The sequence below is a fragment of the Stegodyphus dumicola genome, chromosome 11, assembly GCF_044657685.1.
Source record: "Stegodyphus dumicola isolate Sdum_Otavi_A_Nest chromosome 11, ASM4465768v1".
Taxonomy (NCBI): Eukaryota; Metazoa; Arthropoda; class Arachnida; order Araneae; family Eresidae; genus Stegodyphus; species Stegodyphus dumicola.
This window is the reverse complement of record NC_140778.1, coordinates 62,632,102-62,704,190: the sequence shown is the minus strand read 5'-3', so window position 1 is coordinate 62,704,190 and position 72,089 is coordinate 62,632,102. Positions and strand designations below refer to the sequence as shown.

The 72,089-nt window shown below is 32.7% G+C and overlaps 1 protein-coding gene and 1 long non-coding RNA gene across 2 annotated transcripts; both read right to left on the bottom strand.

The window, feature by feature from the left end:
- Window positions 1-35,765: 35,765 nt before the first annotated feature.
- Window positions 35,766-69,448, bottom strand: LOC146994051 (uncharacterized). The gene is made up of 3 exons (XR_015043975.1): window positions 69,322-69,448; window positions 52,303-52,547; window positions 35,766-36,942 (listed from the first exon to the last, which is right to left on the bottom strand). It is a non-coding gene; the product is annotated as an uncharacterized LOC146994051 (long non-coding RNA).
- LOC146994052 (uncharacterized) lies at window positions 61,012-69,199 on the bottom strand. The gene has a single exon (XM_085826754.1). The coding sequence runs from the start codon at window positions 68,888-68,890 to the stop codon at window positions 66,923-66,925; it is 1,968 nt and encodes a 655-aa protein (XP_085682880.1). The 5' UTR covers window positions 68,891-69,199; the 3' UTR covers window positions 61,012-66,922.
- Window positions 69,449-72,089: the final 2,641 nt, after the last annotated feature.

The window sequence follows — 72,089 nt, the reverse complement described above, 5'->3', positions numbered from 1 at the left end:
AACCACTTTTTAGTGCATTTTGAGTATTTTTTTTTACTGTATTTTGAGCATAAGCGTAATTCTTGTCTAAACATCATTACTTTGATAAAACGGTAAAAACTCTAAACAAAAAATTTATGAATTTACTTTTGCCTACAAATAAAGTAAAATTAAGTAAGAATCATAGTACATGATGCTATGAAACAAATAAGGTAAAATTAAACAAGATTTAGTAATTTTTTTTAAAAATAATTATGAACATTTTCAAGCAGTAGTAGCAAATATTTATCATTTCAAATGTTTATAGAAACCAAGGATTGTTTTATTTATTTTTTCTGTTTTCAAAATTATTATGGTATTAAAAGATGATCATTTATGACAATATTAATAACTCATAAAATTCGGAGCATAAACTTTTCTGAGTGTAATGAAAAATTTAAAAAAAAACTCGCAGTAAATAAAAAAATCTTATGCGGAACTAGAAATAAATTTAAAAAAATAATTACTATAAAATACAAGATATTATATGTCCAATCTTAAATTTTTATTAATGCGCCTAAAGTAACCTTGTAATTTTATATACCTGTAAATACTTTAAGCAGAATGACTATACATCCATAAATACATATGTATGAAAGTAAACAATTTAGGATATTTGTTGCATTGAAAAATTTGCTTACTTCACTTTTTATTTCAAATATTTGTGAAAACAAGATTATATCTATTTATCAATTAATGTAAATACACACACCTATATATATATATATTTAGAGAGAGAGAGGAAGAGAAACAGATAATATGGTTTATTGATGCTTAAATAAAATTAATTTAGCAAATCTGCTTCGAATATTTTCTCTCTGTTTAGATTCATTGTAACATGCAACTGCATGATGGATTCTGATTTTTAAATATTGAAATATCACTGCTTTAATTAATTTAATCAGGTTGTTTTTATCTGGCTCATCATCATAAATATGGTCTTGAAGAGAAGGAAATGTATGTGTTACTACGCTTTTTAAGACATTTGGAGTCATGAAATTTATAATATTTTTTTTATTCAATTTAAACTCCTTTTCAGTCCGCCTAAAAATTATTTCTGCATTTATGCAGATCATTCGGACGTCACTGGAAGGAGAAGTCAAACCTTTACATCCAGATTTATAATATTTGAAACCCAGCAAACCATCATATGGTTCTGTTGAAACTAAAGCTGAGAAACAGATATTACATTTTATTTTATAGGCTAAGCTTTTAACAACAAAACCAGCTATATCAGATGTATACTTTTTGTTCTTAAATATTCTTATTTTTGATTAGTTATAATGCTAGGAATTAAAATCTACGTATAATTTAAAAAAGCAGCAAAAAATTATAAATTTTAAAGAAAAACTTTCAAAAATTGATTTTTAGGCATTTTAGTATTTAGCTATAGTTCAGTATTAGTTATAGTTTTAGTAATTGTAAGAGAAAATTACTTGGTTGAATTTTTCTGATTTAAAATATTATTTTCTAAAAGAAAAAGTTACAAATTCGCTTACATCATAGGAAAAGCTAAAAATATATACAAGCCTGAAAGCATGCAACAGCTTTATTATTATTTAGAATGTTAATTATGCTTGAAAAACATGCTAAGTATTTAAAAAGCAATCTCAGTGTCAAAAATAAAAATATTTAAAAATTCTTATTTGTGAAATGAGGCACTACCACCAGCTTTTTCGTGACAATTGTACGCGTTGCAATAGCTAACCATTGCTAATTTCTGGAAGTCGTCCCTACTCCTCCAGATGTGATCAAGGTGACAGCCGTTAACGCGCCAGACAAGGGAGAAAACGCAATTGGGTTAGTCTATTTCTTATAAGGTCCATGATCGAAACCTGTTTCTATGCACATGAATTTCATTAAGAAATCTGAAGAACGAATTTTCCGATTATAGAACAGATGGACGTAGATGATAGAAATCGATCTTTACATAGAGCTTGTATCATTGTTACATTGTGGTTGAACTGACTACTTATATTATATACAGGTAGATAACATAAATTTAAGCATACCAAATTTATGAGTAAAAATATTACTTTAGAATGAATATTACACAAATATTTTCCAGAAAAACAATTTAAGGTGGAAATATTGTGCGATATGCATTCTAAAACAATATTTTCCTCCTTAAATTGTCTTTCTGAAAACCGTAACTGGTTTTATATGTAATATTTTATAAAAGGATTTAAAGAAAATTTAATCAGTTATTCTTTAAAATTTCAACTTTCCTTGAAAAGAAAATGTATTTAATGTGTTTCTTCTCAAGGTATGCTATTTAGATTATTTCTTGACTTCTGTAGAATATTTACAAACAAATAAAGCTGATACATTTGAGATCATTTGATATTCAAACCATATATTTATTTATTTTGAAACATCTTAAAAAATCTGATGCGGACACCTCATGACTTCCTTGTACGACAAATAAATGAAACGCAATTTTTGCTAAACTTCATTTAAACCTATTTCGTTTGAAAAGGAGATATGATCTTCCATTTCAAAATGCCCCTTTGGCACTGCCGAAAGCAATAAAAAAGGGAGGTGCACAATTAGATGTTATACAGATGCCCCATACAGAAACTTTCAACATTCTACGGTTAACCGTTTTTGAGTTATGCGATATACATGCATACATACGTACAGACATACGTCGCGCTAAAACTAGTCATAAGTCCTAAATATAAAATTTCATCATTTTATGTTAAGTTATGCGACATACGTACGTGTAAACGTCATGATGGAACTATTCAAAATGGAAATTTCCTTTGAAATATGAAAATCGAAATGTTTCGCGATTACAATACTTATACAAATTTATTTCAATACAAATTTATTTCTCACAGGTCAAAACGGTGTCCTAAATAACTAACTACTAATAAATTTATGATGCAATCTAAAGAATTATTTAAATCTAACACTTTAAACTGGAATAAAGTTATAATATTTGAAAATTAAATATAAACATAATACTAAAATAAGTTGCGAATAATTTGTATTCGAAAAATTGGAACACGAGAGAAAAAAAATCTCACAAATTACCTTTGTATATTAAAAAGTATTTCCTCAGAAAATAAGGATAAAAAAATGCAAGATTAATTTTTCACCATTATCGAAGCAATTCCTTAAAGAAAATGAAAATTTAAAGCATTTTACGTAGTTTCTCTTACTGATGTATATTGACTAACTTTCTGTATTCGGCACATATCTTGATTTAAGGTACGAGTAATATATAGCATATGTGTTAGTGTGCAAATTATAAAGTAGCCAAATAGGAGATAAAATACTATTTTAGCAACCAGTCTCGTGACGAAGATACCATAGGGAGAAAAACTAATTTCACTCGGTAAATTCAACGGAGGGGAGAATTAGCTTAATTATATCCACATGGTAAGGGGGGCCCGCTTTTGAAGCAGTTTGAGTAAAAATGCTTGCCGCTTTTGCGACAGTCCCGGTAAGAAAACACGATTATTTTTACGTCGTTTCCTGAAAAAACCCGTAACCCTCGGGGGGTTAATAAATGATAAAAACATTTTTACGCTAAATTAGAAACGTACATTGTTTTTACGTATTATAACCAAAACTAACATAAAGAAAGACTCACTTGGACTTTTTAAATAGTTTTAATTAACAAAACACAATTAAGATAAAACATAACAATTAAGGGCTTTATAATTACACATTTAAGTTACAAAGTAAATCTTGGGGAACAGCATTTCGGGGCAACAGCATGCTTAGTTCATGACTCCCGTACATCGACTGAAGGCTAGAGTCTTTTTGTTTGGCTGCTGTTTATTCCGGCGACCGATAGATAGCGCTCTTTGAGCCGTGGGGTTACAGATTCCCCCTCTGGCTCATGAAGCTCTTACTTTTGATATGGCTCGTACGAAGCAGACTCCCCGTAGCGAAGCAGTTCCACCTGATAAAGATATGGATCCTGTTTCGGACAGCTCGAATACGGCGGCCACTGATATGGACCAGGATACTGATCACGTCCTCACGGAGCATGAAATCGCTACTCTACGAAAGGAAATTACTAACTTAGAAATTAATATTTCTACCATCAGCGGACTCATCCGGGATTTATCGGCCAGTAGACCAGTTACAGACAAAGACTATCATTCGGACATCCTGAAAAAAGAGATAGAAAGGAAGAAGATTCTGCTGGATAAGCTGAGGGGTAAGTTGAATTTTGCTCTTTCTCATGCAAGCATTACACAGCCAATAGCACAACAGAAACGCAAACCACATGATAACTCAGATAGCGAAGACGATTCAGATGGATTTCAGAAACCGACTAAACCTGCAAAGGTTCCTAAAAATATTCCACCCAGCACCATTCCCACCCATAACAGCTTTACAGCACTCTCGCAACCTAACACTCATTCAACACAACCTGCACAACAAATTAATAGTTCACAATCACCAGATACAAGACTTCCAAACTACAGCACACCTACACCGATTATGGTTAAGCCGACAGATGGCACCACACACAACCAATACATCAAAAAACTCACTACACTTACTCAAGCTACATTCTATGGCAAAATAAGTGGTGAATACCTAAAATTACTACCTTCAACAACAGATCACCACAGACAACTCACCACAGACCTACAAAAACATAACATCGAACATTATGTTATTACACCTAAGCACAAACGCCCAGTCAAAGTAGTTATCCGAGGCCTACCCATCACCACAGACACACATGAAATTTCCACTGAACTCACAAACCTCGGATACACAGTACAAAAAGTAGTTCAGCTCACCAGATTCAAGACCAAACAACCCATGCCACTATTTCAGATCCAACTTATGCAAACACCCAACATTGATAAAATATACAGTGAAACACACCTAGGTATGTTCATCATTACAGTCGAAAAATACATCAACAAAAACATTACACCACAATGCCATAATTGCCAACGTTTCAACCACTCTTCAGACAATTGCTTCTTTCTACCTAGGTGTGTTAAATGCGCACAACAACATAAAACCACAGACTGCCCTACACAAGGAAAAATGGACAATCCTACCTGCGCAAACTGCCACAAAAACCATCCAGCTTCCTATCGTGGTTGCGAGAAATTCCCCAAAAACAGAAACATAAATAATTCACCAAAGCACACCTTTACTCAAAACAACAGCACTTCAAATATACCTACATCCACGCAAGGCAGAACATACGCACAGGTTACATCCAACAACACACAAGACACTAGAAACCAGAATACCAACACTACATCTAACACGAATATTTTCATTGACATTTTTTCTACACTAAAAGAACTTAATAATATTTTCGGCAGCAATAACATCTTTAAATTCTTTTCCATTCTCAAAAATAATTTAGACCAATTAAAATCAGTAGATACACCCATGGAGACATGGAGAAACTCTTAATTCTATTTAACATATGTGAGGAATCTAACATCTTTAACTAAATAATAGAAAAAAAAATTTATAAACTATATCTTAGATTTCGGGACATAATACACTGCTTGCATGAGACCCCTCAGCTCTATTACCAAAAATACCAACTTTTTCTACCATTGGCCAATATCAACCACATGACCTGAAGATTTTCAAGCCTTCTCTCCGCCCATCGACGCCGCCTTCTACCCTACACCTCAGCGCATCGACTTTCGTCCTGGGAATTAGCCTCCGGATACTTCTCCTCAAGTGCATGTGTCACCAACTCATCTTTCAACTGGACTCTATGTCATATACATTGCTTATGGACATTTTTCTGCCCATCATCACTCTGCCGGAACGCACGTATGGACTTAACGATCGAAAAGTGACTCAGCTTCGACAGGGATAGGACTCTTCAGTCCAGGCGCCCTTTGAAAGGAACCTGCCGGTTCATGGATGATACGACGTCTCGGCGAAGAGCCAGAAATATGTTGGTTTGGTCTGCAAATAGGATGTAACGTCACCCATGCTCTGTCACGTGGTTCGTAAGAAGCCTTTTGAGAGTAATATATTTTTGTGCTGTTTATACTCTTCATTAAATCTGGATGATTCATCAGCAATATAGAATCTGGGTGATTCCTTCAAGCTTCATTGAATCAGCATGATTCCCTTCAAACTTCATTGAATCAGGATGATTCCCTTCGAGTTTCAATGAATCAAGGTGATTCATGGTACAGCATAGAATCAGGATGATACTCTTCAAACTCCACTAAATCAGGATGATTCATTCAAAACTTCACAGACTCGAGATGATTTTTTTCATACTTCACTGAATTAGGATGATTCATTCAGACACTTCTGAATCAGGATATTCTCTTCATACTTCATTAAATCGGGATGACTCTCTTCATACTTCATTGAATCGGGATGATTCATTCAAACATTTCTGAATCGGTATGATTCACTTCGCACTTCATTCAATCGAAATGATTCATCACAGAATCAGGATGAGTCTCTTCATACTTCATTGAATCGGGATGACTCACACGGAACTCCATAGAATCAGGATAATTCTCTTCATACTTCATTGAATCGGGATGATTCTCTTCATACTTCATTCGATCGGGATGATTTCCTTTAAACCTCATTGAATCAGGATGATTCTTTTCAAACTTCATTGAATCGGGATGATTCATCTCACAACACAGAAACAGGATGATTCTCTTCATACTTTCATTGAATCGGGATGGTTCACTCAAAACCCCATAGAATCAGAATGATTCTCTTCATATTTCATTGAATTGGATTGATTCACTCAAAACTCCATAGAATCAGGATGATTGTATATCATACTTCATGGACTCGGGATGATTCACTCAAAACTCCATAGAATCAGGATGATTCTCTTCATACTTCATTGAATCGGGATGATTCACTTCATACTTCATTCGATCGGGATGATTCAGTTCAAACTTCATTGAATCGGGATGATTCATCGCACAGCATAAAATCAGGATGATTCTCTTCATAGTTCATGGAATCGAGATGATTGACTAAAACTGCACAGATTCAGGATGACTCTTCAAACTTCATTGTATCGGGATGATTCATTCAACAACACAAAATCAGGATGATTCTCTTCAAACCTTCACTGAATCGGGATGATTCATTCAACAACATAGAATCAACATGATTTACTTTAAATCTTCACTACATGGAGTTGGATCTCCCCCTGGTTCCAAGGAGTTCTCTTGAATTTTTTCAATAAGCGATTTAGTTCAGTACGCCGTTTTGTATGTTACCTTCGTCCAGCTTGGAGAGCTTTTTTTTATTTTTTTTTTTTTTGGTTAGTCCCAAAATGCATGTTATCGTACTTTTAATGTCCGTTGAAAAGTTCAATATTTTTTTAAGAAAAATTATATGTTCGGAAATTTTATGAGTTTCTTAATTACCCCTAACAATTACATAAAATTTGAAAAACAACATCGAAAACAAAATCATTAATCTGAGATTCCTTCGAAAACGAAACTAACATTTTACACGGATTGGCACACTTGCCAAATGGACAATAAAATACACAAATTTAGTAAACATAAATTTCCCAAAAATAGAACTAAACTTTGATAAATCTTCTATTAGTTATGCCTGTGATGTCTACAAAATCCTAAATGCTTTTAGAAATTAATTTTAGACTATAGTTCTCTTTGAAAACCACAATTAGATGTATAAGTTGTTCTCAAATATTACGAAATAATAATTTAAAATTTTTATAAGCTCACAATTCGAATATGTAGCAAATATTAGAATGCCTTTTCAGAATAATGGTAAATAAATCATTAATTTAAAAGAAGTATTCTTATTGCATAAAAAAATATTAGTGCACAGATTAAATAATATACTAGATAAAACCCTTTCCACTTTTAAATCACTTCTATTCTCAAAGAGGATAAGAAAATATCGGTTAATATTATTCATAAAATAAAATAAAACAAAACATATAAGTCATTCATTGATAGCAATATAGTCATAAAATTACTAAAAGAATTATGTGCACCGGAAACATTTATCAATCAGAATAAAAATAATATTTTGTTACGCAAACACTTTTCGTTCAGAAGCGAAACGAAATTTTACTTTTGTTGACTTCTAATGAAATTAATCTTCAGTTAGAACACAGAATTAAAACACAGGAAATTCAAATAAAAATCAGTTATTTAAACAATGTAAGACAATATAAATTCTTAAAGTGCAGCATAGCTTAAAGAAAACACCTAGAGCTTATATATATTTTATATATGATTCTGTTTCATTTTCAAAGACACATTTTATTCCATATTATTAAATATTAACGACGTTATAGTTAGAATTCTATATTGTTTCAAGTAAAACTGTTATCTCTTTTTAAGTTAAATGCTTATTAAGTGAAAATCTCTTTCTTATTAAGTTAAATGCTATCTGTTATCTTCGGGTGAAGATGAAACCATGCAATGTGCAAAATAACCTTCGGGTGAAAATAAAACCGCTACTTTATGCAATTTCCAAAATAATCTTAGGGTGAGGACTTCGCTGGTGGGAGTAATACCTAAAACCTGGAAAAGAAAAATGAGTCGATGCCCTGGAGTTGTAAATTAAACATGGTTTTTTTCTCAATTGGAAAAATCATTCGAGCAGCACGTTGGGTAGCCAACTATAACCAAAACTAACATAAACAAAAATTCACTTGGCCTTTTTAAATAGTTTTAATTTTCAAAACACAATTAAGATAAAACATTACAAGTAAGGGCGTTATAATTAAACATTTAAGTTACAAAGTAAATCTCGGGGAGCAGCATTTCGGGGAAACAGCATGCTTAGTTCATGACTCCCGTACATCGACTGAAGACTAGAATCATTTTTGGTGGGCTGGTGTTTATTCCTGCGGCCGCTAGGTGGCGCTCGTTGAGCCGTGGGGTTACAGTATCACTTTCTCCCACATATGAATTTATTTGGTTAGGCAAGTTATCGTTCATTTGCGGACAATATTAGCACTTTTCGACCAAAACTGGGGCTAAACGAAATGCTGCTTGTTTAATCATCAGCAGTTCCAAAGTATACAATTAGTCAAATTTTGGGCTCTTAGTTAGTGATAATATTTATTATATCAACTAAAATTCTAATTACATGAGCTTAGTTTAAATTAGGCTACAAAATTAAAATCTTTAGATTTTTCACTTTTTTAAATTATATCTATTCCATTTAATCTGAAGTGTCTTGTTGCGAGTAATTTAAGAGAAACACAAGTACTTTCACCAAGACTTTAAAAGACGGTAAAAATAACAGTTTTAATAATATTGTTATATAAAATTTTATATTATTATTAATAATATTTTAATGTATTGTTATTAATGTTACTATAACTATAATAATTATTATTAATATTAATATAAGAATAATTAGAATAAATAAATAATAAATAATAATAATAATAATAATAAAATACATATTAAAAATTAATTTAAAAACATCATAATTATTTTTCAATAAAAATATAAATAATAATAATTAAAATAAATAATCTTTTGTCCGCGTTAAGAAACGCTTAATATAAACGATTGTACTAGTTAGGACAGAGGTCCTCAAAAGAGGAGATTTCACGGTTTCAGGGGTGGGGTGGGGTCGTCCTCCTAATTAGCCGTTCAGTATTTAATTTTATTTTATGAATATAAAATATTACTTTTATTCAAGGTTAGGTATTGACCAACATTTTCTCCAATTTTTATTGTTTAGTTTTATGAAACAGGTCTCAAAATAATCTAAATTTAAATACAGTAAGACCCCGCTTAACGCTGTTTCGTTTAGCGCTGTTTCGGTTTAGCGCTCTTTTATTTCAACCCGGGGATTCCACGAAATCGCTCGCAGTATACGGGGATTCCTCGAAATATTATGCAGCGATAGGTTTCAAATACATATCCGAAAGAGTGTACTTGTATTTCTTGTTTGGTGCGGTATTGTACAGACATATTTTGAAGGGGTAAATGTGGAAGATGTCGAAGAAATAATTCAAGAAGCAGCGGCTAGTCTTTCTAATGATGAGCTCAAGGAATTAACTGAACAAGAAGAAAACAAAAATGTTGACAGCAGTGATTCAGAAGAAGAGCAAAAAGAACTTTCGATGGCGTTTGTAAAAAGGAGTTTGTCTACCATAACTGAAATAATGGATCAAATCATTGAAAATGATCCGAATTTTGACAGGAGCTCAAAAGTAAGGCGTGGTGTTAGAGATGCTCTATCCGTTTATGAAGAACTTTTAAAAGAACAAACGCAAAAGAAAAAGGCAAACAACATTAGATGCTTTTGTCACAAAAAGGCAGAACACTGAAAACTCGGAAGGCTAACTAAATATGACTGACTTAGAATTTTATTTGTTTTTTTTTTAAGAATATTCGTTTTGTTACTTATATTTTGCTTTTATTTTTGCAAGAAATAATAATGTGGTATTAATTTGGGCTTTAAGAAATAAATGTTTGGTTTTATTTTTATTAAAAAAACATACTTTTTAAATTTAATACCTAACCAATTTCCTAGCCATCTTCCCCTAACCCCAAAATTTACATGTAAAGATAGCCTCGTTTAGCGCTGTTTCGCATTACGCTCTACTTTGATGGAACGTATCCCCCGCGCTAAGCGGGGTCTTACTGTACGTACAAACGTATTTTTCAAGATTCTTAAAAACGTAGGAGCATCTCCTATTAAAAGTGAAACAAGTGTATGAGGAAAGTAAGGTTGAGAACTAGTGCTATATGAAAAACATGATGCACTAAGACGTTACTTGTGCAGTAACGAAATTTCGTACGCGAATGGCTTTCAATCGAACATGCAAAAATGGAATTTTAGAAGAAAATTATTAAATAGTGCATTTCATCTCAGCATTCAGATCGTATATAAAAGAGGAGAAACCCCAACTCCAGGGTACTTCTATTTGCTTATTGGTAAAGACTTAATTACTCAAGTCAACTACCATTCCAATTTGAATCCTCATTTCGACCTGATCAAAATCATGCTGACGGGTTCGCATATAGAATAAGCAAGCATTTAGGGTAACCCACACCAGTGTGCTCGCTTCGACGTAGTTGCCGCTATTTGTTTTTTCCGCCAAAGTAACACAGAGGACTTAAACTTAAGTTCGCTCGTGTTTTTCATCCTTTTTACCCGCGCCGTTAAATAACAGCAAAAGCTGACTAAATTAGTATCACACGTGATATTCTGAAAGAACTTCTTGTATAGGCTTTCCAGTGTGGCATTAAAATCACACACCGATTAGTTTTTGTTTAAAGAAATTGTAATTCAGATCAGTAAAATCATCACTGCGTCAAATTCTGCGTCCTCGATTCAAATTCTGCGTCACAATCAAATTCTGCGTCCTCGATTCAAATTTTGCGTCGCAATCAAATTCTGCGTCCTCGATTCAAATTCTGCGTCACAATCAAATTCTGCGTCCTCGATTCAAATTCTGCGTCACAATCAAATTCTGCGTCCTCGATTCAAATTCTGCGTCACAATCAAATTCTGCGTCCTCGATTCAAATTCTGCGTCACAATCAAATTCTGCGTCCTCGATTCAAATTCTGCGTCACAATCAAATTCTGCGTCCTCGATTCAAATTCTGCGTCACAATCAAATTCTGCGTCCTCGATTCTTTCAAATTACATTTAGGTGGAATCTTTAAATGAATTTCATTCAATTTTTGCCTCAATGTTTAGCAGTGGGAAAAAGAAAATATGTGTTTAATGTTATTCGGTTTATCAAGAAGAACTAGACGCACTAACAGAAGCTTTGAATTGAATTAATAAGAAATTAACAGTTCGATGTGTTATAAATATTTGCACTGATGCCCTACTGTACTTCAGGCACTCGCCCAACCAGATCATAAAAATCGTCTGATTAATGAAATAAAAGACTTATTTAAAAAGGCTCAAAGAAAAAATATTGATAAATTTACACTGGGTGAGAGTATACAGTGGAATTGTCGGAAATGAAAAGGCGGACACCCTTGCTAAAATGGTGATGGGACCGATAATTTTGTTATCTAAGATTCCAGGAAAAAGATCATTACTGAAATGGAAAACTGGATTTATACAGAATGGAGTTTTTGCTGGGAGTCATCTAGTAAGAAAAAAAGAGTTAATGAAAAATATAAAGTTAAACAAGAAAACGAATATTAAAAATAATAATGTTGATATAATTCAGGTACTGACTAATCACGGACGTTTCCCGGCTTATTTTACTCTTAATATGTGATAAGTTTGAGGACGTCAAGCACTTTGTCTGCGAATGTGCGCTTACCCGGAGTGCAAGAGAGAAATATAGAAAGAATTTGAAGGAAGATTTTAAAAAGAACTGCTCAAATTTGAAAGATTTTGCAGAGACAATAATGGAGATTATAAATACGATTAAAGATAGAATTGGAATTCGGCACGGAGACTCAGATTTTGGACTTTATATGTTTTTCTTATATTTTTTTTTCTGGGCAGTCCCATGTTTTTATTATACGTCGGGCTTTTGCCGGTTAGGAGGATTGGGGCTGTGTCCTCATAATGGTAATGATAATGTGTTTAATGTATACTATAGAATTTCCTGTTGCACATAAAGGAAAGAGCTACATTGAAAAACCCCTTTAAAGAAAAAGAATGCATATTTATAAAAGAATTTTCCCACCTATATATTCATACTTCACCTGTATGGAACACCATAAATAGTAGAAAACAAAATTAATTAAACTTTCTACAAATTCAAATTTTCTGCCTTAAGAGTGCTTCTTAATTATTAAAGTGCACAGTGCTCGCTATTTTAAACGTAATAAAATGCTCCATAAGTAACTCAACACCAAATACTTAAAAATGAAATTTCTTCAACAGAATAACTATTTCTGCAATACAGCTGCAAAAAAGTATTATGTAAAGTACACCTGTTAAATTTTCTACAAGACAAACAGAAAGACAACTACAGCCTGTACCATACGATACGTATTTATTAATTATTAGATAAACTACTGATAGAGTGCCTTCTATTTGTTTCATTATTTTTAGTTATGGGTATCGTTGCAGTCAGCTGAGTTGTTAGAGCGTTGGAAAACAAAAGTAAAAATCGAGAATTCCGATCAATGATGTTTCTATCTCTGCAATTTTAGTCTCAACACCTGCATTTCTTATTGATTTAAACGAGATTTCGTTGTTTAATCATTAATCATTTTATTTCGTTATTTAATCATTAATCATTTTATTTATATTTCATCTATTACTATTATACCTTATAGTTTTCGATTCCACTAATTCCACTAAAATGTGTTCATTTCTCTTCACTTCCTTCATAAATTACATCTTTAGTTTTTCCTTCGTAATATATTTAATTCTGTAAATAAACTATCAAACGTTTGATACTAATCTTAAAAGCGAAAATGAGAAATGTACACCAATAGTAAAATTATCTACATATTAATATGGCTTTTCTCCTTAAAGGCTGAATGCAATGATTGTTAAAACGTGTTTAAAGATCTTATTGAAAAATTCTTTCAGCCAGTTAGTTTATAAAAAGTAAATAAATAAGAATTTGAAAATATAAAATTTCGATATTTCTAAACAAAAACCATTTTTATTGTTTTAAATTTCTTCCCAAATTCGCAAAGAAGAGTATTTTTTCCTTTTTATTAGGGACAAAATGCAGTACATAATAAAAATATGGTAAGAACTTTAGAAAGAAAAACGTTGACCAGTCAGATACTAGTTTCCGAGAGAGATATTGAAATTCTAGTATTAGCTACGGCTACAAAAGTTTAAAAATTATTTTCTAATAAGGCGTTCACTTTTTCTCAATATATGAATCAATTCTCAAAATGAAATGATATCTCTAAATGCAGATGCTTTACAGAAGTTTATTAAAATAATTTTACACAACTAAGCGAGATACATAGTACCTACTATTCCATTGTCTTTACAGTCTAGCTTTAGGTTGCTTTGTTTCAGATTATAAGCGCACTCTTGCGTCAGTTTTAATGCCGATAAATTTACAGGTCGCTATTTTGATAAAAATGGTAATTACGTCGAATGGATCAGAAATAAAGCTGCCGAAAATTTTGAAAAGAAGGTCAACTGTCTAATAAAACAGTATGATAACTATACTGATATGTACGGGAGGAAGGTAAGCTAGATTCATAGCTGTTTTTCTTCTTATGCACATGTGTGTATGTGGGTTTGCTTGTTTATATATAAATATGCACAGAGTATGACGCTTATTAAACTCATTATTTAGTAAAATCAGCAGCTATTACATTTAAATTTCAAAACCCTAAGCAAATATATACTAATCATTAATAGGAAAACTGCCGTTTAGTAAACTCATCTTCGCCGCTTTTAAAATCAGACCAGCAAAGGGATAATTTTTCAGTGTCTTAATATCCCTCTGGTACCCATCAAAGCTGTTTTATAGTTCATCCATTTAACTTATTTAGGATTTTAGCTTATTTGCCATTCAGGTATAAAGCGTTTGATAAAAACGAGTTTAGCTGAAATATCTATGAGTGCAGTTCTACCACCGCTGTTAGACACTGTTTCCAAAGCTCTTTCATCTAAATGCGGAGGAGAGGAACAAAATTTACTTAAGTTAGGAAGAGCAATTCTCTAAAGATATAGTAAATTAATGAGAGATTGGAAATGCAGCCTTCGTATATTATCATTTAAGTTTACCACATTGAACATTCTCCCGTTGGAATACCATATTATGTTCATAGAGATCTCATGAAATACTGCTGGCGTTATCTTTCGTTATGAATCTTTGAACAGAAAACGAACGATTCCTGAAGGTTGAACTTAAAACAAGAAATGATGGATAATTCTCGTAACCATGAAGTGGACGATCGATTGGACAGATAAAGTTTAGTCTCTCTGTTGCTCTTTCGGTTATACTGTACGAGTTTTTAAGATTGAAATTTATTGGAGTAAAATTCTTTTTTAATTTGTTGTTTGAACAAATTGAAACAAGTAGAAAATCTTTAAGAGGAAAGATTTAAAGCTTAAGTGAGGACAGGTTGTAGCAATATTAAGATGTCCATAAGAAGGTCAACAAAAGATAACACTCATTTAAACTAATAATTAAATAAAAATTGCTAATGAACTAAAAATTGTACAGATATCTCAAGGAAGTGCAAAAGAATTGAAACCTCTCTTCTTGGATAATCTCAAACTGTGATAATAAAAATGAGCCCTATTTTTAGACTCGCTTGAACCTCGTTTGATACCATAAAAATTGTGGAATTCGCTAAAATGCTACAATAAAATTTTGTAATTACTTGTGGATAGCTCAGCAGAAGGAAAATGAGAAATAACATTGCTTGTAATGAGAAGCAAGAGGAAGATCATCATGCGGTTAATAACTGGATAAAATAGGTTTTTGTAATTCATATTACTAAGTAAATTGAACGCTGATATGATGAACCGAGGAAAATTTCCAAAAACGCGAAGAATTCAAAAATATATGCTGCTCTTAAAAATTTTGTGATTTTGCGGTTGCATTTTATGTGACTTTGAGTGAGAATAATGTGGTATTTAATAATAATGTTAAAAAGGCAGAAAAGGGGTATGAGTAGGTGATCTTGTAAAGAAAGCTGAACATTGCTAAGATGAACTGGGAAAAGACTGGAAACAGTATTAGGCAGCACTTAACATCCCATTGATATTCTAAAAATAAGCTGTTTTTAAGGGGTGTTGGAACCCCAAAATCTTTCAAAAAATTGTGATTTCGGATTTTTGCATTTTCAAATTCTCTACACTTTTAGCTTTCTAAAAATACCATTTTTTAATCTCTATGAAAATTAGAACTGTAAAAAAATCTAGTTTTAATATGTCGTCGACTGCTTTGATCAATGAGGATTTTTACATAAAATCGCGTTTTTCTCCAAACGTGATTTTTTTATACTCGATGTACCTTTTCTCAGGAACTACTGCTTACAGGTATCTAATATTTTTATGGCTTATTTATTAGGTTTCCTAATATTTACTGAAATGAGCTTTTTGTGATAAACTTAGAATAAAAAATTTTAAAAAGTTTTTTGTGTTAGAAAAGTGTTAAATTTTACTATGTCTAACAAAATATTCTGTAAATTACTCTAAAATTCAAAATGTTTCAAAAGCTCATTTCAGTATAATCCGATAGGTACACTTTAATTACACAAAAAATTTCAAGCGTGTATCTACAGCAGATTTTGAGAAAAGGTACATCGAAAATGGCCAATTTAACATTGTCGGCATAGGGGTTTCTGATACCCCTTAAAGATTTTGTGATATTACTGTTGAATTTTAAGCGGCTTAGTGTGTAGAGTTTGTTTAATAATAAAATTTAAAAAAAAACTGTGTTAGCAAAAATTAAATCCCAATGCAGATTGGTAAACTGCGAGCTAAGATTCTGGTAAACAGGAAACTAATTGGTAAAGAGGAAAAGAATAAAAACCTTAACAAACTGTCTGGTGCGACGTTAACTTCTGGATTCTTTCAGATTGTTCAATTATTGTAGGGAAGGAGGTGTTAGCTATTAATGTGTTCAATCAAATCCTGCATTCCTGTGAACTCATTAGTTTCCCTGACAGGAAAAGCAAAATAAAAATGACTAGCTGTTCATTGATCTATCGTTCAGTGAAATAATGACTGACTTTATCGCACTTCTTAATTTCTTAATAAGTACATTAATCTGTTGAATAATATGTAAATTTCTTTCCAAACAACTTCGGAAAGATGTATTTGCAAAATAAGTCAACATGCAGATTTCTATGCACTTTTAAATGCCTTGCGCTGATATACCTAAACAAGACCGCAGAGATAATGCTGCAAATGTAATGTTGCAATATTAAAATCAGTATAATAAATAAAATATGTCAAAGCAATTCATTCATTGCAGTTTTGGACTTCATACATAATTCTTTGTAGCCTTGCGTACGCTTATTTTAAAAAGTTACCCGATAAGTCACGTCACATAGGTGAAATCTGTAGTAATTCAGCATAACTTTTAGAAAGTGTTAACATTTTCTTTACAGAAGAAGTGTATGAAATCACATGGTGCAAAACAGCATAACTTACGTTACAAAGAAAGCACAATTAAAAGATATTTCGACCGTATAGTGCATTATCAGCCACATGCGTACTCTGCATATCAGTGAGCCAACAACTCTCTGTTTTCTTTGATCAAAAATTAAAGTTGGCCTCATTGGCCTACAATGACAGATACTAAAGAAGCATTCTACCAGTGTGTCCAGGAATACTGTGCGGTTGGAACTTCGAAGATAAATAAGTAATAATATTTTACATTTCAGGTAGAATACCATGTAAAACACTACTTGAACTACGACTGACTATACAAACATTTGTTGCCGCGAATTACCCTATATAGATCGTCTGCATCGAGTGAGCATTAGAATTAATCAGTGCAATAAAGAAAGCAGCATAGGACGTCTGTTTCACCTGCGAAGAAATAGGAGGGAAAATAGCATAATTTGAAGTGTTAAATTTAATTTAACCACATCAGTATTCTTATCACAAAAACTCAGGTGAACCTTTAAAGGTTCGAGTTTAACTTCTCTGCAACATTTGTGCCATCATTCGTTCTGCCAAAAATAACTCTCATAGCATTTTCAACATTCGTTCCAAGAACTATCATTTTGAGGAGTAAAGTTTGATGTTAGAGAATTAGGTTGCTTTTATATAGTCGAATTGCTATACGAAAACGTTTAGGAAACTGAGGTCTTTAAAGAAAAGCAGAGTTAATCACTTTCGCACCAGCCTTCATGTCTTTAATTCCATGTCATGTAAATTTAGGTGAAACGTTTTAATAATTACTGTATTAATATAACTTCTCCATGTATGAAAATGTTCTATAAGCTTTGAAGAAATTTCGACATCACAATGATGGAGTTAAATAAAATGCCTTTTCAAAGGGGTTTATTCCATAAAGAAATGATTAACCTTAATTGTGCAGCTATAGACTAGTTAATTGAGTTAACGTAAGCATTGCGTACCTTATTTTGAAATAGAAACACTTTCCTTTATTTAAGATAATTAAAATATTAAAATTTATATTTTTATTTCCAATTTTACCTTACTTGACTCATAATCAAAAAAAAAAAAAAAACTAAATTGCTAAATAATTATTCCAAAAGATAAAATTGCATAGTATATATTAACTTTCGCTTTCCCTTGTCTTCTGTAAATTTCATATTAATTAATTAAATTTTTCAAACCAAAATCAAAGTATAATTTTAAAAAGGATTATTTGGTTTCACTTGATGAACTGAGAAATAAACTTAAAAGATCCGAACACAAATTTTGCACTCTCGTAAACAAATAAATAATTGAGAAATAGCATAAAATCCCAGAAAAGGTTTTATTTTCCCTCTGGTTTCTTTATTTAAAAGGGCTTATTCTATGGTAGGGAAGGAGAAACAAGCTTTAACCCAGCACTCGATTGTCATCCCTCTGTTTCCAAATGAAACAAAAAAAAGCTATATTAATTCAAACTAACTTTGGATTCTTTGCAGATCGATGGGAAGGCACAGCAAGGAGAAAGTATAGCTGATAATAGTAGTTTAAATGCAGCTTACAGGGTAAGAAAAGCTGAAAGGTTTAAAGACTTAAGTTATATATATCATACTTATGTTATGCTATCATACTTGCAAACTTAAGTTATATATATCATACGGTTTCTTCTTTTGAGTAGTTTTCCCTTAGTCTTTCAGCCACTAGGTTCTGAAATTGTTTTATGTATTGGCGTAACTTTCGACTTCCTTCAGAAAGCAAGCTTCCCTAAATTTTAAAATAGGTTCATCCACATTTTGTTTACTTTTTCGCATTAATTCATTTACCCGAGAACTTTGGGTTCGTGGGTTTCGGTTGATGAAGCAATAATGATGAAGAGTTTCAGAAAAACAGTGACATGTAATGCTCTTTGTGGCTCTGAATATCACAGCACGTGAGAAGACACACTAAAAGGTGGCGATGCTAGTGATGAAAATGGGATGATCTGAAAACTGTAACAAAGACGACACAGACCCAGCAGTTCTGAATGATTTGAGGGCTTAGTATTAGCAGAGGATAAGGGAGAGCATGATTCAAGACTCAGGGAAGTAGAAATTTAGACTTCCCAAGTATTATTACCTGCATATTAATAATTACTGGATTAATCTCATTGCATACTGTAATGCTAATATTACTATGCATTGTTAGTGTAATGCAGGTTTCTTTTGAACAAATAACAATGTTAACTACCGATCATTTATCCTTGAAAACGTTTTGCTATGTTCTTTCTCTAACTGTGTCCTTCGAAAATTAAATTATCCATACAATTTCCCCTCTCGATTTTGGTAAGATAAAATTATTAGAAAAAGCAGAAAAATACGTGAAAGCTATCTTGGAAAATTTGAACCATTACTAAACATTACGCACTGCAGAAAAAATTATGTTTTTGTTTGCAGAAATTGAATGCGGATTCCTATGCATCTTTCACGTTAATTTCAAACTGATTTATAGAAATATTTCATTTCATGGTATTCGATTAATCTTGTGAGAGAAAATAATAAGAAACGATGAACAGGAAAATGCATTTCATATTAAAAACGTGCGTATGACCAAAAATATATCTGATTTCAGTTTTGTAGTTAGCACAGCTTTAGCAAAATCACTGTTGACTAGGTTAACGTCTAGTCGATTAAGATCTAAAGCGCATCATTTGAAACGACCTTCATTACTTGCCTGATGTTTACAAAAGGGACCATTTAAACTAGTATAGACCCACCAGCGGCCTAGAGGGAAAGTCGCTGAAAACTGGTAGTTCAGTTCAGAGTTCTAATCCCGGAGAAATGGCTGACGGCATGGGCGTTTTCATGGTTTTCCCGATGTGTAACGGATATACGAGACCGTTTCCCTTACAGAGACCTCCAAAAAGACATCTTTCCTCTATTTGGTTTAATTATGACAAAGCCCTCGAGAGCTTTGTCATAATTAAACCAAATAAAAAAAAACAGTTAAACTGTATTATTATTATAATAAACTAAAGAAAATATACCAGGAAGAGAATGCGCATTTTTGTTTTTAAATCACTCATGCTGTTTATTGTAATACTATGCAGAGTTTTTAAAGCTTTGGAAGACGTGTAGCAAGATTAACTATAGTGCGTGTATTTGCCAGCAAGAGGTGGTGATTAATATCACATGATAAGAAAAGTTATGGCGCTAGATAATTGAATTACTTTGTGAGGTTTATCTATTTATTTTTAACTAATTAATAGTTAATTTTTAGTACTTTCCTATCACTCTCTTTTCACTCACCCTGTGCATTCCAGAATGCAAATGATATAGCGAGAGTTTATTCGCATTGAGAAAGAAAAAGAAAAAAAAGTTATGCTATTTTAGCAAGAGTTTCAGAAGTTAGTGTTAGAGCGTGTCTGCCTGGTTCAGGCCAAGTTGCGCCGTTTTTTTATTAGCGATTTAATTCTGTGGCTTTGAGTCACTGTGGAGTCATTGGGTTATTTTGGAGCAGGAGACATGAAAAATGAGCAATGTTTTCGCCATGACTCGAATCCTAGACCTCTCGAATACCCGCCGAGTGTGCTACCGTTACAGCATGAAAGCATGCAGAAAGGAGGGAAAAAATACCTTGTAACTTTTAATAAAATTTATGTATATGAGACTTTATATGTATAACACATATAACTGAAGAGACGTAACAAAAGATTGCACATATTATTTTATTGTTTGATTAGTGTAAACGAGTACTTGCAGAAATTATTTTTCAGCATATATATTATCCCATATTTAAGAGATATTAATTAGAGTAGATATTTCAGAATAGGAATCCTGCGTTTTCAGTAAGATACTATCAATAATTTGCCAAATTTTCAGTTAGCAGATATGCATCTAACATATGGAGTGACTGTTTCCAAAGGGAAAGCAAGCTTTACGAATGTGCGATGAGCGGTAGCTAATAGGCGATTTCCAAATCACCAGAATTTTGTGCGGCTGCATCAAAGATTGTCCGATACGTTACCTTTTCGGATACTTAAAAGGGATTGGGAACGAGGATACGAACACCTGAGTTAGGAGAGATGGTACTCCGTTATGCAGAATGAAATTAATGTGTTAGCAGATGAGAGATCGCTGCAAACCCCATGTTTCCGAAATCATCCTTTGGAGAACCACTTGCCTTCATACCGGGAGCTGCAAATAGAGCAACTGCTATCTGCTTATTACTTATCGCGAGTCGCATCTGCGACAGTCCTCGTTGTCAAGGATTCATTTCTTTGTAACAATAAAATGCATAGCTATGGGCACTGAACAACACTAAGTGTACCCGAGCGCGTGCAGTACAGTACCAGGTGTTCATCAGGTTTCGAGGGGAGCATTGTTAGCGACCACCCAACAGACCCATATCTCATGCTTGTTTGTGTGAATGTACGGCCTTATACAATTTTCTTTAAAGGAAGTCTTGTCCGGTCTGTTATATGAGCAAAACATCCAACAGCAGGAGATCAAAGAGATGTGGCCCTAGGAGGAGGATGCTTCAGCCCATTTTACTTTTTCCGTTAGGAAACACTTGAATTCAACGTTTGGTCAAACGTGGATTGATTATGGGGGTACTCCTCCTTGATCTGTATGTTCACTGGAACTCTTTCACCTAGTTTTTTTCTCCGAGATTTACCTGAAAAGCCCTGGTTTACGAAACACTCGTAGCCAGTGAGGGTTTTCTTTTCGTGTGCATTAGCGTAGCTAGAGAGATCCTCCTTGAAATTCTCTATACATTCTAAAACATCCATCCAATTATTTTATGGATTTACGAATCGTTCTTTGAGTAACTTATCCCTCTAAAAAAATTATACATGTTTATACAAATCATGCGGTATATATATATATATACATGTATGTTTATATTTATATAATTCATAATAATTTATAATAAGAAAACTTTCCATATACCATCTCCAAGGAATACAAATTCAATTTAAAAACATGAAAAAAAAATAGTCAGAATGTATGTAAGTATTTTAAATATTAATTTCAATCTAATAGTAATTTATTAATTTAAATAGTAATTTATATGTATATATATGTATGTATTCATAAATGCACGATATGCACCCATTACACAAATTTACACTATACAAGGTCATAGTTGAATATTGTGATGATCAACAGCTCTTAAACCCAAATTTATTTTTCAATTTTGCTTTTGAGAACATGTTTTATGAACACGTACTTTTGAGAACGTATTTTAACTCTGAATCGTTCTGTATTTTTGCAGGCTTATCAGTCGTGGGTAAAAGACCATAAAAGCGAAGGGAAATTACCGGGACTGCAGAATTATACACAAGATCAGTTGTTCTTTATAAGCACAGCAAGAGTAAGTGCAGTGTTTACCACATAACACATTTAAAACATTTATAACATAGTATTAAGCGATTACATGCTTATTTAGCTGTAAATATCATTCTGAGAATGTTTGGGTGAAAGTATACTGAAATATATATAATCATTTCTAGAGACTTCTCGATTGCCCTACAGAAGCAATTTTTCTTTCTTAAAATACGTATCATAAGAAATCCCCGTCGAAGATATTTATCTAAAGATATTTATCTAAATTTATGTGCCCTTTGTATATGTTATAAACTGTAGTTTTATAAATATTCTCAAGGCAACAATGTTGGTAGGGGAATTAATCAATGTTGTTATAATTACCACTGATATAGGAAATGCAACAAAAGATATGGACCGATGTTTATATCATTTGGCTTTGTGGCCGTTTGCAAGACACATTTAACACTTTGAATAATTCGCGTTTTAAATATTGCTTTAGATTTTAAGTTCTATGATAATTATTCAGCATACGTTTCTTGATTTAATGAGTTAAGCATCATAGAGACGGTGCTCAAAATAACAATGAGCAGTTTAAAATGAATATTTTTCTTTATATAAATTTTTAATAAATAAAAAATGGAAGCAGAAATTCTTTTATAATTTAATTTCAAATACAAAGAAATGAATTAGTAGTATGAATAGTTTAAAAATAATAATTCATGTAATGGAACGATATACAGCTCATAGTAAAACTCTGTTTACGTTTCTAACTTTTAATTTAAAAATACCCACCTTTAATTTCTTTTACCTTTGAGAACCAATTGATTTTAAAGTAACTGAAAATACATTCACATCCACTGCCATAAAATGTACAGTTACTATTAGTCACCGTAATTGCATTATATTTTCCAGTTAATGTGTGAGAAATACACAGATGTAGCAAAGAATGAAGGTACACATGCGCCAAGTGACGTTAGGTAAGTGAAAATATTAAGTTCCTTTCTAAATAGTATAAATTGGCCTAATAATGATATATACAAACATACGCAAGGTGAAGCTCTTAAACAGTGAAATAGGTCTCGAGTTCAGAAAAACTGCAGTTGTACAAGATATTTATGAACAGTAGAATGACTATGATGTTCGAATGAAATCAGTAGTAGTACCCCTAGAGGAGAAAGTTATGAAATTTACTCACAAGTTCTCAGAGATAGAGAAAAAATGTCAATAGCATTTTCAAGAATCAAAACTTTTATCTCGTTGTCATAAGAGGTACGTCCTACATAAATTAGAATAATGATTAGCGGATCTATAATAACGATTAGAATAATATCAGAAGACCTGAAATGAAGAAACATCAGTATCCAGTTTGGTGAATAAGTCTCTAATGACATCTCAAGGCATAAAATCTTCAATGAGTTTGCCTCAATGATGGATGAATAATAGTACGCAAAAAGAAAGTCATACCTAATATGAAAGCATAAATTGGCAATCAGAGAAGATTTGTTAGATATTGCATGGACTGCATTTTCGTCGGACAAGATGGCGACATAGCACTCTGAATTAAGTTTACTTAATATCTCTTATCTCCCAGTGACTACTCTAATCAAAATCTTTACAGAAACAAGGAGTATTACATGTGTAATTTACCTTAACCGCAGTACGAGAGATATCATTGTGTTGTGTACTTTACATCTGAGTGTGTGTGGAAACGTTTAAATTAATTGCGAAATCACTCTTACAGTTCGGCACTAACACAAGACTGGTTGCCAAGACATTATCAGAGGTTGTTACAAATCATGCGTGTTCGTGATTTTTATACTGAGTATATAACTTGATTTCTTGTCTAATACTGTTTGACAGGATGACGTAAAATTCCATCACAAAGGGGTAATACACAGACATAACCGTCCCTTTTTGGCATCTAACAGTGTCATATCACAATAAACGGTGAAGCTCTAAGCTCTATACTTTTACTGTAGCCTTGAAAACTAGTTATATCTCTTTTCAGCGATAAAATGGGTAACTTTAGAAATTCGACTTAAAAGCTGTACAATCTGTCTTGAATGACATACGACAGTTATTTTACTCTAAATGGACACAACTTCCACAGAACTAGCTATCAAGGTTCAAAAATTATTTTGGTGCTAAATGACAATTTTTCAATACGCAGAAAATTCGAAATGATAGCTTCAGATTTAAGTAATATGCACATTTAAATTTTGAATCATCGTATTACTTATTATTGAGATATTATTTAGAGTATTTCAGATCGGATTCGAGAAGTACTGATAGCAAAATATTGCTAACTAGTTGATATTTTGTTAGCAGACATAATTTCTTAACCGTTTCATTTTTCTTGAATTCGATCCAAAAAATAATCACATTTTATGGCATTTTTTTAATTTTATTTTTGTAAGTAGGAAAATGTTATTAAAATAAATTTTTGTAAAAATTTTAAGCATTTATAAAAACACTTTATTGCAAATAAAATAATAGTAGTTTTCTTGGACCAGCTCACCAGTGGTCGAGCGGTAAAGTCGCTGTACACTATAGTTCGGTCCGAGGTTCGAATCATGCAAACGAGCAGGCTGCATGGGCGTTTTAGTGTTTTTCCTCATGCGTAACGTGTATATGAGACAGTTTCTCTTGGAAAGTCATCCAGGAAGGCCTTCCTCCCCTTAGGCAAATAGTTCTCGAGTGCTTTGCCGTAATCGAATAAACCAAAACCAAACCAAACCAACCCTGGAATTAGCCTTTTCTTCCTACAGAAGCAGCCCACCAGCGGCCGAGCGGTCAAATCGCTGAACACTGGTAGTTCGGTCAGAGGTTCGAAACCCGCGAACGGGCTGGCTGCATGGGTGTTTTTGTAGTTTTCCCCATGTGTAACGTGTATACGAGCCAGTTACCCTTAGAAAGTCCTCTACGAAGGCATCCCTCCCCTTAGGCAGATAGCCCTCGAGGCTTTGCCGTAATCAAATAACCTAACCTAAACTTCCTACAGAAGCCGCCTAACAGAGAAGTTATATTTACAGTTGTATATATTGAAAATAACATTTGTTTACAATTATGTTCGATTATATTTCGATTGTTTCGATTCATTTACATTTACTTACCTTTCTTTTTTTCAAAGATCTGATTTAGTGTGATATATCTTAAAACAAGGCGAGAGGTAATGTTCAACATGACAGCTCAGAGAAATTTACCGAGTTTCTTTTCTAATTCTTTTGCTGTTGACATTTTTCTTTCAATGAACACACATATCTCCGTCTTGCGGATATTAGGTTTTTCATGTCAGTAAAATCACATTAAAACTTTCTTTCTACTGGTCTTAATCGAGCTGTTAAGCACCCAAGAAGACATGTCTTTAACCTGCCACTTTTGCTTCCCTTTCAATCAGTCAAATGATAACTTCCAATCGAAACTGTTAATTCGTATCTTTACCGTCATTTTTTTATATTAGTAGCGAAGTCTTCTAGACAATTTTTACTACTTCCAGACTCATTTACAGACGTTTCATGTTCTGATTCTGAATCATTGTCTGAATGCCAAGAGTTTAGCTTCATAGATTCTGAATCGGCCATTATTTTATGATAAAAAACAGTTTTTCACTTACTTTTACATGAATAAAGTTAACAAATCAACCATAAAATGTATTCCAAAAGCTAAGAACTGAAAAATAAAAATTCGCTGAATCACGTAAACGACGTGGAACAAGCGCGCTCATTTGATCCGTTCGAATGAGAACAAAATGGCGTTTACAAACTACAATTTAGACGACCTCTATGGGATTAATTTGATATTAAAATTGAAGCAATACAGGCAAAACAGTAAGAGAAACAAATAATCATATTATCCTTATAGCATTTCTTCTTACTGTAGCCGGAAGAAAGTATTTCGCTGGATGGGTTAGCAGTCGGTGTAAAAGTCCTTAATAACTGGAGGATACATTTTCTTCAAAGGGACGTCAGTAGTCGAGAACTTAAATGTTGGCTAATTAAGCAACCTGAAATATAATTTCAACTTTCTAATGATATTATATTCAAGAATCATTGATATTAGTTCTAAAATATAAATGTACGTTACTATTTATGAGAAATATCTTATACTATAGATATTTATTTTTCTTTGGAGAATTTAATAAAAAACGTCAACACGCAGTTGTGCCAAATCGTAAAATCACGAATCAGAAGTTTAATCATAAATTAAAAACTCGTGCATTAAATGTGTGTGAATAATGAAAAATAATAAGTCACAATATTTCAGGCGCGTTCGCGGTTTATAGTCGTAGAGTTCTAACTTTGTCGTAGAGTTCTAACTAATCACCTAGAGCGTCATTAACATCCTATTACCCAGACAGTCATAAAATGTTTCAAATAACATTTTCATGTCACTTGATTTCAAAAGGAAAACATTAATTGTATTTGCAAGCAATCTCCGCTACTTGCGGATGGTAAAATAGCAAAAATTTCATATTTTAAGTGAGTACGGTAAACTGAGCTTAAGGAAATTTGGCCTAACTGCGGTAGTTAAAACTTGGGGCGTTTTGACATCGGCTAGCAAAATGGTTCATGCCGTAATGTAACAGGCCGAGTTGAGCGGTATAAAATAATGCTGCAAGTCACGTTGCGAGAAGCTTTACATCTAAAACACTAAAAATCCTCCCTTGAAATTCTCTTCAATCTTATTTGCATCCCTGTGATGGTTATTGGAAATGAGAAATAATAGTAAACTTTAAAATCATAAAAATCGGTTAATTGATATAAATACATTACATAGTTGCTATCATCGACATCCTTGAATATATTTTGGCAGCCGTTCTTTAAGATCCTTTATCCCAAATATCTATAATAACATCTTTATCCCAAATATCTATAATAACATCTTTATCCCAAATATCTATAATAACAGACATCTCCACGAATAAAACCCTTTTGTTGAGCAAATATTGATAATGCTCCAAGCGAAAGTCACACTCATCATACATGAATTTAAAATATGTTTTCTCTTTTACAGAACGATAGGAATGATATCTAATATGCCAGAGTTTTCAAAAGCATTTCAGTGCTCAGAAGATTCTAAAATGAACCGAAAAAATAAGTGTCGAGTTTGGTAGGAGAGCCAAACAAAGAATCGAAATTTTAGAAACGTTTTGTAGGGGTATTGTTATTATTGTTGTAACTGATAGTGTTTACTGTTATCACTTTTGAATGTATGCATAAAACATTGTACTTAAGATTTAGAAGTAGTTACATAATTGTAAACTCTTCTTTCAATAAAATATTTAAATTTATTTGCAAATTATTTAAATTTTTTAGATAAATCAAATCATGAGAAAAGGATTTAGTTTCAATTAACTGAATGAGTTTGCTTAAAGAACTTATATGTAATATTCAAAACTAATACTTCAGAATCCTAGCCAGTAAATCTACGAATAAATTTAGTATTTTAAAGGAGAATCGAATCGATCAGATGGCAATGTAGGATCAAAAAATGGCATCGTCACGTGCAAGACGGAAGGGAATCGACCCCAGGCTTAGCTAACATCTTATCATGCAGCAACGATATAGGTAGCCGTAAGCTTAAACTAGCTAACCTATACGTTAATTTCATAAACGAACGCTAAAATCCCTAGGAGTTTCTAAAATGTGAAAAAATAAGTAATGGGTCTGGCAACTTCTATAATCTTCCTGTTTCTTACAAAAAAATCAGTCAAATTCAGAGATGAAATGAGCCATTTTTATGGAATGTATTAATAGTTTATTCTTTATTTTAGAAGTTAATTATCTCAGTCAAAACCTTTACCAAAGAGAGCACTTCGCATTCTCAATAATGTTTCATTCCTTCCTGATAAGGATAATTTACAAGGTGAAGACATAAAAGCCACGATACTCCATTCTAGCATGACTTCGGTATGCCAATCAATAAAGCAGGGCATTTGGGAAGCATTGATAAAGAGACACAGAAGTGAATTTCTTTGACATTTTGTCTTAGCCATGGAGTAAAGGTGTGACATAATTGCAAAAATAGGAAAATAGACATCTTGAAAGTAGAAAATGGATATCTGAATCTTGGAATGATAATGAGTAAGTAAACCTGCTTTATTCCTGGAGAAGGTTGTAGGACCATTCAGGAAAAGAGATCTTATAAAGGACAGAAGAGATAAAAAAAACTAGGAACTACAGGCTTTCAGAAGATAGTGAAACAGTTCTATTACTATATGAGGGAAAGGTTAAAAAGCACAACAACGTATAAAATGAAAATGGAACAATTAGAAAAGTGACCCATAGTGAAACATTAACAGCAGCTGAAAGAAAACTCTGTTTCGCAAAGATGCAAGCTGTATCTGCTGTGGACATTTTGTTTCGCCCTTGCCTTAGCGTCCAGAAATCTTTTTTCTGGAGCAACTACTATCTATGTCCTCAGTTTTCTACCTAAACCTATTAATTACAGAGCTTTCACATTTACGAAGATTAATAAGATTCTAATGAGCAAAAGGTAATACAGAAAAGTAATACTCTGAAGACAACACCTGCTGTAGGAGGTGAGAACATTTTACTTTCCTAAAACACGCTTTAGTTTAGCCTTGATGTTAACATTACCAGCCACAGAACAAGAAATTTTGGCCAATTGCAACAAATTAAATCCTAAAAACAGCAGCAATACTACTACAACCCCCCTCCTACTCCCGCAAAACTAATTCTAAAAAAACTGAAAACAAAAAACGATCTCGACCAACAGACTCTGAAAGGCTCATAGTACACGAATTAATTCTGATGTGGAGGTAAATGGTTTTAAACCATAAGCACACCGTAATTTAAAATCATTGGCATTGGATAAAGTACTACCCTTTCGACCTCCTAGTTTGTCCTCCGCACCCACCTTGGGTATTCAACTCACTGCATTGTTCGTTGTAGCACCTTATGTGACGACAGCCGCAGCTAAGCGAGCAAATTTGAAAACTTCTCACGGATTAACATTTGAAATGGAAGTGGTTGCATACTATATTAATTTAATGATTCATTGTAATTAGAATTTACAATGAAATTTTATGCATTTAGTTTAACAGCAAATGTAAAATATTTGTGAGTTGCTGTCATTACATTCAGGAAATCATAAGTTGACCAAGTTTTTAAGTTGTTTAAATATATTTTACTTTTTATTGGTCACTCGCTATCGTTAGGCAGTGACGGCTCGCCTAATAAATTAAGTAAGTCACTGATTCACTTAAATGTTCCATGTATATGAGTTATATATGCGCTTGTTATATATGCACATATAAATGTGATACCCAATGAGCAAATTTGAAATAACGCAATCAAATGCGTAAAATTCTCTGTTACAGGTGAAATTTAAAAAATTCTTTCAAGAGTCCAACCTGAGAAAGAGAATTTTCAATGAAATCTCTGCAATTATGTGATTTGCTTTTTTGGAGATCACGAGTTGTCACTGAAAATATATTATTTGTGTATCTCAAAATATTTCATGTTCTTGCTGTGTGGCCCAGGTTAGCTAAAAGGTTGGATTCTTTTCCATTTAATCATCAGAAAGTAAAAAGCTTCTATGCCATAGCTGTTGAATGACTGAGTATCAGAATTGTTTGCTTCTTTGATTATTTGCTCGAATAAATACGCAGCTTCGTGTACTATTGTAACTCGTGGAAAATTAAATATTAGGTCGTTTTTGCTTATGGTGGGGATTCACCTGCAGCCACAATTGTACCCATCGGTACAGTTTGTTCCCTGTCGAATCACGGAAAGAGATGGGGCGGATCTTCGCTAAGTTAAAAAATATGCTTTCAAATCCATATTACGAATAGTATTACACATGTTAGACTTACAATACGTTTTAACATTTGAAATTTAGCAGAAGACCTGCACTGTTATTTAAAACTTTAAATGAAAAGGCCTTCTGTCCGGTTTTTATTTCACTTGAAGAATGTGCATTTACGCATATGCTTGAGAATGCACCTCTACACAAAGCTTTTAGAAGTGTAGAATCATTACCACACACGCTCTAAATCAAATTTCTAAAATACCTGAAATATGTTGTAAAGAACAGCAAACTGAACGCATCCATTCACGCACAAAACAAACAAGAAAGTAGAAGAACTTCAATTATGACCAAAGCCACCGCTCTGCATAAAACAGCCATTGCAGTTTGATTTAAAGAACTCATCCATGGTAACGTGCATTATTTGTCGGCTTGTAATTTTAAAATATAGGTAGCACACGATTATACGAAAAAATTCGTAGCCAACAACCTGACTATCAATTGTTTTCTTAATATGTATAATCTCAAACTAAATATATTTAAAAAAATCTAAGGCTTTATGCTTTATCGAATTGAAACTTGTTTTCATGTCAGATACATGTAATGAAGGAATTTGAAATTTTTTGAATCTTGAAGAACTAAATTTCCGAAGTATTTGAGAGTATAAGCTGCATTCATTTGTTTAAAATTTCGTAAATTTCGTAATTTCTTCTTGAAAAATTATCAAAGATAAATGCTAATATTGATCGATACCAAAGAACACTTTATCATCACGTTTTCCTTTCAGAAGAATAAACAAGATTTTTGCATCGCTTAGGACTCTACCTTTGAATGTCTGGGAGGTAATTCTCAGGTAATAGAAATCCAAAACAAAAACAGCGGTATTCACAGTATCACCAATGAACGAGACTGTCTGAATGCTTTTATATTAAACTGTATGATTCTAAAATAATTTACGTGACTCAACTACGGAAACGGTAGATACGCAAAACTGAATCTGCTGCAAAAATATTTGTGTACATTTCATTAGAAAATTTTGTCTCATAAATAGAGATTTCACTCATCATTTTACAAGCTGTAATAAAAGTGTAAAAAACAAATGTCAAAGATTAAGAACCGTTGGAGTGTGTTCGTGAATATTGCTTCAATTTTCATGGAATTATCGAAATCATTATTCCTTTTACGTACCCTTTTACGTTTTGTTTCTTGGCAGCTAAAGTGATAATTGAAAAATAGCCTGCACCTAGTTTTATACTTTTATTACATTGTTTGCCGTTGACAGCTGAGGAAAGAATGCTGATTATAAGTTCTGGATGCCAAGTTCGTACTGTTGCATATACATCCCTTGAAATAATACAAGAAAATATTTCATAGCAGCCTACAAGTAAACAAGCCAGCCTTAGTAATAATTGGGAAATATGCTTTAAAATTTGCCCTTGCACAAATTACGCACTTCAGACACATTCAATGTTTTTTAGAGCTCTCTGTCGCTTAGCTAATACTTCTAAATAGAGCTTATTCTATTTTGAAACATTTACACATTTTTAGAACTGAAAATTTCCTTTGCTACAACATGCTGCAATTTAGTTTCCAACGCTCTATTTTTGTGTAACAATTTTTCTATTACAAAAAAGGTTTATTTTTAGGCCAAATTTATTTTCTTGTTTCTTATTACCTTTTTCATTTCATACACATGTAAATATGCAATTTTATTAAAATATTAATATATCAGTTAGGTTTTAATAAAAAATTTACACTTGAAAACTCTTTGTAGTGAATTTTTAAATTGCGACGTTTCGATAAATTTTTGTTGTAGAATTAGAAAATCACGTTTAGAATTTATATTCACGACTTGCTGAATAAAAGGAGTCAACAAATCATTGCAAATTATTACATTGGTCAATTAAAAGAGTTTAGAAAAGTCAGCACCTGTACTTGTACGATCTGACCTTAGCTGTGCAGTCTTCCGATATATTTAGCAGAGTGTTCTATGTATGATTACTAAGTTTACTATAAAGTAAAGTATGATTCAAACCATGAATCTTATAGACCGAAATCAGTCCAAACCTCTTACGGATAATTTCAAATGTTGGTCAAGGTTATAATGAAAATATATCAAACTCCCATTATAATTATAAGGTGACTCCAGGGATAATCTATAAATTTATTTTACCTACTCACCTCAAAAGACCTTTGAGATACTTCTGTTGAGCCCATTTCTGGTATGAAGATAGCGGAGCCGGTTGCCAACGCCTTGGTTTCGTGATCGAATCGTCAAGAAGGCATGGATCCTCGTTACCTGTATAGTTTCTATGCGCCATAGAGGCACTTCTATCCTTTACTTTGGCTTCGTTAATTTATGACTATAAAGAAGGATCATTTCGTAGATGACTTTTTAAGGCAAACTGCCTCGTATAAACGTTACACATGAAGAAACATCCATGAAGCAAGCCCGTTCGCATGGAATCGAATACAGCTGGAAACTATCAGTGTTCAGGAATTTTAACTCTCGGCCGCTGATGAGAGCGAATTTCTATAAAGGAGAAAACTTCTAGAGCGGTCGCGGACACTTAGCCGACAACCACTGAGCCGACGGGACACTTAACCGACACCAGTTAGCCGACAAGACATTTAGCCGACAGGGACACTTAGCCGACACGGACATTTAACCGACAGGACATTTAGCCGACACGGACACTTAACAGATTAGCTGACAAGTTCACTTAGCCCACAGGACAGTTAGCCGACAGGACATTTAGCTGACACGGATAGTTAGTCGACAGCATGTTTAGCAGACAGAACATTTGGACGACACAGAGAGTAGGCGTCAGGACAAGTTGCCTTCGGAACACTTAACTGTCAACGCATTTAGTCAAGAAGACACTAAGCCGGCAAAGAAGTTTAGCTAACACATACCCAATAATTATTCAAACTTACTATCAATTACAAAATTTCTCGACTTTTCCATATGTTCAATATTTAAGTTATTTTTTTACTATCAGTAAAATTCCTTTTTCGATTCTTAAAGATCTCATATGTTCCTTTAGTTATTGTGTTAATTTAGCATTTTTTATATTTATTGTGCCGTTTGGTGTATATTGGCCAAATTGAAAAAGCGCTGAAATTTCTCGTCAGAGAATACGAATTAAATTTCGAAAGGAAAAAAGAATTTTTTTAGATAAGTTACGGAGGAAAAAATAGTTATTTTACCTAAGTCACTTAATTACATTTTAATATGATCTTCAAAAATTATACGTAAAGCTTCTACATTTAATCAACTGGGTTCTTTTGAACACTTTCACATCATTAATAATTTTTCTTGTTTTCTTAATGATATTAATTTTCCAATCTCGCTCCTCAAAATACTTTAAAATTTCTAATAACTTTACGTTTCATTACTATTTTACTCATAACATCGTGTTACATTCTTTCCCTTACAAAATGGTTTGTTTCCTCCAACTAATGAAATTTCCTTTCCCTGTCATGAAAAATCTGGATAATGCAATAAAAATTATTATTATTATTTTTTGAATTATACTTTTTTTATAGAAACATATATTGATGAGAGTTAGTTTAGCAAACATGCTTTATTTTGTTATTAAAAACATTTAAAGAAAAGAGAATTTTTAACACAAGCAAAAGGTCTAAATTATTTGTAACCTCTGATAATTTGTAGTTCATGCCACCATTCTTAAGATAGAAATTCTGTAACCTTTTACTGACCACGCCTCTCGCTTAAATTACTTACTTAGGCTAATGTTTACAGCACTAAATTGGTGCACAATGTTTAATTTAGAAGTAAAATATTCTTTAAGGTTTTCGTTTTTTTCATAACTGAATCTGCAGTAGGAGAGGGCCACAAAACAAGTCTGCGGCCACCTAATAGAAGTAGATTTGGTTTTGTGTAATTAGGGGAAAGCCAAAGTGCTATCTGGCAAAAGGCAGGGATGCCATCGTGGAAGAATTTCTAATGAAAACTGCCTCGTATACATGTTACACATAGGTAAAAACACGAAAACACCTACGCAGCCTGTCTGTTCGCGAGATTGGAAATTCGGACCGAACTGCCAGGGTTCATGACTTTAAAGCTCGGCCTCTGCTGAGCCTAAAAAAATAGGGTGACCGTTTTGCTTAATATATAACGAGACTCTTCCAATGAAAATTACATTTTTAGGCTAGAACTTTATAAATGCATTCAGAAAAACGGGCACCAAAAATTTTCCTATTGCCATGTAGCTAAACCGAAAAAGAGAAAAAGAAGCATAGAAAGAGGAAAAAGAATAGAATTAATGAAAAGTGAAATGCAAATTTATACAATTTTAACAGATATTGCGAAAAGTTATATTTTATGAGAACAACATTAATATTAAAATATACACATCGCGACTTTCAAAACATAGTACATAATATTATGTATTTATATGACTGATCTAGTTAAATCCAGTATCCATAGATGGAACCACATTACGGTGACTTTTGACGATGTGACACTTTGCTCCGCCTACTTGGTTTGTGGCCCCCTGCTTCTGCAGCTTCAGTTATGAATAAAACAAAACCTTAAAGAATATTTTACCTCTAAAGTAAACCTTATGCACCAAATTAGTGCTGTAAACATTAACCTAAGTAAGTATTTTAAGCGAGAGGCGTGGTCAATAAAATGTTACAGAATTTCTATCTCAAGTATGGTGGCATGAACAGCAAATTATAGAGGTCACAAAAAATTTACACCCTTGCTTGTCTTAAAAATTCTCTTTTTTTAATAACAAAATAAAATATATTTGCTAAACTAACTCTTACCACCATATGTTTCTATAAAAAAGTCAAACAGAATGTAACATGATGTGATGAGTAAAATAGTAATGAAACGTAAAGGTATTACAAATTTGAAAGCATTTGGAAGAGCGAGATTGGAAAATTAATGTCATTAAGTGAACAAGAAAAACTATTAATGATGTGAAAGTGTTCAAAAGAACCCAGTTGATTAAATGAAGAAGCTTTACGGATAATTTTTAACATCATATTAAAATGTAATTAAGTGACCGCCATACTTAGCTAAAACAATTTCTTTTTTCCTTTCGAAATTTAATTCACATTCCCTGACGATTCCTGATCCAGCGCTTTTTCAATTTGGCCAATATAGTACACCAAACAGTACATATCAAACAATGTTAAATTAACACAATAATTAAAAGAACATATGAGATCTTTAAGAATCGAAAAATGAATTTTACTGATAGTAAAAAATTAACTTTAATATTGAACTTATGGAGAAATCGAGAAATTTTGTAATTGATAGTAAGTTTGAATAATTATTGGTTACGTGTCAGCTAAACGTCACTGTTGGCTTAGTGTACTGTTGACTAAATGTCTTGACAGTTAAGTGTCCCACAGCTAAATGTCCTGACGGTAACTCTTTGTGTCGGCTAAATGTCTTGTCGGGTAACTGTCCGTGTCGGCTAAATGTTCTGTCGGCTAAGTGTCCTTGTCGGCTAAGTGTCCGTGTCAACTAAATGTCCTGTCGGATAACTGGAGACGGTTAAGTGTCCCTTCGGCTAACTGGTTATCGGCTAAGTGTCACGGACCCCTTCTAGAGAGGATAGTATTAGAAGAAGGGCTAAGTGACCTTCGGATTCCTTCTCTGAGATATTCTTCAGCAAACCTGGATCTGAATTACCGTTTTATATCGAGCGTGATTCTCTCCTTCCGGAGCTCTTTCGGTAATGTTTTCGGTGATTAGACCGCTAAAGAACCGATGGGTTTGGTCATATTGCCCGAATGCTTAAGTAGCAAAGTGCCTGTATGCTGAGGTAAGCACTCTTAAAAATTTTGCAGAACATGAAAAAAATAAAAAAATATTTTTTTTTCATAGCGAACAATATTTGTGTGATATGGAATTTACTGCGAACATATATACTTTATCACCAAACTATTGTTCCGGTTACAGTGAACTATAAGATGATTACTAAAATAGGAACCTTTTTGCAGCAGGAATTTAAGCAGTTATTTTAGTCAGTGTTTCATCTATTTCTTTTCGGTTCATTTTGGCTGCAAAACGTTTCTAAAAGAGAGGTTAAAAAAACGAAATTAGATGGAACTGCTATGGGTATAAACAATTTTCTAAGAATCTGAGTTTAAACTGAGATAATCGAGTGCGAAACTAAACATAATTTTTATTAGGTGAATTATCAATTTCGTTTTGAAGAAGGAAGGAGCATTTTTTTTTTTTTTTTTTTTTTTTTTTTTTTTTTTTTCAATCACGGGCTTTAGCTGCCGTTCTAGCTCTTTCTCTAAGACCATCCTTAAAATATGTCGACCTAGATGACGATGTAACAGATAAGACAGCAAGTTTACCGACGATGAATCTAGAAAGCATACTCTGAAGCCATTTTATCGAGAAATTGCTTCCTCGGCGTATTTCGCAAATTTCATGAATATTTAAGAGATTTCACGAATAAAATTGTTTTCGACGCTACGAAATAAATTCACAATTTCCGATATATTTCTCATTATTTTTTAATTTCCATCATATATTCTTGGCTTAGATTTTATATTTAAAAATTATATTAATAAAATTCATGAAGATAATTTATATAAAAATTTTTCTAATGCAAAGTAAATTTGATCAACCTTTCCTTTAATTTTAAAACACAGAAATTAAGCTCAATTATCAAGTGAAACCCATAATCGTATACCTATTTAGGCATTTGTAGATGCGTATATTGAACGAAACATTAGTTTCTCTCTCATTCTTTTCTCTTCAAGGCGTAAACCTGTCGCGATGACACCTCCTTCCTCCCTCCACTCACTTCTGTAAACTCTGTAGTCTTCCTTATCAGAAATACACTCATTTATCTATCAGCAAACCGGAAATAGCTAAAAAAGTCATAAAAATATTGAAAAAGCTATAATTTTTTTAATACGGTCAAAATGACCGATAGCTAATAATGACAAATGAATTCTAGGTATAAACAATAATAATGTGGAAAAGAATAATTTAAAATGAACAAAAAATAATATAATATTCGTACGTTTCTAGAAAAAGTAAAAAAGTATCAAAGTTATAAATAAGGAATTAAAAAGGTTATACCCAATTAAAATGGAGATACGGTCAAAATGACCATTTCCGTAATTCTAGTGCTAAATTAATCTCTACAAGTCTGACATAATTTTTCTGACACCACTAATAAGAAAATTGATTTTCACTGTGAAAAAATTGATCTGAATTTTGTTACACGCATTTTTCTCTTAAATTAATTTTCTTAATGAACATATCTGTAATTAGTGTGTGCACTAAACTAGTGCCGAAAGCTCTCTGAAACTTCAGTCACCATTACACAAGCTGCAATGGAAGTAAAACATAATTATGAAATTAAAATACCCTATCAACGATTGCAATGCCAAATCATATAAATAATCAAATCTTTGAATAAGATTTATAACAAGAGGTGTAGATTTTCAGAGGCGTTACTCGTGTTCGTATTTAACAATAATTCAAACAAATGTAAATCTGAACTCGAAACCATTAACATCTTTGAAATTCTTCAAATCTTTGCCATAAAATGTGTTTGCTAAATACTAGTGTTTTGTAACTATGTAAACACGTTCTGTTTGATAAAAGCTAAATTACGTTTATTTATTTGTTTATGAAATTATGTTGAATTTATTTGTTATGAAAATATATTTTGATTTATTTAGCATAATTATCAAAATTCTTACTTCTTTAATGTCTTCAGAATTTCCATAAAAGCTTGCGCAATATTTGCATCTTGATTTTCATGAAGGAAGGAAAAATAGTCCATATGATCTCAGCATAATAAGTATTTTACTGCTTTGAATTTTTGTGCTTAGCAGTACAAAAATTGCATTTAATGGATATGTGTGTGCATATTTTAAAATGTCAACATAAATATGTTTAAAAGCACAGAAAAATGTTAGAAAATGCACGAGAGATAAGCATATAAAATTGTAATTTATGGTAGTAAAGACAAACGAACTAAAAACGAAATTTCTGGTTTAAAATTGTAAGAAAACTCATATTATTTGTTATCAGCTGGAATATCAGAAGCTTCTTTTTAATATTATGTAACATTTTGAAGGAAAAGTATGCAACTGATCTTCGGAATGCGTACTAGTTGATTTAGATACTGAGCGTTGGTTTGCAACATACTAAAAGTTTTGAAGACGCTGAAAACTGGTAGTTTGATACGAGGTTTGAAGCCCTCGAACGGGCTGACTGCATGGGCATTTTCGTGGTTTTCCCCATGTGTAACGTGTATACGAGCCAGTTTCCCTTAGAAAGTCCTCCCTCCCTTTAGGCAGATAGCCCTCGTGTGCTTTGCCATAAGTAAAATAATCCAATAATCCAATCCTTATATTTTATGTTTAAATATATTTAAAAGTTATATCAATTAAATTTAAGAGGTAATATGTTTAAAAGTCTTTCTCTTCTAAAGTCTGAAGCTTAACTGTCATCAAACATTTCCTTAACTATGAATCACAGAAATTAAACTCAACTTACCTTAACTCTGATCAACCTTTAACTTTGTATCACAAAAACTGTGCTGAATTATTAAATGAACTCCATAAGCATTCTTTTAAAATCAAATATGTAACTCTTGGTATATAGAAAAATTTTTTTCCAAGCTTACCTTGACTAATTTAAGTCCTTGTATTTTTAAATAACAGAAACATTCGTTTTTACATGCTTGGACATTTATTAAAGTTCATACTGGGCGACACATTATTTTCTCGAAGAAACGGAGTCCAACTAGAGCAATTATTCCGATGCCTGCGAGTGAAGTCTGCTAGAAGCGAGATCTTTTCATTTGCAGACGAATAAAAGCTAAGCATTCTTTTAAAATTAAATATGTAACTCTTGGCATACAGACAAAAATTTTTCCAAGCTTATCTGGACTAATTTAAGTCCTTGGTTTTTTAAATAAGAGAAACATTCTTTTTTTTTCCAGCTGCGACCTTGGGTTCGAAAATTGAAACGAATTCTAAGTTTTTGACGAGCATAAAAGAACTTCATTCAGGAAGTTTGCGGCAACTATACTAAGTTTCACTATCTCTTACATTTTGATGTGTGCAATCTTTCTTCGCTTATGCCGCAATTTCTAGTCAGATCAGAAAGTTACTCAAATTTAAGCTCAGAGTGATAGAGCTGAAAGGTAGGAACATAGCTCGGCTAGCGGAATGTTCCCCACTATCTCAATAAAAGATAGTTCTTGTTAAATCCATTTCGGGTTCAAAATTAGAAAATGGGCTGTGCTACTGAAAAGCTATGCAAGAGCTAATAGTAGTATAAATCTATAATATTTTAAACTTTAATTAAGCTTTGCTTTTATAAAAATTTGAAATTTAACTGCGAGAGGAAACAACCTCATTCTTGTGATACTACTTTTATTACTGGTTAATTTTACTGGTTAATTATTATTTAATTATTAATTTTCGGTTATAAATCACGAGAATGATTCGATCATTATTTATTTGGATTTTCACCAAACTGACTTTGTGATTACAGTAAAATAGTTGTTAACTTTAATGATTTAATAAAGGTTAAGATAATTTTGAATTTAACACTTTAATTTGCATTATTACCGACTTGGTATTTAAAAAGCTAATGTTAGTTGAATTATAAATTAAATTGTTTTATTCCCCTTTCAGTGCAGCGCGTGACGAATATTAAAAAAAAGCTTAGCCGGAAAATTGAAAATACAAGAGCGCGTGCATGTAACATTTAATAAATATCTCTTTTTGATTTCGAGAAAGTACTAGAAAATTCTCGCGCGCGATTTTAAAATCTTATAAAAGGAGAAAACTTCTCAGTCAGTGATTTTAGTTAGCTTGTTGTTGTTTTAAGAGTTTGTTTAGAAAACTGCTCTTGTTGATTGTAGCGAATTCGCGGATTAGCTTTCTTTAGCTGTTTTGAATTAAGTTCTTTTGAATGTTTGAGTAGTTAAAAGATAACTACTGTGAGATATTGTAATATTGCACGAATATTTTAGGAAATTTAAGCATATTTGTTGTGATAATAATAAATTTTTGTTCATTTTTCATCGGACTTGTGCATTCATTTCGTAACGAACTCGTACGAACGCAACAGTATGTTCACAGATTCACAGGTTCAAGCGACTGCAGTTAGCAAATTAGGCTCCCGTACGGTTTGCGCTATCTGAGGTTAACAAGAAGAAGAGCCGATTATGTAACATCTTAGACCGAAACTTTGTTAACGATTACCATTTCATAGGACGAAAAAACACGAAACTGGAAAGAAGCCGTTGTAAAAATTTTACACGTCCAGCGATAACATTTTCCATTCAGTTAATTAGCATTATTATGATATTAATTTTTTGCAAGGATTTCGAGATATTTAAAGATTCAAATGGGTTTGAGTCCACTTTCACATAAGTGTGATTACCATTAAAAACGAACGTGAGTAACGGCTTTGGGAATTTACAAGCCGTGATACAAACCATATTCAAAGATTCGAAGCTATGGATTTGATTATTTATATGACTTGTCATAATAATCATTATTAGAACATTTTATTTTTGTTATTATATTTTACATTTACATATTTACATTTAGCTCATATAATGATGATTGAAGTTTCAGTATTTTTCCAGCATTAAATGGATGCGCATAGGAACGACGAGTTTGTTTAAAAAATTAAAATTAAAGAAAATAAACCTTGTAAGAAAATGCAGATCAGTTTTTTTTACGGTGTGAATCCATTTTCCATACCTATGTGAGTCACGTATATTATGTCAGACTTGTAAAGATTAATATTAAAATAATAAAACTGAGACTGGGTCGTGCAGAAATCACAATTACTTCGTCTTTCCTTCCAAAATATTGTATGATATTCTCGTTCATCATTGATCAATATCCGCATTTATCTCTGACGACTTTTTAAGAAAAATTGTGATAGTCCTTTACTAACTTTTAAGCAAATGAATGAAGATTGTACATGTTGGGCTGTCAAATTCTTTGGAAATTGTCTTCTTAAACTTTAAAAACATATCAGATTTCTTAATGAAATGCTTCTGGCATGGAAACAGGCTTCCATTCCATTATGCATCGATATTTAAAATTGTATTCGCAGTTTGCGATTATAATTATTATGATAAAAATTATAAAGACTTTGCTCACTAGTGTTTTCTTACACTTTTGCGCTTATTGTATTCCAAACTTGCAAACTGCTACCATGCATATTTGAGTTACTTTTTCTTTTTTTTTTTTTTTTAAATGAAACTGCTTTGCCTCTTTCAGACAGAGCGGTGGTAATTCAGTAGTACAAGCTTAATGCTTTGTAGTTGGGTGACAGTTATTGCTTTCATTTATGGTTTTATGAATTTTTGGAGTTATTTAGTCGTGTTAAATAATTTATAAATGTTATCTAATGTTAATTTCTCCTTGAAAACGTGCTACGTTTCACAGAGTTGCTTCTTTGCTTATTATAAAGCTTGATAAAATTAAAACCAAAGTAAAGGCAACTTTAGAGCATATAAACTTCCTAATTCTACTGATGGAAGTTTGTTTTAAAAGAGTTTTTAATTTATTGCATTAATATTAAAATGGTATCAGAAATCTACAGAATTTTCCCTCTTTCCTTCCTGGTAAATGAAAGCTGGACCCCCAAAAAATGTTGTTATCCCTAATATTTGATGGATTATCAGTTTGTCGACTTTTCAGAATAATTAAATCCTTTGACTAACAAATTATTAATTATTTCATTAAGTTACTAATCTTCTTTTTACTGTTATATGCACGATAACTCTTTAAAATTGCTATTTTAGATATCCTTATTTGGCATAAATTTCGAATTGTACAAGAAAATTTTTAAAAAACTTAGAATTTTTTAATTCAAGGTCTCCAATTTTATTTATTAACGAAAAATAATCTAGTCTGTGCACTGATACAAAACTGTACCTGGCTACTGCAGTTTTCGTGACCGAAACAGAAATAGATTTGTGTGCCAATGGATTTGTGGTGTAAATAAAATATTTGACGTTTTATAACTTTCTTTGATTTTTAGCTTGAAACATGTTGCGTACCTAAATGATGATGCATGAAGGCAAAATACAATGTATTTAAAACGTATATGACTAATCAGTTTAGGTAAGGGAGTACTAATGAGTTTCTGTTTGGCATTGTTATGAAACAATGAAGGAATGTACTTCCTATGAAGAAAGATATTTAGTCAAGTATTGCCAAAAGGTGTTCTTATTTTCCAGATAATATATTTTAGAGTAATTTATTCAGCCAGTTTGAAGTGCAGACAAATCTGAAGTTTAATGCGTGGCAAAAATGAATGATATTTTGATTTTAATTCAATACCCGCTTTTAATCTATTTTGAACGATAATTACATGTCGCTCATTTCTTCACAAAACAAAAGCATTTGCTCCTCTTTTTGTCATAAAAAAGAAACTGAAAGAAGTTAACTCCAAATAAGAAATTTATGATGTAAAACTTTTAGCATGCATTCTTAATAACTCATAGGACATTTCCCGAGTAATACGAATGTAGAATGTACACACATCCCAATACAGATTATTTAAGCAATTTAGTATAGCATAAAATAGTGACATAAATAATTGGTTCTTGTTTACATTAAAAATTTATTACTCCTGTTGCCGAATGATAAAACGAAATAAAATTTTGAATTAAATTAAGTGAACTGAAAAAATAATGTTCATGTTTACGGTCTTTCTGTTTTCAATGTAAATGTTAACGATTAAAACATTTTCCGAAACATTCTGTCGCCAGAAATATTTCTAGCAAATTTCTCAAATGAAGAATATAAACATTGCAAATGTTGGGCACTGAAAAATTCGAATAAATAGACTAATCATTCTAAAATAATATATACAATAAGTTTTTAATGCCTAATGTTTTGCACCCTACTTCGTTTTTAAAGTGTCAACAGTGAAATTAACATCATATTTTTTCAAACTTACCGTATAAGTATGTATTATTAGCTCAAAGGAGTGTTAACCTAAAAGGGCTATTGGTCTCGAAACGGCATTTTGGTTTGAAACACCATTGCGTTGTATCACTTCACAAATTGTTGTCAATCGGCCTGTATCATAGTTAAAGAAGTTATACAATGAAGAATCTGATTAGGTATGCTCCTTAAACTGTTAAAAATCAAATGAATTGATTTTTTAGAAACATTTAGTTGATTAGTGGCAAACGCTGAAAGCTGCAGAATTTTGTTTCATTTTATATAATACTGAGGTTTATAGACTAATGTGGTCTTTCATATTAATTTGCACAAGAAAGCATATTTATTGTACAGATCACTCTGAATTTATTAAGAGTCTTGGAAATATAAAAAATGCTCCTTTTTGAAATACGCACGGATAAAGACGGTGTCAAAATACTAATTGCGTCAGTTTTAGATATGCAAATAGAGATTTATAAAACAGGTAAGAAAATTACCGAATAGTTTTGTTATTAAACAAATAGTTAATTCAATATAGATATTTTTACTTATGACGCGATCACCCATTTGGCACTACACGGAAAGAGTGAGGATGTCCCGTGGAGGTCTGTTTAACTGAAATTGGCTCGTGTCCACGTTACACATGGGGAAAGACGCTGGCCCGTTCGCCGGAACTCCATCACCAGTGTGTGTGTGTGTGTGATTATGGCAAAGCCTCGAGGGCTATCTGCCTAAGGGGAGGGATGCCTTCGTGGAGGACTTTCTAAGGGAAACTGGCTCGTATACACGTTACACATGGGGAAAACCACGAAAACGCCCATGCAGCCAGCCCGTTCGCGGGATTCGAACCTCGGACCGAACTACCAGTGTTCAGCGACTTTACCGCTCGGCCGCTGGTGGGCCTCGATCACCAGACCGAACTACCAGTGCCCAGTATCGATAAAACCAAAGAAGCGGAAGAGAAATATCCTGATCCCTCTCCTATGGTATGCTTTATCACTGCCATCGTGATTCGAGGTTGGCCTTTCGCATGGAAGGACGGGCTCTATGACCCTCTGAAACGGACTGTAATGAAATGCCTTATACACGCTAGACAAACATAACACTAAAAAGAAAATCTGAAAGGTTTCAGATTTTAAATTACGTCCAAACAGGCGTTTTTTAACATTTTGCGTGTTACCTTTATTAAATATCATGGTCTTAAACCATAAAATTTAGCTCAATAGCAATATCGCAAAATAATTTTAAATTGAGCATATCTTTAGAATTTACGATACACAGTCTCGCGCGCTGGAGATGAAATTGCTTTTTCGGTACAACATGTCTCGCTTTGAAATCCTTGAGTTTGTTAATAAAAAATTCGTTAAATTTTATGAAGTATGAAATCAACAATAAAACAAATTTCAAATTTGAGCTTCCAGATGCCCATATTAGCAGTAGGATTACGTCATTCAAAATTGGATGGCTCCAGGTACTGTTGTTTTATCACAATGCCAGAAGCATGCATACATTTAAGAAAATTTTTCATTATTTAATTTCTTCAAATATAATACCAGGGCGATAATATTCGGTGGCAACAGTTTGAAAAGTTAAAAGGACTTTTACAGTAATTCGACGCAGATCGCAAAACGAAAACAATAGTCCCTCAGTAATAGTACTTTTTACTAAAAATGGGGAATATATATATATATATATATCACCTTTTGATTTTATATAAGAAAATAAAAGTGAATTTTAAGATTTTCGGAAAAGAAAAGAAAACTTTTCTATTGGGCCATCTTATTTAGAGTTGATATAGGTATTGGGAACAAATTTACAAATAGAATACTCAGATTCGCTTTCGGACATTTATCTCAAGGAAAATTCCTGACGTTGTTGGAATGTTATAAATCATGCATACCGAAAGATAAATATGCTTCACTGCATAGTCATGAATATTCATTGTCATTAATATTTGGCAGTAAGTATATCTGTGAGCAAATATTTTCAATACAGAAGAAACGTAAGAGTAAAATTAGAACCAAATCATGGGACATAGATCTTGAGAACTTCCTGAGAACTGCAACCACTTCAATCGAAACAGACATCGGTACATTAGTTCCTCAATTTAAAGGCAAATATTGTATTAATTTGATGATCCGTTGTGATTACAATTAGAATTTACAATCATGTTTTATGTATGAAATTTAAAAGCAAATGTGAAAATAATTCTAATTTGCTGTCATTACATTCAATCAATCATAATTAATAAAGTTCTTAAATTGTTTAACTATATTAAGTTTTGGGGGGGGAGTCATCAGCTATCGTTTGGCAATGACGGCTCGCCAAATAAATCAAGTAAAGTATTGATTCACTCCCATATACACTCATGTCCATAAATTAAGGATAATTTGGAGTCACGCGGAAATCGAACTCTAAAATAATTATATCATCTGTAAAACCACTACACGCATCTTCAAGAATCATATGCAAATTTCAGGAAGTAATCAGATGACACCGATGATACGTCACACTGACGAGAGTGTAAGAGAGTGATATATAAGGAATACAGGCAAAGAAGTGAAATCGTTCACAGGCGCTTTATAAGCATTTCGGTGCAATAATCGAATATTTATGACACAATGGACGCATTTGGATGATTTTTTACGTAATAGAATTATCGGCCGTCTGGAATGTGGGCGTATCCAACTAGAAATATCAGACGAACTTGGAATTGCCCAGGGTGACATCTCCAGGCTTTGGCAACGATTCAAAGATGATGGTAATGTGAGTAGACGTTACTGCACAGGTCGCCCCAGAGTTACAACGCCGAATGAGGACCGGTATTCGGAAGTTCCTGCCAAAAGAAACAGGCGGAGCACAGCCTAAGACCTGTCTCGTTAGCTCTCTTCAGCCACTGGTACGACAATTTCAAGCCAGACCGTGTACAGACGCTTAGGGCAGATTGGTCTATATGCTCGTAGACCTGTCAGATGCGTTCCACTTACTTCAACTCACTGTAGCCTGCGGTTAGCCTGGAGTAGAGAGCATGCATTGTGGACACCGCAACAGTGGGCTTGTGTGATGTTTTCCGACGAGTCCCGGTTTAGCTTGCAGTCTGATTCTCGCCGGACTTTCATATGGAGAGCTCCAGGGACCAAGAAAACAGCATTGAACGACACCGTTACGGTGGTGCAGGAGTGCTCGTTTCGGGTGCAATTATTCTGGGTTCCAGAACTGAGCTGCATGTTCAAATTGGAACCATGACAAGCCAAATCTATCGGGACGTCATTCTGAAACAACATGTTCGTTTGTTTCGGGGCGGCATGGGCGCACAATTTGTGTTTATGGATGACAACGCCCGTCCTCACCGTGCAAACATCGTAAGCGAATGCCTTCAGTCGCAGGATATCAACCGTATGGACTGGCCAGCATCTCACCGGACTTGTATCCAGTAGAGCACGTGTGGAACATGCTTGGCCGACGATTTGCAGCCCATCAACCTCCTCCTACATGTCTACCGGAACTTCGGAGAGCATTGCTTTTTGAGTGGTGTAATATCCCCCAAGATCAGATCGATAATTTGATACTCAGCATGCCTAGGCATCGTACGGACTGTATTGCATCCTCTGGGAGACATACAATGTATTAACAATCATACCAACCATGTAATATTGGTTTTTTGTAAATAGGTTTTTTTTTTTTTTTAAATTTGCTCCAGGGAGAAAAAATCGCTAATTTTTTTAATAATATCAAACATATAGCAACTTTTTTTGCTCTTTACCTTTTCTTTAATAAATAAGCTTTACAAATAAGTCAAATTTGTTTTGCTTCTAACTTTTCCTTTGCCTGATTTTGCATTATCCTTAATTTATGGACATGAGTGTATATGAGTTCCATATATATGAGTTATATGTGCACTTCTTTTATATGTGGTACACACTGAATAAATTTTAAATAACGCAGTTAAACCCGTAAAATTCTCTGTTACGGGTGAAGTAAAAAAACATTCTTTCAAGAGACAAACCTGAGAAATCGGTGATTTTTCAATGAAATCTATGCAATTATGTAAATCGTTTATTTGGAGATCACAAGTTGCCATTGATAATAGATGATTTGTCTGTTTCAAAATATCTCGTATCTATCCCAGGGTAACTAAAAGTTTGGACTCCTTTTCGTTAATGCGTCAAAAACTAAATATCTTTTACGCTATCGCTGTTGAATGCCTGAGTATCAGAAGGTTTTGTTTCTTTGATTATTTGCTAGAATAAATTTGCAGCTTCGTGTACTATTGTAACTCGTGCAACATTGAATGTTAGGTCTTTTTTACTTACAGTGGGGGGCCCCACCAGCAGCCGATGGGTACAATTGTGAAATAGGTAGTTTGATCATTGTCGAATCACAAAAAGAGATGGTGCGGATCTTCGTGAAGTTAAAAAACGTAAAACGTTTGCTATCAAATCCATATTAGTACCGAACACGTTAGACTTACAACATGTTTTAACGTTTGAAAATTTAGCAGAAAGCCTTTACGGTTATTTAAAAATTTAAATAACAAACCCTTCCTGAAGGAATTTGAATTTTTTTTTAACTTGAAGAACTAAATTTCCGAAGTATTTGAGAGTCCAACCCGTATAAACTACATTCATTTGTTTAAAAGTAAGTAAACGGTAATCACAGACCTTCTTAAACATTTATGAAAGATAAATGCTAATATTTATCTATACCAATGAACGCAATATCCTCACGTTTTCCATTCAGAGGAATAAACATTTGATAGTTGTCACAAATTATCTAAATGTAAAACTCGTTTATGCTCGTCCAAAATTCAGAATTTGTTTATCATCCTTTTTGAACAGAAGGTTGCAGCAGAAAAAATATGTCTTTAGTTGAGAATGTCTCAACTTTAATATTTTTATATTAATCTCTATATGTCTGACATAATTGACGTCAACTAGGTACGGAAAATTGAATCTACGGCGAAAATATTGATCTGCATTTTGTTACAAGATTTTTTTTCTCTTAAATATTGAGATTTCAATCATAATTATAAAGGTTGTAATAAAAGTGCAAAAAAAAATGTCAAAGTTTAGGACCGTTGGAGGGTGTTAATGAATATTCCTTTAATTTTCATGGAATTATCAAACCCATTAATCCTGTTTCGTACCCATTTAAATTTTCTTTCTTGGCAGCTAAAGTGAAATCTGCAAAAAAGCCTGCACCCAGTTTTATTTTCTTATTACATTGTTTGCCATTGACAGAAGCGAAACGAATGCTGAGAATAACTTCTGTATGCCAAGTTCTTGTTGCTGCATGTACAGCCCTTAAAATCTGCCAGGAAAATATTTAATAGCAGCGTATAAGTAAACAAGCCAGCCATTGTAATAATGGGGAAATGTGCTTTACAAGTTGACCTTGCATAAATTACGCACTTCACACGCATTAAATGGTTTTTAGAGAGCTCTCAGTCGCTTAGCTAATATTTCTAAATGGAGTTTATTTTATTTTGAAACATTTACATATTTTTAGAACTCAAGACATTTTGCGACAACATGTTGCAATTCAGTTTCCAACGCTCTACTTTTGTCTAACAATTATTAACAATGAAAGAATTTTTAGGCCAAATTTATATTCTTGCTTCTTATTACATTTTTCATTTCATATACATTATGCAATTACAATACAAGTATGCAATTATATTTAAACATTAATATATCAGTCAGCTTTTAATAAAAATTTTTACTTGAAAACCCTTTGTAGTGAATTTTCAAATTGCGACGTTTGGATAGTGTTGTAGTATTAGAAAATCACGTTTAGAATATTCACGACTTGCGGAATAAAAGAAATCGACAAATCTTTGCAAATTATTACCCTGGTCAATAAACTGAGTTTAGAAAATTCAGCAGCTGTACTTGTACAATCTGACCTTAGCTAGGCAGTCTTCCGATATATTTGGAAGAATGTTCTAAGTGTGATTACTAAGTTTACTATCAAGTAAAGGTTGAATCAAACAATGAATCCTATAGCCCGAAATCAGTCCAAAACTCATACGGATAATTTCAAATGTTAGTCAGAATTATAATCAAAATATATCTTTCTCCCATTATGATTATAATGCAATTTCAGGTAAAATCTATAAATTTATTTTACTGACATCAAAAGACCTTTAAATATTTCTGTTGAGCCCATTTCTGGTATGAAGATAGGGAAGCCGGTTGCCAACGCCTTGGGTTCGTGATTGAATCCAGAAGAAGGCATGGATTCTCGTTGCGTGTATACTTTCGATGCGCCATAGAGGCACTTAACTGTCAATATTTAGTTTAGTTTCGTGAAGTTGTTTATCTCAAAGCACTGAGATCATATGACTATGGGGAAGAATGCCTTTGTAAATTTATTTTTAGGGAAACTGCCTCGTATAAACGTTACACATGGAGCAATCGTCCATGCAGCCAGCCCGTTCGCCTGAAATCGGATATAGCTGGGAACTAACCGTGTTCAGCAGTTTTACTTCTCGGCCACTTGTGAGTGAGAGCTACTGTCGAGGAGAAGAGCTTTATAGAGTGTAGAACTAGAAGAACGATTACTTCGATTACCTGCGAGTGTTAGAGTTCTCTTGTCGAAAAGTAAAAATTAAGCATTCTATCTGTAAATTACAGGCGTAAAACTGTTACGATGACATCACCACTGGTGTTCGTCGTGAGAAAACCATTGAAGTTTCTTGAAATATGTGCATTTAGGCAGTCTGGGTGACGGGGGTGTAAAATCAGTCTTTACAGGACAGTAACTTATGTTCATTCGGAGGATATTTCAGTCGCAGCAAGAACCATATGTTACTATATTGTCTATTCCTTGATAGTGGGGTCTCAACATGCTTAGGTATGAGGCTTTCTTTGGGGGAGTGGCTCCATACGGTCCTCTGCTGGCTGACTGACTGAGCAGAGGGAACACCCCAACGATTTTAACCGCTGCGACCGTTGTCATGCTCGGTTGCAAAGATGACATCCTACTTTTTATTGACCGAGCGTTTCTTTCGTCTCACATTATGTATAAAGCACGGATTGGACAGCTACGCTACGCCCGCTTGGATGGTGTTCTGGAGAGTAGACGATATTTCCTGAAAGGAAATTACCAGGGCAGGATCACGTCTCCAGTATTCTGTCACGCAGAAACAAATTTCTTCGAAGCATACAGTCATTAAATTAAGTCCTTGGGCTTTTAAAATAACGAAAAGGATTAACGTACGAGGGGTGATCCAAAAAAAAGTTTACAAGGCAAATGAAAAAGTATTTATTAACAATAGAAACAAGATACAAATGGGAATCAAGAGACACATCTGGCTTTCACTTTTCCACATAGTCGCCAAACCTGTTTAGGCATTTGTCAGAACGTTCGACCAACTTGTTTATCCCGTCTTCATAGTAATCAGGGCCCTGCTCATTGAGCCATTTCTCGGCAGTTGTTTTCACTGCATCGTCTGAGGTGAACCTTGTTCCGGATAAGTATCGCTTCAACGCCGGAAAAATGAAATAGTCACTTCGAGGCAAATCGGGGCTGTATGGGGGGTGATTCCAGACCCCCCACTTGAACCTTTGCAGCAATTCCTGAGTCTGGCGAGCTGTATGGAGTCTGGCATTGTCATGCCGAAGAATGACGCCTTTGCTCAGTAATCCAGGCCGTTTGCGTCGGATGGCTTACGCAATTTCGTTAATGTGGCACAATAACGATCGGCCTTAATGGTATGGCCCCGCTCCTGTATTTTTTATTCAAACACAGTTCCATTGTCAATTAAATTATTAATCTTACTGTGAGGTTACCATAATCCCAGGTTTATTCTGAATATTCTTTGAAAGAGAAATTTATAGACTAAATTTGCCTAGTTTTGCTAAGTTTGGCTTAATCAGTGAACTTGAAAAGGCAATCGCAAGTAAAAATAAGACTAAAATTATCTGATACTAGAATATCTTACTGAAGATTTTTTTACGTGCGCTACATTTTCTATATAAGACCAATCTAAAAAATTAGCACTATTTATTCTTTCGCTTTGTTATACGGAGAAACATAACCTAGCCATTCAGTTGTATAATGCTCGAAATCGTTCAAACATATATATTCACAGATATGTACAAAGGCTTATTTCAGATTTCCGAATAAAGTTGCGAACCATGTTTACATCGAACGAAGTTGTTGATGCTGGGCGGAGCTTCGTTGTGACGTCGCCTTACGCATGAAGCGACGATCACGTGATCTTCCTGCACGTTCGGGGATTTAGAGCAAAGAAAGTCTATGTACAATACATATTCTTTGTTTAGAGCTGACCTAGCATTTTTACCAAGGAGGTTAGAATAGAAGGAGGGAGGGTTCGCAGTTTCCTCCACTATCGGGGAATGAAACTCCGCCGAACAAGCGGCGTCCATGTTTGTGACTTCAAAACATTGCATTACGGCAGTGACATGTACGTGTTTCTAAGCTGTTCCGTGCATTTATTTTCCAGTAAAATTATGTTAAATTTATAATGAAATCCCCCACTATTGTTGAATTTTTGTTTTAAAGTAATAAAGATGATATCCATAATTTACTATGTACAGCAAATTGTTAAGAAATAGTTCGAAATCTAAATGCATGCGCATAACATTAAAGCCTTTAAAAAATTATGTTTCTGCATATTTCACGGATTCGCTTAGGTTAGAAAATAAATCTTAATAAAATAAAACAGAATTCATTGATTTCAGTTTATGCGCATTTCATATTTATTAATCTCAAAGAAACTGCCTTTAATTAAGTTAAATTACAGAAATACACCTATATAAGTTTTTGGATACATCTTTCCACATGTTCAAATGTGTAAATATTTTACTTAATTTTATCACTATACTGCTCAGAAATTTGTAAGTTTATACAAAAAATTTTTAACAACAGAACAGTTTATCTTAACTTTAAAAAATGAATAATAATTAATATATAAAGAAAAGCATTGCTTTATTTAACACCTTTACAATTAATAAAAATAGTAACAATTGATTTCTTACTTTTCATGAAAGTTATAAAACGAATTAACTAAAACGTTCAAATTATACAATTTAAATCCTACCATATAGCATTGTATCTTAAGGAACGAAGATACCAGCTATAAACAGAAACATTAAAATGTATTTAAAATATTTTGATTATAGTTATATTAAATAACCTATTTTAAGTCCTTTTTTTCACATCTGGAAAGAAAACCACATGACATTGTGATATTTTTTGACATAGTTGTCATATTACATAAAAAAAAAAAAAAAAAAAAAGAAAATTAATACTTACGTGTGAAAAATAATGCCCGGAATTTTTTTCGAGAATCTATTTATGCATCCATATGCAATACAAGCTGACATGCTTCAAAAAGAAAAGAAAAAAATGTTGCAATGACAGACTTCCTTGCACAAGTCACGGTGATAACAGGAAGATGGCCGCCAAGCTTCACCGTTTGAGTTGAACCTTCCCTCCTTCTATTCTAAGCTCCTTGATTTTACCATGTTTGAGCTAACCGTCCGACGTCGTTACACTTCCTGAAGAAAGCGAAAAAAGAGGAAAATTTTGACTTCGGATATCTGTTTCTAAACACAGGAAAGAATAAAAATGATGCAACATGTATTTCATCTCGCAGACAAAAGTACTTATTGAAATGCTAATTTAAATATGTGTATATATCTCTGATATATGCATTTATAATTCTGTATGTAAATACATTTATCTGATAGTTATTTGTTTACAATCAATTAGTGCCTATAACTAGTAGGACCATTAAATTTTATAATTAATACTCAAATTATTTATAATTTTGTGCTTAGCTTGTCCTTTTAAATATTAAACACATTCTAATACAAGTATTTTGTACATACGTCGATTTTATGTATTTACACTAAGGTAATTTGTCTGATAGATATTACCCAGTATAAGCAGCTCTTTAGTATTACACTCTGTATCAGTTAAGTACTAATACAAACAACAAAATATGTAATTAATAATGAACTTTTTCTGTTTGTATGGTTAGTTGTATTCTGCATGAAACTCTAAATACTTAAAATACTTTTGTAAATACTCATACATATAAATAAATACTGTGTTTGTCGGTATGAGATAGTATGATCGCATGTGTGTTCTGATACAAATTTATTTATGAATAAATCTCCATTGTATGTGTTTGTAGAAACACTTATATGCATTATTTTGATTATTACAGGCAGGTAAATTTCACCATAAAAGCTTATTGTGTAGGAAAACATATTTTTGTTGATCTTTACATTATGGTAACTTGGCGTTTTTTTGGCGAAAATTTGGCGACCAACTCTCCTACAGCAACCCTCTATTTTTTTTCCCCGCCGCCGTAAAGACATGTTTCTTTTCTTTTTATATACTGAACACTTCTGCCAACAATCTACTAGCCGAATTACACTTATGCTAGAAATTTTATCTAACAAAACTGCTTAATCATGACAAACATTCACTGCAAAATTGGGAAAAAGTGCACAATACCATACTCCTTACGCGTTTTTCAAAATAACACGTACACATAAACCATGTACACGCCGACTTATTTTTACTTAAAAAAACATCCCAGAATTGCACAAAAATGGCATTGCGCACACTCTTCACTATATCCATGTACACTGCTTTTTTCTCATAAATTAGAAAAATTTCACGAAAATACATGACAATTTTCTCAATCTTTAAACCCGGTAAAAAGAACATATATGAAATTACCTGATCGCGAAAAAGTAATGAACATTTCCACATATAAAATAAATAAAATATCCAAAAACTTTTACCTCTAAATCATCTATTACATTATACACGTCACCAACGAATTCATACCGCAACCATTACAAATACTTATTGTCAGATATTTAAATTATTTCCATGCACGTTTACTTCAACTAAAACGTATACCAAATTCCTACAAACATAAAATTCACAAAATAACTATCATTTAATTAAAATATAATTTAATTCAAAAACACTACTTAAAATATAAATGAGCACATACATTAAATTAATACATACATAAATACCCATTTCGAATTCACTTTAGTTACGGCCATGGGATCCAAAAATTCACGAACACTGTTTCACACAACACAGAATAAAGCCAAATACAAAATTTCCAGATTTTTTTCCGATTAAAGAACCGTAATTCGTCCATTAATATCACATGACATATCCTACGATCTCTCATTTCCCTCACACAAAATAATGCGTAATCGGAACTGAGTACTGCTCACATTATTACCAATGTGCCAGGTAACCTTTATCGCCTCCAAAATGTCGCCAAACTACCAGTTACCATATTGTAAAGATCAACCCATATTTTTTTACAGTGAATTATGTCTAATCATTACCCCTGATTACTTATGAAATTCAAAAGACAAAATATTAAAACAAATTTTGGTACTTCCATATTAACAAAACCATCTTGGTGCAATTTGGCATTTTTTATTAGATTAAAACGTAAAAGTCACTTATTGGTTGGATGGTGGTGGTTTTTGTATACTTTCGTGTTTTAGAAAGATTGCCAAACTAACAGAATTTTTCATTAAGTTCCTGAACAAAACATCAAAATAGAATATACTTCAGAAAATGAAAATACAAATTTTAATTATTAAATAAGGATTATGTGATAGTACATTAAAAGAATAAGACATTTACATTCATTTTTTTAAAAATATTTTTCCGCTACTCTTCTCCCCAAGCATACAGTGATCTGTTTTGCCTTAGAAAGACATCAGAGGTTGAGTAGAGTGCAACACTGGCTATCTACCAAACTCATTTCCTGACTGTGCCCTTGAGAGAATTTTTCACAAAATTCTTTACTTTTACACTTATGCTTGATGCATTAAAAATAAATTAATAAGTCGATTTACAGCTATTTTGTGAAAAGTTGATTTTAAAGAACTTGTATCAGGTGGCACTGACAAAACTCATTCCATAACCTACTTTTTATAGATATGGTATAGACATATTAGTTAATATTTGATTTAAAACAAAACAATCTTTTCAGATATTTAAAAGGTATTTAAAGCATGCAATTACAAACTTTCATAATACAAATATTAGAATTCTTGCATTTAAATATCTCCTTAGATTCAATACATTTATTTCTTCAACTTTTAAGCCTTAATAATGATAAAAAAATTATAGTTATAATTACAAGAAAAAACAAGATTCATTATATAAAACAAGCCAACTCAAACAGATGTTACTGCAATCAATCCCATGAAATAAAATTAAAAGGACTTGGCAAAGTTACATTCTTTTAAAACTATACAACTTTGCCTGATCACAATTCTTATTTCTGTTACGAGACCTGTTTGCGAACATCAACTGAATATAATTCTAATACAGAATGTGTCTTGAGTTGAAATAACAAAAGAGACAATAAAGCATGGATGGTGGTGGTTTTTGTATACTTTCGTGTTTTAGAAAGATTGCCAAACTAACAGAATTTTTCATTAAGTTCCTGAACAAAACATCAAAATAGAATATACTTCAGAAAATGAAAATACAAATTTTAATTATTAAATAAGGATTATGTGATAGTACATTAAAAGAATAAGACATTTACATTCATTTTTTTAAAAATATTTTTCCGCTACTCTTCTCCCCAAGCATACAGTGATCTGTTTTGCCTTAGAAAGACATCAGAGGTTGAGTAGAGTGCAACACTGGCTATCTACCAAACTCATTTCCTGACTGTGCCCTTGAGAGAATTTTTCACAAAATTCTTTACTTTTACACTTATGCTTGATGCATTAAAAATAAATTAATAAGTCGATTTACAGCTATTTTGTGAAAAGTTGATTTTAAAGAACTTGTATCAGGTGGCACTGACAAAACTCATTCCATAACCTACTTTTTATAGATATGGTATAGACATATTAGTTAATATTTGATTTAAAACAAAACAATCTTTTCAGATATTTAAAAGGTATTTAAAGCATGCAATTACAAACTTTCATAATACAAATATTAGAATTCTTGCATTTAAATATCTCCTTAGATTCAATACATTTATTTCTTCAACTTTTAAGCCTTAATAATGATAAAAAAATTATAGTTATAATTACAAGAAAAAACAAGATTCATTATATAAAACAAGCCAACTCAAACAGATGTTACTGCAATCAATCCCATGAAATAAAATTAAAAGGACTTGGCAAAGTTACATTCTTTTAAAACTATACAACTTTGCCTGATCACAATTCTTATTTCTGTTACGAGACCTGTTTGCGAACATCAACTGAATATAATTCTAATACAGAATGTGTCTTGAGTTGAAATAACAAAAGAGACAATAAAGCATGAAATTTGGCAAATGCTTTCATAGTCTTAAGTTCCATTATACCTGAAATATTTTGCCTCAGTGAATTTCATAACAAATTTAAGCTCCCATTTATCATAAGGTTGATTTGTACAAACACTTCTAAACAAAGCAGGAATTACACAATAAATATGAGAGATTACTTTGGTACATAAGTGTTAATGCATATCAAACACTAGTATGTGCCTTTGAAAATTAAAAATTATGTCTTGTTAGAAAATTTTTCAAAAATAATATAACTTAAAAAAAATGTTCCTTAAAAACGTATTTAGTAAATAACTGTTTCTTACATTACAAAGATATTTCTAAATGCTTTTTGGTTATATATGCACATGGGATTTTTCTATAGCATTCATATATGCACAAATTGATTCAATCATTAACTCAGCTGTTATCGAAGCTGAGAAACATTTTCATATCTAATTTCAGAACTATAATTAAATTTTTTGTTAGCACAAGAACAGCCGAGTTTAATAAAATGAACTTAAGAGCTACAGCACGCACAGGGTAATGAAATATTAACCCATTCTTCAGAATTTCAGATCAAGAAGAATTTGAAGGTGGTAAAATGAAAGTCAGCAAATTCCACAGGAATCAGATGTCAAAACTGAATACTTAATAATAGACAATAAACAGACACATATTAGTACAAACGTATCTGAAATATTTGCATGGACCCATGAGCAAAAAAAAAAAAAAAAAGGTAGTAATATAATAAAGAAATAATCTTTGCACAATTTTTTGATTTTTTACACATGAAAAGTTACTTATTGGGTGCAAGTTCGTGGTTTTCACACCTTTATTCCAGAAAGATACCCAAACTGTCAATATTTATTATAAATTGGTACAACATTATCAATATAGCAAAACAAAACATACTTGAAAATACAAATTTGAATTATTAAATAAGCAATGAATAAAAAAAAAATAAAATACATGCTTCTTCAAATCTTTCCGTTATTCTTTTGCAATTTTCTCCTCCTCAAGTACAAAGCTATCTGTTTTTGCATAAAAAAATGGTAGAACTGCTAAAAAACTGGGTTCGTGCAACACTCGAGTATGGAGGAAAAGAATTTCCTCGTTGTTCTATTTCGAAAATTTTCGTGTTCTTGCAGAAATTTTAGACCAATATTTTCCATTGCTTGCAAATGCTGCAAGGCCATAGTTTAGTTTTAGGCAAAAAAGACCACTATTTGTTTACAAAAACTGTTCGACTTTGAAATACAACAAAAACGAAACACACTAAATGGCAGAATTGCTAAACTGAAGAATTATTATACCCATGGTTGCTGGAAGAATGATTATGCACTACCACAGAAAAAGAAAACCAAGAAATTCTGACTTTGTTCAAAGACACTACAAGCTGCATTGGACCATCAAACTCATAGTCCAAAATTAACATTTTAAATATATGACACTGAACACATAAGCTTACTGAAATCTAAATTCTAAGCATTCTCAACATTAAAAAAGCAGTTCCAGAAGTTAACAAGGAAGATAGAACTACTTAAATCCTGCAGTACCAAAGTTATCACAAAACAAGATATTTCACATTCCATACTTTTTATTAAAATGCAGGGAAAAGTGGATTACAGTGCAAAATGTGAATGAAATTTCCAGTCAAATGAAAATATGCAACATTTCATGACATTATCTGAATGGGAGGAATGTGACGTGAATACAATTTCTTGATTCAAAACATTATAAGCAGTCATTACCTTTTCACTATTCGAACACGCTGTTTTAAATCTTTCATTTCTAATTAAATACCAAGAATAAGAATTGCTTTAAATCAGCAATACTTTAATCAGCCTGCATATGTGATATGAAATACTAATACATATCACACAGAAAACACATGTAGTGGGATATACTAATGGTATGATTTTCAGGAACAGATTTCATGAAAAATAAGTCTGTTGTATTTCGCACTAACATGATGATAAAATGTCTTGTGACTTATCTCGCAAACATGAAGTTTTAATCTTGTGGAAACAAACAAATGATTTATTCAGAATTGATATGAAAAGACAAGTTAAATACACCTCATAGAAAGACATTTCTTTATAGCATGGTCAAGTCATTACTGCACAGATGAGTAAACTTTCTTGTTAATCTAGCTTTTAAACAAAAGACACTAGCCTTCTATTATTTGTAGGCATCCAACTTTCAATTTTTATAACATCTAAGCGATTTCTTACACATGTAACTCATAGAGTTTCTCTCCTTGTGAATAAGTATATGGTTGTTTAAAAGATGTTTGTGAGTAAAGAACTCCTCACATATATTACACACATGAGGTTTCTCTCCTGTGTGGATAAGTACATTTTTGTTTAAACTATGTTTGTGAGTAAATGACTAATTACACATATCATACACATAAGGTTTCTCTCAGGTGTGGATAAGTACATGTTTGTTTAAAGTACATTTGTCAGCAAATAACTTATTTCATATCTCACACTCTTGAGGTCTCTCTCCTGTGTGAATTAGCATATATCTGTTTAAATTCTCTTTTAGAGTAAATGACTTGTTACATACCTCACACACATGAGGTCTCTCTCCTATGTGATTAAGGATATGTCTCTTTAAATTTCCTTTTTGAGTAAGTGACTTGTTACATAACTAACACACAAAACATTTCTTTCTTGTGCCAATAAGTATATGTCTTTTTAAATCACCTTTTAAAGTAAACGACCTGTTACATTCCTCACATGCATAAACTCACATATTTCTCTCCTGTGTGAATAAGCATATGGGATTTTAAATGATCAGTTCCAGCAAACGATTTGTTACATACATCAGACACATAAGTTTTCTCTCCTGTGTGAATAAGCATATGGGTTTTTAAATGACTTATTACATATCTCACACACATGAGGTTTTTCTTCTGTGTAACTAAGCAGATGGGTTTTTAAAAGTTCCTTTTTCAGTAAATGTCTGATTACATATCTCACATATATGAGGTTTCTCGCATTTATGAATAAGTATATGATTGTTTAAATAACTAGTGGGAACAAATGACTTGTTATAAACCTCACACACGTGAGATTTTTTTCCCTGTGTGATTAAGTATATGCATATTTAAAATGTCCTTTCATCCAAATGAACTCTTACATGCCTTACACATCAGTTTTTTCTGCTGTACGTATATGCAGATGTTTCTCTAATGAACCATATCATTTCTCACTCACATGGAAATGGTGTAGCACCAGGGTGCCTGGGTCAAGAACCCTACGCCTTGTCGAACATGTAGGTTGTCTCGAATGTTGTCATGAGTAAATAACATAAAATATATATATTTATTTCAAATTATTATATTATTAATTTTTAGCAAAAGGAGAGTGAGATAACTGTTAATTCTAGAAGAAATAAAATGTTCGCCGAGTTTCGAGACCATAATGCCATCTGCAAAAGCTGAGAAAGGGGAAACGAGCTGGCTTTAACCTGAATCTAGAGATGTATATAATATGTACATTCAACACAGGTACTGTGAGTCAACTGGTGCACTTAAATTATAACATAAGTCACAAATGCACAGTACAAGGTAAAGCATGTCAACAAATAATATGTGTACTAAGTATGGCCATTACAATTATTTGGATCATTCCAATCATAATCGTAAACCCTTATAATGGGGTTGCTCATACTTTGAGAGGTTAGCATAAAAATATTTCACTTGTTCAATTGCCTAATTCATCATGAAGTTTTTGATTTCGAACGTACCAGGGCAAGTTGGAGATCTCTCTTAGGGCACAATTTTGTGCCTGCTGTAACTTTTTCCTATATGATTTACACAAATATGCATAGTATGAGACGCAATACAATTTTATAAATAAGCAACTTGTTATCTATTGAAAGTATACCGTTTCGAGAAATTAAGGGGTTATGTGTAGGTGCCACGAGAGAGTTTTACTGAAGATCACCTGAGTAATAAAAAGGGATTTTAAAAAGAAATGCCACTGACAGTCCGGCATTACAAAGGATATTTTTATTCTTACTTTTGTTAAATTATGTGCTGATGGTAGTATACAGATTCCAGTTCAAATAATTTTAAAATGTTTTTGGATGCTGTTAAGGAATTTTGTACAAAACACTCCAAAGACACAATTTCGAAATAAGGCAAGTCGACATTTCTTTTCCGTACTGCACAGATTACATAATCTGTATATTCGTGTTTTATTTTGATTTAAAATGCAGTTTATTTAGATTATACTTTTTTGTTTTAACTATGTTTTGGATGACATTTTACTTGAAAGGGCACTGCACAGAAACAGGAATAGCACCAAAAAAAAAAAAAAAAAAACACAACTTTCATCAAGTTGGGCCCCGAAATATGTTTTTTCCATCAACACAAAAACAAAACAACTTACAGTGAAAAATATGCTTAATAAAGTGAACAAATAAATATGAAGCTTTGTTTTTGTAAATTTTTATACCATTTAGATAATAAATGCTTTATTATTTGATAAGTCATTATTTCACACTTTTAATTTTATCATTCCCAACTGCCCTCTTACTAGATTTAGGAAGATGTTCTAATATTCGGAAAAATTCCAAATGCGGAATCGCAACATCACACTTTGTACTGCATTTACAGCAAATAGTGAAGACAATTTTCACAATACTTTTGAAAAATGCCATATGAAATAATTCAAATAAATCTTGTCTATGTGCCTTACTTAGTAAAAAAAAAAAAAAAAATCCATTTCTTGACTCTAGTGTAGAATTGGCTGCCCTTTCAATTGGCAAGAAATTTTGATTGATTTTGGTGATAAAACCCCTATTCTGGTCACCATGATAGTTTTAACTTTTAGCTTACTGACTTTATTTAAGTGAAAATAGATTGATGCGCACATGGACAAAGTTAAGGAAGTGCACAATGCCTAGCTTGTGCGATTCTCTGATTTTTTTAAAGTGAAAATAGATTGATATGTACATAGACATACAGTTTGTGCAATTCTTTGACTTCTTATTTTGGTTTCATGTAGCAGGCATCTTGAAATTGTGCTTTTCTGGTGCTGATATTGGCATCATAAAGAAAGCACCAAAATAACAAGGTGTACAAAATTGTAAACTGTTACCCCATTTTTCTTGTATTGTCATTGTTTTCCTTGACTGCTATGCACAATTTGCACATTATATCACAATTCTCATTGACTTCCTACACATAATTTATTCTTCACTAATTTATTATTATTTTGCATGATTTCAACATTATCTTTTTCCATAGTGAAGCTGCGATAAAGTGGTCCACAATCTAAAAATCTAACAGATCACTCATTTGAATACTTGTACATGAAATTATGTGCAAGACTCACTGTAGGAAATTTTAAATACGATTGTTTTCCGACAATGTACTATTCTTAACGGTTTTGTTTTCGAAAAAATGGCCAGAGAAATTTAATAAAAGGCAAATGAAGTATTGTTGTATGTATACAAGTATTTGTAACTGTTTTACAAATACAGAATTAATTCAAAACAATTTCCATAATTAGCATTTATTTTTATGTTAATTTTTAATTACATATTGTTTTGCTTTTCTTCTTAACATAAATTTACATGTTCAGTACAATGTCCAAAATCTGGACTCATTGGGACTTCAGCAATTCCAGATATTAGATCATCAATTTAAATCTGGTGAGATGGCACGCAGAAATTATACAATTAAAAATATAAAATCGTGATTTATGAAATAATGAAGTACTTATGATGTAAAGGGTATCAAAATTTACAAAAAAGCTTAATATTTATTTGTTTACCTTATTAGACATTTCTTTTAATGTAAGTTGCTTCTTTTTTGTGCTAATACATTCTCTTTAATTCCATAGACAGACAGACATATCTCCTGTTCAGTTACACTGTTGAAGTCCTGTAGCTGCTATTTCAAAAATTCCGACTAACTTGTCAATTGAAATTTTCTCGTTTTCAGTAACTTCTCTGCTGCTTTCTTCACTTCCGGTAGCGGTATTTTCTGGATTTAGAACCATACTACAGATTTTGCCATTCATTAATTGATTCATGATTGAGAAGCATTGTCATTACAAAGAAAAACTTCTTTCTTATCATCTTCATTTATTACCGCTTTTCCACATTTATTTAGAAAATACGCTAATTGGAAAATTTCACCTTGTTTGGAATATCCGAAAACTTTTAAAATTAGAGGCTATCATCATCAAATTTATCTATCCTTCACTATGCATAATTTGATATGCATCATGAGCTTGGCAACTAACGGCAAGTTATTCCGTTAAATTTTTCTATCGCACACTGAGACAATTAAGCCTGAATTGTATTAGTTATTTATTATACTTATGTCTATTTTTTGCATATGCTTAAGACTTATCAAAGTTCTGAAAAAATAAACTGCTACATAAACAGGTCATACTCCAATATATACATATACCTTATTGAGGGTTCGCGCTAGCTATCTTACCGCGTGATGCAGTCTCTGTGGGTCCTAAATTTTGCAACTCGATGCCGCTGGTTTTGGATTTACGTGAACAACAAATCCATTATTCTTAATTTAAATAGTCCTAAATGTAATCTTTGTGTCTATGAGTATTATCAACAAAATCTATCTTTAGCATATAGAAAGAATTTTTGGTAAATTTTTCACCGTCAACATTTTTTAGCTCATTTAATTTAATATGTAATAATCGCCACACATAATGTCAACATAAAAGGTTATCACACTCATTTATTATTCAATTGTGTGTGTGTGATTATGGCAAAACCTCGAGGGCTATCTGCCTAATGGGGGAAGTGCCTTTGTAGAGGACTTTCTAAGGGAAACTGCTCATTTATTATTCAATTAATAACACAAAAAAATTCTTATGCATCGCTACATGAGTCATTATTCAAGTTGTCATGTTTGGTTGGCATCAGATCAACGATGTATCTATGTGGAATGTTTAGTTTCGAGATGTATACCAAGGGGATATACAGCAAAGGAGCCAAATTATTGCAGTAGCCGTAATTTGGCTCCGTTGCTGCGTATCATACAAATTTATGCTTAAATGATTGCTTCTTTAATATCAAGGTATTTTATTTAGTGTCAAAGTGAAAATAAGAATTGTGACTCTCCAGATGTTTTATTATGTGTGGAGGGGGAAATCAAATGCACATGCGTAAAGCCTACGAGTAAACGTTGTTGGTAATTTTGAGGTCCGGATTTCGGACTCTGAACTGTATTAAATATTATGTTTAAAAAGGCAAATTTCATTTACATACACTTAATATTCTTCCCCCCCTAGCTTTAGTGCATATGGGATTAATCCTAGTATCCGGTGCACACGGGATTTGGCTACTTTTGGCAACTTTATGATGAGCAATAAAAACAGGACATACACGATGAGTAGTAAACGGGTCATTCAAAGAATATATATAGTTATACTTAGTATATAGTGTATATATAGTATATACATAGACGTTGTTTGGGTATGTATATAGTGTATAGTTAGACGTTGTTTGGGTCATTTTTGGTGTTAGCGATAATTTTCAAAATCGCGCCCCAAGGCTGCACCGTATACTAGGATTTTACCTGCATATGCACTAAGTTGCATGTTTAATGAGCTAAATGAAACTTATACATATTTAACATCATTATTTTCCGCTATTGCTATGCTTAATATCATGTTCTTTTTTCTTTTCTGGCATAAATATAAATTCCATATGCTTTATGCCACACTGCTTTTGCCAAATAACATGTTTAAAAAGACACATTAATGCTCAATATCATGTACTTTCTGCTGACAGTACGCTTAATATTATGCTTAGAACCCTGCTTATTAGCCATTGGTGAACTTGACAAGAAAAAAAGCAATATCACAAATGAGATGTCTGCGGTAGTAAAAGCAAGGGAAATGTTTCAGCATTAACGACGTAAATGAGACTAATGCTATTTTAGTTAATATTTGGTTCCCCTTTTCTGTTACTGGGACAGGATTCAGAAATTTATGTATGCATACATTTCTGAATCTGATCACGATACTCAATGAATACCTAATATTTATATCTAAAGAGTTGCATCTTACTTTATGCATACAAAGTTGCACAGAATGCTGAATTAGTAGATGCATGCTGTGTAGGTATTTTTTTACATTCAATTCATGAGCATATCATGAAAAATGTCTTATGTCTGTGCAACAAAAACTTACATGCATAAATTTAAGAAGTTACTGACTAAATATTAAAATATCTATGCTTGAAGTGCTAAATATTAAAAAAAAAAAAAAAAAGGAAACTGAAGCATTTACAAAATTCCTCTCATACTTCCATTAAACACATATATTAATTAATATCAAGGGGGAAAAACATTTAAAATATAAAATTTGATATACTTATATTGAAAAAAATTTTAATTTAGTATCTTCATAATTTAAGTATTTTTGGCTAATCTTTGGAATATGGTAACAGGTAGTTTGGCGACATTTTAGTAAGGCGATAAAGGTTACTAGCTAAGACTTAAGCAGCGTACATGGATAAAGTCAAGAGTGCCATTTTGTGCATTTCTGGGATGTTTTTTAAGTGGAAATAGGTCGTGTACATGGATGATATTGCGTATGTGCAATTCTTAAAAACGCGGCAAGCAGTTTGCGATTCTGCACTTTCTCCCAATTTCGCACCTAATCTTCGTCATGATTAAGCATTTTTGTTCCATAAAAGTTCTAGTATAAGCGTAATTCGGCTAGCAGATTGTTGGAGAAAATGCTGAGTAAAAAAAAAAAAAACATGCCTTTACTTGGTGAAAACAAAATGGCGTCCAAAAAACAAAAACTAGCAGTTTGCTGTAGCAGTGTTGGTCGCCAAATTTTCGCCGAAAAATTGCCAAGTTACCATAATCCAAAGATTAGCCCAAGTTTTTTTCAACACTGCATAAAGAACATAGAAGTTTCTGACTCTAGTGTAGAATTCGGTGCCTTCTGATTAGCAACAAATTTTGTTCAGTTTTGGCCATGAAACACCATTTCTGTTTACCATGATAGTTTTAACTTTGTTTTAGCTTCCTGATTTTTGTAAATGAAAATAGATCAATGTATACATGGACAAAGCTAAGGCAGTGAATAATGCCTAGATTGTGCAATTCTCCAATATTCTTTTAAGTGAAAATAGAGCAATATGTACATGGACACCAGGTTTGTGAAATTTTTTGACTTCTTATTTTGGTTTTGTGTAGCAACTATCTTAAAATTGTGCCTTCCCAGCACCAATCTTAGCATTTAAAAGGAATTGCAAAAGAAAAAAAAAAAAAAAAAAAAAAAAAACAAGGGGCACCCAATTGTTAACTTCTACCCAGTTTTTGAATATATATGTACTATATTTGAGTTTCTTACTTGCATCGAAATACCACAATACTGATTCATTTTTTCAAATGTCTTCTTAGGTACTTTACACACATGGCACTGCTCTACTTGGTATGTCCAGGATTTGAAAGAATTTTATCTTACAAGACCTCATTTCTCTTTATCAGTATAATGTCATAACCATATACTCCTTTTAGAATGTTATAGACTCGAGACATTTCATTTTGCAGCTGCATAGTCATACTGAGAATATTTCCTGATAATAGATTTAATTAGATAAAAAATATGTAAAAAAATTGGAACTGTCTAGTTTGACTGCATTGTCGTTAGTATTTTAACACAATAAAGAAATCACCTAATATATTATTTCATTACAAGAAAAGAAAGGCATCTCTATCATTAATTCAATAGCTTTGATTGATAAACTCTGAAATGTCTTTAGCACAAAGAAGATACAAGTTACAATACACTTATGGGATGAAGCATTTCGCCCTGCTCCAGAATTGCATCTCAGAAGTATGTCAAATTGGTAACAATCATAATATCACCAGAGTGCATTTTGCTAGGTAACAGATGTAACACTGAATATGAGTGATTCGAAAATCTGTGAAAAGTGATATCCAGGATCAAAAATTCAAATTTCCAAAAAGGTGGAAGAAACACAAAACACATCATGGCAGATACTGAACAAAACAACAATCCCACCTTTTTCAATCAAGGTCGGAATAAGTAGTTTTTAAGGAGTCTTTAAGGTAGGATATATAAGCAAATATAGCTTCAAGTCAGCATTAGTTAAAAATGCAATTGAGATAAAACTTGCATAAACGTAGTTTTTTGCTTTTTTAAAAAAATAATTAGATTATGATTTATTTATATCAAATGACAATTCAAAAACCTGTCCACAGCATCAGCAGCACCCAGTGTACCTTTAAATCTAAAACTCTGCCACTAAATGGCTTTTATTACCAAGAATTTTCCCATCAATTAATACTGACAACTGTTGTGTTTCAAACTGACTTCATCATAAAAAAAAAAAAGATTTCTTCGCTGTGTACACAAATCTTTACTACATTGATAAATAAAATGTTCATACTAATTTAACATCTCCTCAAAAGACAGAAGGCTTTTCTTGTGATTAGATCAACGCATATTTTTTCGAATTATTCTGCTGTCCAAATGAATACTTCTACGCACGACAGATTTCCCTCTTCTGTCGATATGCATATCTTAATAATCCTTTATTAAAAATGAATTTATCCATACTTTATACACAAGTCTTCTCTCCTGAGTGAATACGTATATGAGTGTTTAAACTACTCTTCTGATTAAATGACTTCATACCTACTTCACACACATGAGGTTTCTCTCCTATGTGACTAAGCATATGCTTCTTTAAATCACCATTTTGTTTAAATGACTTCGTGCATACTTCACACACATTAGGTTTTTCGGTTGTATGAATATGTGCATGAGTGTTTAAATTACTCTTCTGACTAAAGGACTTTTTACATACTTCACACACATGAGGTTTCTCTCCCGTGTGACTAAGCATATGCCTGTTTATGTGACTCTTTTGTTTAAATGATTTCTTACATACCTCACACACATGAGGTTTCTCTCCTGTGTGACTAAGCATATGGCTGCTTAGATAAGACTTCTGACTAAAGGACTTTTTACATACTTCGCATACATGAGGTTTCTCTCCTGTGTGACTAAGCATATGCTTGTTTAAACCATTCTTTCCTTTAAATGACTTCTCACATACATTACACACATGAGGTTTCTCTCCTGTGTGACTAAGCATATGCTCGTTTAATTGATCCTTTCGTTTAAATGACTTCTTGCATACTTCACACATACGAGGTTTCTCTCCTGTGTGAATAAGCATATGGCTGCTTAAATATGACTTCTGACTAAAGGACTTCTTACATACTTCACAAACATAAGGTCTCTCTCCTGTGTGAATAAGCATATGGGTGTTTAAAGTAGACTTCTGACTAAATGACTTCATACATACTTGACACACATGAGGTGTCTCTCCTGTGTGAATAAGCATATGGGTGTTTAAAGTAGACTTCTGACTAAATGACTTCATACATACTTCACACACATGAGGTTTCTCTCTTGTGTGAATAAGCATATGGGTGTTTAAAGTAGACTTCCGACTAAATGACTTCATACATACTTCGCATACATGAGGTTTCTCTCCTGTGTGAATAAGCATATGCTTGTTTAAATCATCCTTTCGTTTAAATGACTTCTTACATACTTCACACACATGAGGTTTCTCTCCTGTGTGAATAAGCATATGGGTGTTTAAAGTAGACTTCCTACTAAATGACTTCATACATATTTCACACACATGAGGTTTCTCTCCTGTGTGACTAAGCATATGCTTCTTTAAATCACCATTTTGTTTAAATGACTTCGTACATACTTCACACACATTAGGTTTTTCGGTTGTGTGAATACGTGCATGAGTGTTTAAATTACTCTTCAGACTAAAGGACTTTTTACATACTTCACACACATGAGGTTTCTCTCCCATGTGACTAAGCATATGCCTGTTTATGTCACTCTTTTGTTTAAATGATTTCTTACATACCTCACACACATGAGGTTTCTTTCCTGTGTGAATAAGTATATGGCTGCTTAGATGAGACTTCTGACTAAAGGACTTTTTACATACTTCGCATACATGAGGTTTCTCTCCTGTGTGACTAAGCATATGCTTGTTTAAACCATTCTTTCGTTTAAATGACTTCTTGCATACTTCACACATACGAGGTTTCTCTCCTGTGTGAATAAGCATATGGCTGCTTAAATATGACTTCTGACTAAAGGACTTCTTACATACTTCACACACATAAGGTTTCTCTCCTGTGTGAATAAGCATATGGCTGCTTAAATATGACTTCTGACTAAAGGACTTCTTACATACTTCACACACATAAGGTTTCTCTCCTGTGTGAATAAGCATATGGGTGTTTAAAGTAGACTTCTGACTAAATGACTTCATACATACTTGACACACATGAGGTTTCTCTCCTGTGTGAATAAACATATGGGTGTTTAAAGTAGACTTCTTACTAAATGACTTCATACATACTTCACACACATGAGGTTTCTCTCCTGTGTGACTAAGCATATGCTTGTTTAAAGCATCCTTTCGTTTAAATGACTTCTTACATACTTCACACATACGAGGTTTCTCTCCTGTGTGAATAATCATATGGCTGTTTAGATGTGACTTCTATCATTAAAAAAACTATAACTGCGGTAATTATTCAAATAATAAAATCAGTTTCAACGAAAACAAACCCTATTACCACGTAAGACAACAATTACTATGCCCTAACGTCTTGAAACTGGAATATCTATTATTATTGCCAAGCACTAATTACTAAACTTTACTAGCAAAATCAAAGTGAGGCTTGCTCATGAGCCAGGAAAATTAAAATACAAAATAATAAACATTAAAATAAATAATGTATTATTAACATCCTCCTAACTTCTGATTACAAATTATAATCAAAAGTAGCGATTTTGCGTTTTGTTTATAATTATTTTTTACATTATTATTATATATGTTTGATTACAAACGTTGTATTTGATAATAAGTTTTAAAAATTTTGGTTTTGATAATAAATTATAATGGGACACCTGTCAAGATCGATGTGGAAAAACCAGACGGGGTACTCTTTTCACTCGATAGCAAACGGAAAAGCGAGTCTGACCGTGACCTTCGAGAAACAAGAATTGAGTCTAATACGGGCGGCTAAAACCTGCCGGGAACTGAAGAAATTTAACCAATAAGAGAGGACCGTTGCGCCAGGAACTTTTGGCATCATTTCTCTTTCGCCAAACGCAATTTTAGTGCAAAACTGGTATACCAGATTGTGCTTGTTAATGTTATGGTAACTTGTTCGTTCTTCTTTCGTAGTAGATAGATCATTTGTTTCGCTTATTATTTTGAGGAAGCTGATGTGATTTAATATTTAATTTACCGTAGAGGCGAGAAGTAATGTACAATATTTATTTGGATTAACCCGGTGGAAGGCGCGCGCTAAACAGAGCACATTTTGGTCGCGCGGGGTACCTGTATAACCCCACCGATAAATTTAAGCTTAATTCAATATACACATATAAACTTAAGTGCAAATAAATTGAAAAGGTATAAAATACAGTTTTTTAGTATATTCTAAAGCATGAATATTAATTTGAAAATATATTTACGTTAATTTCTACTACTAATGTTTATAGGAAAAAACTTACTCAATTACAAAATAAAAATCAGTTACATACCTTTATTGAATTTTAAACACATTTGTCACAAACATAATTAGAGTGATCCTTGCAAGTAAAATTTTGGCATTTCATACAAGAAATTGTTGTTTTTTTGTCCTTAGCTCGAGGACATATTGTACATCGTCCTTTACCAAGCTTCATTCTCTTTGGCAAGTTCTCTTCAGAAACGGCATTCCTTTCTGTTGAGAAATTCTGATTCATTTTCTCTCGTAATTCTCTGGGTAACATTTGCATATTTGATCTCCTCTTTATTTGTGGGTTTACGAGAGATAATGCCAATGTTTTCAAAAACATTCGTCTACTTTTATACTGCAAGGGAGGATTTTTAGTAGACATAAGTGACACTCGCGCGTTTATACCAGCCACGTTCAAAACACAGTAAAAAATCACCATAGGCCACCTGTTTGTTTTCCTAGCTGTTGAATAAAGCGTAGACATTTCATCAACAGTATCTACTCCTCCTTTCGTTCCATTGTAGAAATGGATTATTTCTGGCTTACTTTGTTCAGAGTTTTCATCTATCGTGTCATCATGATGCATTGTAGACAGAAGAACTACACATTTCGATTTCTTTGGAACATATGATACTAATGTCATGTCTTTTTGGAATCCAAACATGGAAGAATATACTTCTCTTTTCTTTGTTTCTAAAAATTCAGCAGGAATTACAGCTTTATTTTTCTTCAAAGTTCCCACTACAGTGAGTTTCTTTGATAGGAGCTCTTTTGCTAGCGGGTAACTTGTATACCAATTATCCATGGTTATATTCCTCCCAGATCCAAATAATGGAGCACAAAGTCGTTTTACGATCTCAGATGGCGAATAATCAACTTTGAAAGGACCATCCGATTGTTTCCCCGCATAAATTTCCATATTATATGTATAATATGTCCTGGCATCGACTACGGCAAATAATTTAATTCCATATTTTGCCGGCTTTTTCGGCATATACTGGCGAAAAGCACATCGGCCACGAAATTTCTCCAACTTTTCATCTATTGTAACATATTCACTAACTGAATATATTTCTTGACATTTTTTATTGAAATCGCTGAAGAAATCTCTCACAGCTGCCAGCTTATCCAACTGTCTTCGAGCTTCGCGATCGTTTACATTGTCTAATCTCAAGCACCTTAGAAGAAAAGTGAATCGTTTGTAAGACATTGTCTTTCGGAATAATTCAATTCCGGTGCCATCAGCGTCCCACAAGTCTTTTGCATTAGCATGAGAAGATTTATGCAATCCGCATAAATATAAAAGACCAAACAGTGCTCTCATCTCCACTTCATCTGTATGCCTAGCATCTCGACTCCGTTGAAAATTTTCGGATATTTTATCAATAAAAATATTGGTGCAGTCCACAATATTTTTTATAATATTGAAATCCATAAAAAGTTCCCAACTTTCAATTGGTTCCATAATACTTATTGCAACTGATTTCAGACCTGGTAAGTGGGTTATAATATTACAGGAACTGGTTCTTACCTTCTGATTCGGTTTACTTTTCTTCCAAACTGTTTTATTTTTTCCTATATAACTGTCACTTTTTTCATTAGATTCAAGCGTTTTATTTTCAGCTTCAAACTCACTGTCGCTGTCATGACTGCTATAAATTTCTTGATCTACTTCATTTTCACTAGCAGTATCCATTTCTTCATCGGAAGTTTCCACAGTATCCAATAACATTCTCAAGTGTTCCATTTCTTTTTCATAATCTGTCATTTTTCGTTTGAGAGCCATTTTCGAACGACTACAGTATAGCACACATGCACAATCTATGCAAGCAAGAAGCTAAAGTGAGAAATTTCAGAACAAATCTGGTCACGGGGGTTCCCAGGTTACCCCAGTTGCATGTAGCGTTCCAAGAAATGATTGCTCCTCCCCAACAAAAGAAAAACACCTGCTGCTGGCAGGTGCTATTGAAAGAAAACCGTTTAAAAGTTAGCTACTGAAGGGCTGATTCATAGCGGATAAATAGAAATTCCAGAATGAAAGGTTTTATGAGGCTGGGGTGACTCAGTCACCCCGCGCGAGTGCTACCGGGTTAATTTAAATTTCAATTTCTAAAACAAATACAACTGTAAATTCTACTCAACTTGCTATCCCGATACCGAATAACTTTT

Excerpts from the sequence above, each read along its gene's own strand:
- LOC146994052 (XM_085826754.1), bottom strand. The coding sequence starts at position 68,890 with ATGATTATTCACACAGGAGAGAAACCTCGTATGTGTGAAGTATGTAAG.